General features: G+C 39.4%; 1 long non-coding RNA gene across 1 annotated transcript; it reads right to left on the bottom strand.

Annotated features, from left to right (window-relative positions):
• Positions 1 to 20,674: 20,674 nt before the first annotated feature.
• Positions 20,675 to 46,009, bottom strand: LOC120099705 (uncharacterized). The gene is made up of 3 exons (XR_005498859.2): positions 45,796 to 46,009; positions 34,824 to 34,981; positions 20,675 to 23,482 (listed from the first exon to the last, which is right to left on the bottom strand). It is a non-coding gene; the product is annotated as an uncharacterized LOC120099705 (long non-coding RNA).
• Positions 46,010 to 72,089: the final 26,080 nt, after the last annotated feature.

The following is a 72,089-nucleotide window of genomic DNA, read 5'->3' as shown; positions in this document are numbered from 1 at the left end:
GGGAAGATATTTGAGAACTGATATCTAATGTGACTACAGAACCACGTTAGGTAGTCCATATTGTCCTTTGCTTTACTGATGTCTGATAAATTTTGGATAAAATGAGGATTTGGGAGTTTATCATTTCGAAGAGGTAAACAATATTAATCTTATATTCACTCTATAGCTGGGCATTCTTTGTTGCCAAAATCATTGCAAAATATTGAATTGGAAAACAGAATGTTTGAATACACATTCAGGAATCTATGTAAAGTCCACTATGAAGGAATGTACAGTAAGAAAATGTCATACAATATTCTTTCAATTAATGGTCTGTTGGGAAAATACTGTCCTTTAAGAAACAGAAAACACCTAGGAAATTGAACTGTATTTCACAGGAATGATCCAATGAATAAAATTATTATCCAGAAGATTCTCCTCCACTCCAAGTTCCTAGATCTTTTCTACCCATGCCAAGTCCCTAACTAACTTTCGCCATTCAGAGCATGTAACCACTAATGATGCAAAGAGAAGTCACTTTCTTTATTGAGATGTAGTATGTAATCTTTTCCACTGTGTCAAAGGACACACTCCTGGAAAGGGCACCCTCTAATCTTGTCAATGTAAGGAAAGCTGTTCTGCAGGAAGGCCATGGCAGTTCTCAGTGACATCACCATTAGGCTTTTCCTGAAAAATCTCTTTATCCAGAAGAGTCTTAGGTTCTTCGGTGATGTCACAGGTGTTGTTGTGACTGCTCTGCCTCTCAGATATTCCTTCAGTACCTCTACGGTTTACTAATTGTCTTCTAATTCAGAGTAAACAGCCATTTGGGAGGTGAACAAAGAAGAAGAAGAGATCAGAGATGGAGAGAATGAAGCTGGCCTTTTGTTTTAGTTTAAAAAATCGACGAAATATGTAGTCCATGGGAACGCTCACTGAATGCTCTCTCAGAATAGTTATGGTTCATTGAAGAGATGGTGTTGATCTCAGCCTTCCACACGTGGGAAGCTGGAGCCTGGATCCACTCAGTAGCATCTAGATTTACTTGCTGGCTATGGTTCCTGGAAATCAGAGATGTTTATATCATTAATATCTATATTCCAAATGTCAGGTACTGGGATGGACAGAGTTGATTTTCTAAGAGCTCATGGATTCTATTCTTTCTGCCCAGAAGGAAAAGTTCCTAAGGAAGATGGAAACAACAAGTATTGTGTCCTCAGCTCAATTTAAACTCCTCCAGGCTTTGGATTCCTAGAGTGCAGTTTGTGTCTGAAACTGATATCTGGGAGAGAAAATTGCATCTAGTTGAGACTTCATTACATCAGACTTTCGACTGTATTACTCTGATTATCATTCCCTGACAAGACCATTTAGATTTCTGAGTCAATAAGTGTGATTAGTTGGCACTTTTCTTTTCTTTTATTTCTTTCATTTTTTTTTATTTTTTAGCAAATTTTATTCTTTTCTTATTGAATATTTCTATATTTACATTTCAAATATTATTTCCTTTTTCAATTTCCTGGCCATAAAATCCCTTATCAGTTCCCCTCCCCTTGTTCTATTACCCCACTTACTGTAACTTGAAAATCATTTGAACAGGCAGTCAATCCCAGGGAAGACCAATGGCCTCTCCTTCCATTGGTGCCCAATAAGGTCATCCTCTGCTACATACGCTTTTGGAGCCATAGGTCTGTCCATGTACAGTCTTTGAATATTGGTTTGGTAAAAGAAAGCTCTGGTTCATTGGCATTGTTGTTCTTATGGGATTGAAAGCCCCTTCAGCTCTTGTAATCCTTTCTCAAAATCTACCAAAATGAGGTCCGTTTTCAGTTCACTGGTTTGCCACTAGCATTCAATTCTGTATTTGGCATGCTCTAGCTGGGTCACTGTGTAAAGTTCTATACCTGGTTCCTCTCAGCATGCACTTCTAAGCTTAATCATTCTTATCTAATTTTGTTGGATGAAATTATATATATATATATATATATATATATATATATATATATATATATATTCTTGATGGTCCTTACAGCTATGAGGTTATTTGGAAATTTAGCATGAATGAGCAGATCTAGGTCAAGAATTTAGAATCCAAAAATTACAGTGTCAAATATGCTCCCTCCTGTTCTTATGAACCTATTGAAGTTGATGTTTCCATGGACCTAAAGCCTTTCCTCTCCTTGCCCATCTTCCTGAATCTTAGAGTTGGACTGAAAAAAGAATCATGGTAAAATATCCAAAACCCTCAAGTCTGTCCCTGGTAACACAGGAAGGTAGATATTAGAGAACTGATGTCTAATGGGACTACAGAAACACATTCAATAGTTCATGTTGTCCTTTGCTTTCCTGATGTCTGGTAATTTTTGGATAAAATGTGGATTTGGGAGTTTATCATTGAAATGGGAACACAATACTTACACTGTTATAATGACTCTATAACTAGGCCCACTTTTGTTCCAAAACAATTGCAAAATAATGAAATTGGAAAACGGAATTTTTGAGTAAACATTCAGAAATATATATAAAGTTCACTATCAAGGAATGTAAAATTGGAAAATGTAGTAAAATATTCATTCATTTAAAGGTCTGTAGGAAAAACACTGGCCATAGGAAACAGAGAAAACCTAGAAAATTGATTTGTATGTCACAGAAATTGACTGGGATTAAAAATATTATCTAGAAGAATCTCTTTCCCTCCATGTTCCTAATTTTTTCTACCAGTAACAAGCCCCTGACTATCTCCATTCAGAATATGTAACCACTAATGAAGCAAAGAGAAGTCTCTAGGTTTAGAGAGATGTATGTAAAGGTTTCCACTGTGTCACAGGAGACACTCCTGGAAAGGGCACCCTCTAATCTGGTCAATGTAAGGAAAGCTGTTTAGCAGGTAGGACAAGGCAGTTCTCAGTCACATCACCATTAAGACCTCAACGAAAAATCTCTTGTAACCTGGAGAGTAGTAGATTCTTCTGTGATGTCACAAGTGTTGTCGTGACATTAACTGCCTCTCAGATATTCCTTAAGTACCTCTACCTCTAGGGTTTACTAATTGGCCTATAATTCAAAGTAAACAGCCATTTGTGAGAGAGAAGATCAAGGAGGAGGGATAGGGAGAAGGAAGCTGGCCTTCTGTCTTGGTATAAAAAGAACAAATATGTGCTCCTTGGTAAAGCTCAGTGAGTCCTGCTTAGGGGTTGAGTGGGTTCCTCAAAGAGATAGCCTAAATCATAGCCTTCCACATATAGGAATCAGTAGCTGGGAGCCTCTCAAAGTATGTAGACTTCCCTGCCTATTATGGTTCCTGGAAGTTATTGAGTTTATATAATTAATTTCTTTATTCTAAAAGCTAAGTCTTGGGAAGGACAAAGTAGTTTTCCTGAGAGCTCAAGGCATTTCTTTGTGCCCAGAACAAAAAGGTGCTAAGGAAGAAGGCAAAGGCAAGTATTGTGTCCTCAGTTCAGTGTAAACTCCTCCATGCTTTGGATTCCTTTAGTGCAGTTTGTGTCTGAAACTGATATCTGGGAAGGAGAATTGCTTCTAGTTGAGACTTCATCATCTCACTCTTTTCACTACTATTACTCTGAGTAGCATTCCCTAACAGTTACCCTTAAGATTTGTGAGTCAGTAAGTTTTTATTCCTTTTCCTTCCTTTATTTCTTATTTTTTTTCAGGAAATTTTAATGAATTTTTAATCGGATATTTCCATATTTACATTTCAAATGTTATTTCGTTTCCCAAGTTCCTTTCCATAGAGCTTAACTAGTATCCTCCCCTTTTTCTATAAACTCCCCTTACTGCCACTTGTCATTCTCTTTCACTGGGAGTCAAACCCATGGAGTACAATCGGCTTCTCCTTACATTGGTGCCCAACAAGGCCATCCTCTGCCACATATGCAGTTGGATCTTTAGGTCTTTCCATGTACAGATTTGAATATTGGTTTGAATGAACCAGAAAGCTCTGGTTCATTGGCATTGTAGTTCTTATGGGATTTGAAATCTCCTTCAGTTCTTGTAAACCTTTCTCAAAATCTACCAACAGGAGGTCTGGATCAGTGCACTGGTTTGCCACTGGCATTCACTTCTGTATTTGACATGCTCTAGCTATGTCTCTCAGGGAAGATCTAAATCTGTTTCCTGTCAGCATGTCCTTCTTAGCTTCATCAATCCTATATTCATATCAATCTTATATTCTTATATTCCTTCAGTATCTGCTGTAAACTCATAGATATTTTCCCCCTTCTAAAACGGACTGAAGCAAGCATAAGTTGTGTTCCTTTTCTTGACCTTCTAGTGGTCTGTGGATGGTACCATGAGTAATTTGAGCTTTTGTGTCAATACACACGTTTGGTGATTGCATACCATGTGTGTTTTTCTGTGATTTGTTTGCTTCACACAGGATGATATTTTCTTGTTCAATCCATTTGTCTATGTCTTTCTTGTAATCATTGTTTTATAGCTGATTAGTAGTCCATTGTGTAGATGTACCATATTTTCTGTATCCATTTCTCTGATGAATGCCATCTGGGTTCTTTCCAGCCTATGGGTATTTTAAATAAGGTTGCTATGAACATGGTTCTGTATGTGTCTTTTTTTATGTCTTCTTTTCGGTATATGCCCAGGAGTGGTATGGCTTGGACCTCAGTTACTGCAATGTCCAATTTTCTAAGGATCCTTCAGACTGATTTCCAGAATGTTTGAACCAGTTTGTAATCCAACCAACAAAGAAGGAGTGTTCCTCTTTCTTCACATCCTTATCATCATCTTCTGTCTCCTGAGTTTTTTTATTACAGTCATTCTGACTTGTGTGAGGTGGAAACTCAGAGTTGTTTTCATTTACATTTCTATGATGACCATTTCTTTACGTTCTTTTCAGATAATTGATTTCCTTCAGTTGAGAAATCTTTGATTAGTTCTGGAACATAATTTTAATAGGGTTATTTGTCTCTCTGAAGTCTAAATTTTGAGTTCTTTGTATGTATTGGTTATGGCCCTCTATCAGATGGAGGATTGGTATAGACCTTTCCAAATCTGTTCCTTGCGGTTTTGTCCTAAAAGTGTCCTTTGGCAGGCAGTTTTCTACTACAGTGAAGAACTGTCAGTTAGTAAACTAAAACAAGGACTGGCTCCTTACTGACTTCCCTACGTGTTCTGAACAGTAGATGGGGAAACTAAACAACCATGTTATACCCCTACAAGGCATGCCTATCTATAGTCGTGGATCTAGAGAGACCTATCAGAGATTCTGGGCATCTGTCAAAGAAATGTAGGCTGGTGAAGTTTGCAGTTTTCATCCTGGTTTCTGTATCTACAGGCTATGGTGTTGTGAAGACAAGATACCACATGTGCAGCTGTGAATAAGTCTGAGAAGGCTGACTTCTTGGATTTATGAAGCATTACTATGTGATCCAGAGGAAATCAGCACGCCCTGCTCAGCAGAGCTCTGGGAATGCTGACACTCTTGCTTCATGTTTATATTAACCTAGGTCAAAAGATCACCTGTCAGGTATGTTCTTGAATATCCTTCAGTGTGCTAGTATTGGATTGAAATGAAATACTCTTCAGGAGAGGTGTGGGAAACAACTGAACTCTTCCATTTGAATCAGAGAGATGAGCTGTATTGACCTTCAATTGACTGTGTATGCTTCTGGTCTTTGGCTTTGACTATGCAGATCTATTGTCTCATACATCATTGTTCATGTGGCCAAGTTGCGGGGAAAGCGTGACACACAATTCTTTCCCATTTTCACATCCTCCATTCTAGGGTAATAGATTTTAGAAAAGCCCTTACCATTTTATATAGTAGACCAACTGACCTAACTTTTCTTCAATAAACTCTTCACTATTATCTGTATACCTTTTTTGTGTTTGTGTTTGTTTGTGTGTGTGTGTGTGTGTGTGTGTGTGTGTGTTTCAGTTTGTGCGCTTAAATGGTTAGTTTGTATGCAAGTTTAGAGAAGGATTCTATGTAAGAAATCTCTAAACTGTGGATGGGGCAGCATCCAAATGTTCTCCCACATCATGACCTTCTAGAAAGAGTAGCATAATCTGCAAAAAATAATACAGTTAAAAGTAAAACTTGGAGGAAATGCCCTGGGATGGCTACATTATCACTGTTGACTGTGACATTTTTCTCTTGGCTTCTGTGGCCAGACATGAAGGCTCTGAAGCAAAGTTGCATCCTGATGATCTGTGAATAAGATGAAGGAGGCTATCAACTGGGTCACATGAAGCATATGAAAAGCGTGACAGCAGCAGCTCTCTGCTCCCAGACCCCGTAAGAGAGAGACCCAACCGCCTGGTCAGGTGGGCACTCCTGAGGCTGCAGAGCAGAAGAGACCACCAGCACTGTTCACCCCTGCCCACATCCCTGACCCAAGAGGAAACTGTATAAGGCCTCTGGGCTCCCGTGGGGGAGGGCCCAGGAACGGCAGGACCCCTGCCTGAGACACCCCGGAACCTGAAGGAAACAGACCGGATAAACAGTTCTCTGCACCCAAATCCCGTGGGAGGGAGAGCTAAACCTTCAGAGAGGCAGACAAGCCTGGGAAACCAGGAGAGACTGCTCTTTGCACACACATCTTGGACGCCAGAGGAAAAAGCCAAAGACCATCTGGAACCCTGGTGCACTGAAGCTCCGAAGGGGCGGCACATGTCTTCCGGGTTGCTGCCGCTGCAGAGAGCCCGTGGGCAGCACCCCATGAGCGAACTTGAGCCTCGGGACCACAGGTAAGGCCAAATTTTTTGCTGCAAGAAAGCTGCCTGGTGAACTCAAGACACAGGCCCACAGGAACAGCTGAAGACCTGTAGAGAGGAAAAACTACACGCCCAAAAGCAGAACATTCTGTCCCCGTAACTGACTGAAAGAGAGGAAAACAGGTCTACAGCACTCCTGACACACAGGCTTATAGGACAGTCTAGCTACTGTAAGAAATAGTAGAACAAAGTAACACTAGAGATAATCTGATGGCGTGAGGCAAGCGCAGGAACCCAAGGAACAGAAACCAAGACTACATGGCACCATCGGAGCCCAATTCTCCCATCAAAACAACCATGGAATATCCAAACAAACCAGAAAAGCAAGATCTAGTTTCAAAATCATTTTTGATCATGATGCTGGAGGACTTCAAGAAAGATGTTAAGAACTCCTTTAGAGAACAAGTAGAAGCCTACAGAGAGGAATCACAAAAATGCCTGAAAGAATTCTAGGAAAACATAAATAAACAAGTAGAAGCCCATAGAGAGGAGACACAAAAATCCCTGAAAGAATTCCAGGAAAACATAAATAAACAAGTAGAAGCCCATAGAGAGGAGACACAAAAATCCCTGAAAGAATTCCAGGAAAACACAATCAAACAGTTGAAGGAATTAAAAATGGAAATAGAAGCAATCAAGAAAGAACACATGGAAACAACCCTGGATATAGAAAACCAAAAGAGGAGACAAGGAGCTGTAGATACAAGCTTCACCAACAGAATACAAGAGATGGAAGAGAGAATCTCAGGAGCAGAAGATTCCATAGAAATCATTGACTCAACTGTCAAAGATAATGTAAAGCGGAAAAAGCTACTGGTCCAAAACATACAGGAAATACAGGACTCAATGAGAAGATCAAACCTAAGGATAATAGGTATAGAAGAGAGGGAAGACTCCCAGCTCAAAGGACCAGTAAATATCTTCAACAAAATCATAGAAGAAAACTTCCCTAACCTAAAAAAAGAGATACCCATAGACATACAAGAAGCCTACAGAACTCCAAATAGATTGGAGCAGAAAAGAAACACCTCCCGTCACATAATTGTCAAAATATAAAACGCACAAAATAAAGAAAGAATATTAAAAGCAGTAAGGGAAAAAGGTCAAGTAACATATAAAGGCAGACCTATCAAAATCACACCAGACTTCTCGCCAGAAACTATGAAAGCCAGAAGATCCTAGACAGATGCCATGCGGACACTAAGAGAACACAAATGCCAGCCCAGGTTACTGTATCCTGCAAAACTCTCAATTAACATAGATGGAGAAACCAAGATATTCCATGACAAAACCTAATTTACACAATATCTTTCTACAAATCCAGCACTACAAAGGATAATAAATGGTAATGCCATACATAAGGAGGCAAGCTATACACTAGAAGAAGCAAGAAACTAATCATCTTGGCAACAAAACAAAGAGAATGAAAGCACACAAACATAACCTCACATCCAAATATGAATATAACAGGAAGCAATAATCACTATTCCTTAATATCTCTCAATATCAATGGCCTCAACTCCCCAATAAAAAGACATAGATTAACAAACTGGATACGCAACGAGGACCCTGCATTCTGCTGCCTACAGGAAACACACCTCAGAGACAAAGACAGACACTATCTCAGAGTGAAAGGCTGGAAAACAACTTTCCAAGCAAATGGTCAGAAGTAGCAAGCTGGAGTAGCAATTCTAGTATCAAATAAAATCAATTTCCAGCTAAAAGTCATCAAAAAAGATAAGGAAGGACACTTCATATTCATCAAAGGAAAAATCCACCAAGATGAACTCTCAATCCTAAATATCTATGCCCCAAATACAAGGGCACCTACTTATGTAAAAGAAACATTACTAAAGCTCAAAACACACATTGCACCTCACACAATAATAGTGGGAGACTTCAACACCCCACTCTCATCAATGGACAGATCATGGAAACAGAAATTAAACAGTGATGTCGACAGACTAAGAGAAGTCATGAGCCAAATGGATTTAACGGATATTTATAGAACATTCTATCCTAAAGCAAAAGGATATACCTTCTTCTCAGCTCCTCATGGTACTTTCTCCAAAATTGACCATATAATTGGACAAAAAACGGGCCTCAACAGGTACAGAAAGGTAGAGATAATCCCATGCATGCTATCGGACCACCACGGCCTAAAACTGGTCTTCAATAACAATAAGGGAAGAATGCCCACATATACGTGGAAATTGAACAATGCTCTACTCAATGATAACCTGGTCAAGGAAGAAATAAAGAAAGAAATTAAAAACTTTTTAGAATTTAATGAAAATGAAGATACAACATACCCAAACTTATGGGAAACAATGAAAGCTGTGCTAAGAGGAAAACTCATAGCGCTGAGTTACTGCAGAAAGAAACAGGAAAGAGCATATGTCAGCAGCTTGACAGCACACCTAAAAGTTCTAGAACAAAAAGAAGCAAATACACCCAGGAGGAGTAGAAGGCAGGAAATAATCAAACTCAGAGCTGAAATCAACCAAGTAGAAACAAAAAGGACCATAGAAAGAATCAACAGAACCAAAAGTTGGTTCTTTGAGAAAATCAACAAGATAGATAAACCCTTAGCCAGACTAACAAGAGGACACAGAGAGTGCGTCCAAATTAACAAAATTAGAAATGAAAAGGGAGACATAACTACAGATTCAGATGAAATTCAAAAAATCATCAGATCTTACTATAAAAACCTATATTCAACAAAATTTGAAAATCTTCAGGAAATGGACAATTTCCTAGACAGATACCAGGTATCGAACTTAAATCAGGAACAGATAAACCAGTTAAACAACCCCATAACTCCTAAGGAAATAGAAGCAGTCATTAAAGGTCTCCCAACCAAAAAGGGCCCAGGTCCAGACGGGTTTAGTGCAGAATTCTATCAAACCTTCATAGAAGACCTCATACCAATATTATCCAAACTATTCCACAAAATTGAAACAGATGGAGCCCTACCGAATTCCTTCTACGAAGCCACAATTACTCTTATACCTAAACCACACAAAGACACAACAAAGAAAGAGAACTTCAGACCAATTTCCCTTATGAATATCGACGCAAAAATACTCAATAAAATTCTGGCAAACCGAATTCAAGAGCACATCAAAACAATCATCCACCATGATCAAGTAGGCTTCATCCCAGGCATGCAGGGATGGTTTAATATACGGAAAACCATCAACGTGATCCATCATATAAACAAACTGAAAGAACAAAACCACATGATCATTTCATTAGATGCTGAGAAAGCATTTGACAAAATTCAACACCCCTTCATGATAAAAGTCCTGGAAAGAATAGGAATTCAAGGCCCACACCTAAACATAGTAAAAGCCATATACAGCAAACCAGTTGCTAACATTAAACTAAATGGAGAGAAACTTGAAGCAATCCCACTAAAATCAGGGACTAGACAAGGCTGCCCACTCTCTCCCTACTTATTCAATATAGTTCTTGAAGTTCTAGCCAGAGCAATCAGACAACAAAAGGAGATCAAGGGGATACAGATCGGAAAAGAAGAAGTCAAAATATCACTATTTGCAGATGACATGATAGTATATTTAAGTGATCCCAAAAGTTCCACCAGAGAACTACTAAAGCTGATAAACAACTTCAGCAAAGTGGCTGGGTATAAAATTAACTCAAATAAATCAGTTGCCTTCCTCTATACAAAAGAGAAACAAGCCGAGAAAGAAATTAGGGAAACGACACCCTTCATAATAGACCCAAATAATATAAAGTACCTCGGTGTGACTTTAACCAAGCAAGTAAAAGATCTGTACAATAAGAACTTCAAGACACTGAGGAAAGAAATTGAAGAAGACCTCAGAAGATGGAAAGATCTCCCATGCTCATGGATTGGCAGGATTAATATAGTAAAAATGGCCATTTTACCAAAAGCAATCTACAGATTCAATGCAATCCCCATCAAAATACCAATCCAATTCTTCAAAGAGTTAGACAGAACAATTTGCAAATTCATCTGGAATAACAAAAAACCCAGGATAGCTAAAGCTATCCTCAACAATAAAAGGACTTCAGGGGGAATCACTATCCCTGAACTCAAGCAGTATTACAGAGCAATAGTGATAAAAACTGCATGGTATTGGTACAGAGACAGACAGATAGACCAATGGAATAGAATTGAAGACCCAGAAATGAACCCACACACCTATGGTCACTTGATTTTTGACAAAGGAGCCAAAACCATCCAATGGAAAAAAGATAGCATTTTCAGCAAATGGTGCTGGTTCAACTGGAGGGCAACATGTAGAAGAATCCAGATCGATCCATGCCTATCACCCTGTACAAAGCTTAAGTCCAAGTGGATCAAGGACCTCCACATCAAACCAGACACACTCAAACTAATAGAAGAAAAACTAGGGAAGCATCTGGAACACATGGGCACTGGAAAAAATTTCCTGAACAAAACACCAATGGCTTATGCTCTAAGATCAAGAATCGACAAATGGGATCTCATAAAACTGCAAAGCTTCTGTAAGGCAAAGGACACGGTGGTTAGGACAAAACGGCAACCAACAGATTGGGAAAAGATCTTTACCAATCCTACAACAGATAGAGGCCTTATATCCAAAATATACAAAGAACTCAAGAAGTTAGACCACAGGGAGACAAATAACCCTATTAAAAAATGGGGTTCAGAGCTAAACAAAGAATTCACAGCTGAGGAATGCTGAATGGCTGAGAAACACCTAAAGAAATGTTCCACATCTTTAGTCATAAGGGAAATGCAAATCAAAACAACCCTGAGATTTCACCTCACACCAGTGAGAATGGCTAAGATCAAAAACTCAGGTGACAGCAGATGCTGGCGAGGATGTGGAGAAAGAGGAACACTCCTCCATTGTTGGTGGGATTGCAGACTGGTACAACCATTCTGGAGATCAGTCTGGAGGTTCCTCAGAAAATTGGACATTGAACTGCCTGAGGATCCAGCTATACCTCTCTTGGGTATATACCCAAAAGATGCCTCAACATATAAAAAAGACATGTGCTCCACTATGTTCATCGCAGCCTTATTTATAATAGCCAGAAACTGGAAAGAACCGAGATGCCCTTCAACAGAGGAATGGATACAGAAAATGTGGTACATCTACACAATGGAATATTACTCAGCTATCAAAAAAAAACGGCTTTATGAAATTCGTAGGCAAATGGTTGGAACTGGAAAATATCATCCTGAGTGAGCTAACCCAATCACAGAAAGACATACATGGTATGCACTCATTGATAAGTGGTTTTTAGCCCAAATGCTTGAATTACCCTAGATCCCTAGAACAAACGAAACTCAAGACGGATGATCAAAATGTGAATGCTTCACTCCTTCTATAAATGAGGAAAAAATACCCTTGGCAGGGAAGGGAGAGGCAAAGATTAAAACAGACACAGAAGGAACACCCATTCAGAGCCTGCCCCACATGTGGCCCATACATATACAGCCACCCAATTAGACAAGATGGATGAAGCAAAGAAGTGCAGACCGACAGGAGCCGGATGTAGATCGCTCCTGAGAGACACAGCCAGAATACAGCAAATACAGAGGCGAATGCCAGCAGCAACCCACTGAACTGAGAATAGGACCCCCGTTGAAGGAATCAGAGAAAGAACTGGAAGAGCTTGAAGGGGCTTGAGACCCCATATGTACAACAATGCCAAGCAACCAGAGCTTCCAGGGACAAAGCCACTACCTAAAGACTATACATGGACTGACCCTGGACTCTGACCTCATAGGTAGCAATGAATATCCTAGTGAGAGCACCAGTTGAAGGGGAAGCCGTGGGTCCTGCTAAGACTGAACCCCCAGTGAACTAGACTGTTGTTGGGAGGGCGGCAATGGTGGGATGGTTGAGAGGGGAACACCCATAAGGAAGGAGAGGGGGGAGGGGAATGTTTGCCCAGAAATTGGGAAAGGGAATAACACTCGAAATGTATATAAGAAATACTCAAGTTAAAAAAAAATTCTCAAAAGAAGAGTTGAGCCTCTTCTGACACTACAATCCCCATGACTCTCCCACAAAGAAAGCCTAAATACCCAAAAGGAGAGCAATGCCTGACCTACTCCAGGGAGATGTGCCAATTCTCATTCTTAGAATCTAACCAAGGAGTGGAAACTTTGACAATTGTTTTTAAAATGTGACATTCTACAAAAAAAGGCAAAAAACTCAGAAATGGCTAATAGATTAAAAAAAAAGAGTTAGAATTATATTGTTAAATGATATTTCCCCAACATCATGTAAATAGATTTTATTTTGCTTCAGTTAATTAAACATGCTATAGGAGGAAAATTTTAATTTCCTCTTTTTTTTAAACAAAATTTAACTTTTACATCACCCTACCTATCAGAAAATCAATATTCTTATACTGGAAGATGTGCCAGGCACAGGTCAAATTTCTAGTATAACCTGTTGTTACAATCATCAGTCTTGTCAGTTTCAAATGATGTTCACATCATGCCTGTAAAACACAATGATAAACATGGCAGTATAACCATAAGGGCAGTGCAATGGCGTAAATAGCTTGGTGATAGCCAACAGCTCTCTAACTTGGCTTAAGTCCTGTTCAATGAAAATCGTTTGTAGTAGAAATGTAGCCATGTATATGACTATTGAAGCTGTGGGTGCGAAGGAGAATGTACAGCCCCTTACTTACTTAAGCCAGTATCATACCTAACAACAATCAAAGCCATGTGTCCTTATATACAGAATTAATTACATTCTCTGGAACAAACATCACAGTAAAAATCCCAGCCATAAAAAATGCAGGATAGTAATTTCAAGCCCAGTCTCAATGACTCTATCTACAAAATGTCACATGATTCAAGGCTGAGGAACATTACCGAAGGGGGAGCATGAAGATTGTAAGAGACTAAAGTTTTCTATGAGATGGTGTCTCAATGTAACACCAGAAATTACACTTATATCATCTCACTAAAACTACTGCCTAAACAACAGCTGACGAAGAGAGGGAATGGAGAAGAATGGAACTTTAGTTCTCTTTCTGTTTCAAATTCTTCTTCTTCTTCTTCTTCTTCTTCTTCTTCTTCTTCTTCTTCTTCTTCTTCTTCTTCTTCTTCTTCTTCTTCCTCTTCTTCCTCTCTCTCTCTCTCTCTCTCTCTCTCTCTCTCTCTCTCTCTCATTGTTGGAGATTTCATGTTTACATTTCAAATGTTATTCCCTGTCCATGTTTTCAGTCCACAAGCCCCTTAACCCTTCCCCCTACTCTTCTGTAAGGGAGTTCACATTCCCACCCATGGCCTCCCCACACTTCCCCATTTTCCCCAACACTGGGTGTCCTACCTTGGTAGAAACAAGAGTTTCTCATTACATTTTTTCCCAGCAAGGCCATCCTTTGCTACATATGCAGTTGGAGCCATGGGTCTGTCTATGTATAGTCTTTCTCTTGTGGTTTGGTCCTGGTATCTCTGGTTGGTTGGCAATGTTATTATTATGGGGTTGCGAATCACTTCAGCTCTTTCAATCCTTTCTCTAATTCCTCCAACCGGGTTCTGGTTCTTGGTTCAGTGGTTTGCTGTTTCCATTTTCCTCTGTATTTGACATATTCTGGCTGTGTCTCTCAGGAGGGATCAATATCCAGTCATTGTCAGCCTGCACTTCTTAACTTCATCCATCTTAACTAGTTTTGGTGTCTGTACATATATGGGCTACATGTGAGTCAGGCTCTGAATGGCAGGTCCTTCAGTCACTGTTATGAACTTTGCCTCCTTATCCCCTGTCACGGGTATTTTGGTTCCCCTTTTAAAGAAGGAGTGAAGCATCTGCATTTTGGTCATCCTTCTTCAGCTTCATGTGGTCTGTGTATGGCATGATGGGTATTTCAAGCTTTTTGGCTAATATCTGTTTATCAGTGAATGCATATCAAGTGTGTTTTTCTGTGATTGAGTAACCTCACTCAGGATGATATTTTCTAGTTCCTTTTATATGACTAGAATTTCATGAAGTCATTGTTTTTACAGCTGAGTAATATTCCATTTTGTAGATGTACCACATTTCTGTATCCATTCTTCTGTTGAAGGGCATCTGGGTTCTTTCCTGCTTCTAACTATTTTAAATATGGCTGCTATGAATACAGACAAATATATTTCTCGGTTGTATGTTGGACAATATTTTGGGTATATGCTCAGGATAGTTGTAGCTGCGTCCTCATTCATGGAATGTCCAATATTCTGAGGAAACTTCAGTGTGATTTTCCAAAGGGTTGTACAAGTCTGAAATCTCACCAACAATGGAGGAGTGTTCCTCATTCTCCACATCCTCACCAGCATCTTCTGTCACCTGAGATTTATATCTTAGCCATTCTCATTGGTGTGAGGTAGACGCTCAGATTTGTTTTGATTTGAATTTCCCTGATTACTAAGGATGTTGAACATTTATTTATGTGTTTTTTGGCCATTTGATAACCTGCATCTGAGAATGTTTTGTAACTCACTGTACCCCATTTTTAATTCTGTTTTTGCTTTCTAAAGTCTAACTTCTTAAGATCTTTGTATATTTTGGATATTACCCACTATCAGATATAGGATTGGTAAAAATGTTTTCCCAAACTGTTGGTTGCAGTTTTGTCTAAATGACAATGTATTTTGCCTTACAGAACTTTGCTATTTTATGAGGTCCTATTTGTCAATTCTTGATCTTAGAGCATAAGTCATGTTTTTTTTTTTGTTTTTGTTTTTTTTTCAGGAAACTTTCTCCAGTGCCCATGTGTTGAAGACTCTTCCCCATCTTTTCTTCTATTAGTGTAGTGCCCACCTCGACCAGCAAGGAAGACACATCACCGTTGGATTCTTCTCAACAGCCTTTATTTCAGGAAAACCTCATTCTTGATGAGGGGGGCCCCGAGGGAAAAAAGGCCCTCCCCCTAAATACAAGAAAGGCTGTGGTTGTAAATTTGTCCTCTGGGGATTGGTGGAGTATGAAATACCTTATTAGCGTGAATATCACTCCAGTCTGATAACTGCCGGAGAAATGTCAATACATGCACATTGTAGGTGTTTATCACTAACAACCACAAGATGTCGGAGCCATCTTTAGACACTCCCTACATCTCCCTCTTTTTTGTTTTCTAAAAATGACTGTCTAGATCTTGGTGTCACATCAGTATATGTCATTGTTTCTGTCTTAGGTCGTTCTTCTCCAGGACTCGGCCTTACTTGTCCTTGTGTAACCCTATCGACACCAAGCCCCTGTCTTAGGTTGGTCTGAACCTGAGGAATGGTGTCCGTCTCTGGATATAATGACTTCACATGACAGTGACAAAATATAGTCTAGGGCAAACTCTTAATTTTTTAAAGAGGCCTGCCATATATTGGGAGATGCACCAATTTCAATGGCAACCATAGCCTGGTAAACAATCGCTTTGTGTCTGTCATGTTCTCGTTGTAAACTGCAAAAGAGCCATAGACATACTCCACATCCCAAGAGGACAATGGCTCCCCAGGCAAAAATGCTAGCCCATTCTTTAAAAAAAAGAGAGCATTGGTAATCCATGATGTGAAATCTCTAAACGTGATGGGTTCCATTCTAGTATTGTTAAGGACAGGAATCTGTATCAGCAATTGTCTTGATAATTGCTCTGCTTTCATGGACCAGTTTCCTTTTAGATAATTTGGGATTTCTTTGTTCTGTTAGAATACTGAGAAAAGTTAACCTGTAAAGAGTAATACATGAAAAACTACAATTATGTATCCTAATCAAAGTTGTAATGTTCAACTTAGCAGAATTATTGATTGATGTGTTTTCACTGCCTGAAGAAGCTACTTGGGCAATTTGACTCAAAGCAGCCAGGATGGTTCCAGTGCCCACAGCACTATTGTTCATAGGATCTAACCAATTGGCCAATGTGGTCCTTCACAACCATATAAAATGCTGGGAGGAATTTTTAAGAGTGAAACATAATGTATGTAACAAAGAATTATTAGTGGCAGTATACCGTTGGGGCAATTCTACATTTGGCGCTATACAAGGAACATCATGCAAACAGGATGTACAGAAAAAGTTGGAAAACAGTAGAATTGCTGTGAATTGGGATAAGTACTGGCCAGTATCTGGCAATGGCACACAGAGTGAGTGAATCAACCTGGATTACCATTTCCACCAGTAATGGTAGGGTTCGTAGTCTCATCTTCACGAATAGCAGGAGGCAGTTTGCAAGTCAAATATTCAGGCACCCATATTGGATTGTCTTGATTCTGTGGAAAAACACAAACAGCGCCCCTAGATCTCAAAATTACGAGTCTGGGCCACACCATTCACCAGTTAAAACATCCTTCCACTTTACGTCTGCATTAGTCATAGGTTTAGTAGCAGCATGGCGATCCGCAGCAGAGCGGCCATGCACATCTAAAATTAAGAAATTTAGAGTAAAAAGAGCTAAAGACAACTGTTCTCTTGGTGTTCTGCCATTGGCAATTTCCCCTTTTTGTTTTTGAAAGAGCTCTTTTAAGGTACGATCTATTCTTTTCACAATTCTTTGACCTTGGGGATTGTATGGCAATCTAGTACTATGACTGACCTGCACTGTCTGGCAAAATGAGTGAAAGGAGTTTACAGTGTAGGCAGGCCCGTTGTCTGTATTGAGACTATCAGGCTTTCCCCAGGCTGCCCATGTCTGTAAGCAATGACTAATGGCATTACGAGCCTTTTCACCAGTCATCAGAGGGGCATGTATAATACGGGAACAGGTATCAACAGAAACATGAGCATATTTTAAATTTCCAAATTGAGATATGTATGTGACATCCATCTGTCAAAATTTTAGCGGGATCAGACCACGAGGGTTAATTCACACATGAGGAAGGAGGTGAAACTGAACACAATTCTCACCTTTATACAACATCACGAGCTGCAGCTCTAGAGATTTTAAATTTTTGTTGAAGAGTGAAAACAGGAACATGAAACTTTTGATGAAATTCTCTAGCGAGATCAACCAGAGCAGCATGAAAAATAAAATCTCTATGAGTACTAGCATCCATCAGGATGTTATTATTGGACATGGGACGAGGCAATTTAGTATGAGCTCGGATATGTTGTATGAAAAACTTATTTTTTCTGGCCCAAAACAATTTTTGTAATACTAAAAGAATTTGACCCACAGTACTAGTCGACATAATTGGTCCTGCAATTTCAAGTGAGCGCAGAGCATTAACTACTTAAGCAGAATCAGAAATTATATTCAAAGAGTCATGAAATCTTTTAAAAACTTCCAATACAATTTTACATTCTGCAATTTGGGGGGTGCCTGGACTGTATTGAATTAATACTGGTTCTTGAGAATAAACCATATAGGCACCTACACCTGTTTTGGAGCTATCTCTATAAATATCTAACGCTCCAGACAAAGGCTCTGAGGCAGCGAATTTAGGAAAGATCACAGGATGTTCAGTAAAAAAAATTGTAACAAACAATCCTTAGCATAATGATTTTCAAACTCTCCATCAAAACTACATCATAATATGGCCCAGTCATCTATCAGGGCACACAATGTTTCCACCTGAGTGGTAGTATATGGTATAATTTTCTTGGACAAAATAACAATATGCTGAATACAAGATTTAACACCTAACATAGCAAGCTATTCGACAGCAGAGGAAAAATATTCAAGGGTTTTATTCGGAGAAATATGGGGATAAATCCACAGTAGTGGTCCTTTTTGCCATAGCACTCCTGACGAAAAGTTCTCAGTATACACAAAAAGAGAACCTCCTTTTCCTTTTACCTTCTTAGCATTGCTTTTTCCAGTCTTTCTTCTACTTTTCTCAAGGATGATTGTGCTTCCTTGGTTACAGCACAGGGTGATGTAACCTGAGAATTCCCTTTCAGGATCTCATAGAGTGGTTGTAAATCTACTTTAGGCATTTTAATATAGGGTCAAATTCAATTTATTCTTCCTAGTAACTTTTGAAAGTCATTTAATGTTTTTACATGATTTTTTCATCAAAAGACTGACAAAAGAATTGTAACCAGTTCACCTGGGACTTTCAGGACCTCAACAGTGGCCCTTTATCAAACTGTCTCAGAGGGCTAAAGGCCCATGGAAAAGAAAACATTAATCTTGACCTTGTTCACAACCCCTTATTGGAGTAAGGTGAAGAGCCTATGCCAAGACTTTCACCTCTTATCATCTTAGAGCAAAGCCTGTTCTGTCTAGAAAGACAAAGTTACTCATACTCTGCTGTAGACATTTTTGAAACTACTTTAGGCACCCCTTGTCCCCAAATCTGGGGCATTTTTACCTTAGGGGCAGAAACTGGCTGCTGAGGGGACAGGATCAAAGGCACTCTCCATATTAATGATGATGAAGGGGAAAAGTAACTTAATGCTGGAGATCAAGGGGAAAAGTAACTTAATGCTGGAGACTGACTCCTCTCTTGGAATAAAGCCAGCAGATAAGGCAGACTCTCTTAAGGAAGTTGTCTTAATGAGCACTCTCTTTCTGTGAGCAAATGTTGAAGGTCAGGTGTTCAACTGGGAGCAAGTGGAATTTTTTCTTCTGACCTTGTTCTTTGAGTTATGGATAAATTCCTTTCTAGTTCTTGTTTTACTTAGAGTCTTCCCCCGCCTTATGCTCAGCCTTTTCAGATCGTTCTTTCTGTAACATTTCTAACACAGCCTGTCCCTTTTCTATAGCCTGTTAACAGCATTTCTGATCTTCTAGGCAGGTATTCATTAAGTGCCAAACCGGCCCATCCTCTGTCTTTATAGTTCCTTGCTCCCAAGCAAAATTTAAATCTTTTCCCAGCTTATCTCAGCTGTCCACCATGAGATTCCCAGAGAGTTAGCCAAGGAGTAATGGCTTCGAAATCACTAAGAAATCTCTCTATAGTGCTTCTTTTTATCCTGTCTATTTCTTTCAAACAGCTCTTGAAGAGCCAGGAAAATTGGGTGAGACTGAGAAGTTTCCATGTTCACTGTAGCAGCTCCGCAGCTAGTTTTGCTCCCCCCTACTGTGTGGGCTGGGAACACAAGCACAGTCAAAACACTATGTTTCAAAAATTAACATTGGGAATCAACCAACACACCACTACTAGAGCAGGGTCCATAAAATTAAATTTCCTTTTACTACACTTACTCCTTAGCCAGAGGCCTTATCTGGGGAAATTTTATTTAAGAGTGATTTCTTCCTCAAGTTTCCTTGTCTCTTTTCCTTTTGATTTTAAGCTTACGCTGACCAACAAGCTCCTGAATAGCTGACAGGAGGGGGTGGAGTGTGAGTTTCCCATGATCTACGACCTTATTTACTATTGATTTATGAGCAGGGCAAGCTGGAGTGTTTATTTACACACCAGTTTGTAGCTCATCATTAGTGGTCTCTACCCAGCACATATATTCATGGCCTGGATGGTGGCAATTCAAACAGTAGCAACACCACCACACAAAAAGGGTAAAAGGCAAAAGTGTTAGTACAACCCACAGAAGATCATTTGGGGAAAAAAAACTTTGCCACGTTTCACTCACCTTTTTGCCTGTAAAACAAGGCTTTCATCGTCTCTGCTTACTGCAGAGAAACTTATTTTCCCATTAGGGAAATTTTATAGTCCCTAATACACCAGAACTTGATCGACACTATCTGGGATACTTATCGTCCCTTTTCTGGGAGCTTTATGATCCCTTATCCAGGAGCTTTATCGTCCCATCAAGAAACTTCCTCACGTCACAGTCCTGAGGCTGAAAAGTTCCGAATCCACTTGAGAAAAGAGAATTTTCTTGGGTCCCCGTACAAGTTGTAGTGCCCAAGTCGTCCAGTAAGGAAGACACAACACCATTGGATTCTTCTCAACAGCCTTTTTTGCAGGAAAACCTCATTCTTGATATGGGGGACCCTGGGGAACAAAGGCACCTGACTTAAATACAAGACAGGCTGTGGTTGTAAATTTTTTCTCTGGGGATTGGTGGAGTATGAAATACCTTATTAACATGAATATTACTCCAGTCTGATAACTGCTGGAGAAATGTCACGACATGCACCTTGTAGTTGTTTATCACTAATGATCACCGGATTTCGGAGCCATCTTTAGCTTCTCCCTACATATTAGTTTGAGTGTATCTGGTATGATGTGAAGGTCCTTGATTCACTCGTACTTAAGCTTTGTACATGGTCTTAAAATGGTATAATATGCCCTCATCTTCATGCTGACTTCCAGTTCAACCAGCCCTTTTTTCGGAAAATGTTATGTTTCTTCCTTTGGATGGATTTATCTCCATTGCCAAAGATCAAGTGAAAGGTTTGTGGGTTCATTTCTGGGTCTTCAATTCTTTTTCACTCTCTATCTGTCTGTTTCTCTACAAATACCATGGAGTTTTTATCACTATTGCTATGTAATACTGCTGGAGTTCAGGGGTGGTGGTTCCCGCAGAAGTTCTTTTATTGTTGAGGATAGTTTTAGCTATCATGGCTTTTTCTTATTCCAAATGATTTTACAAGTTGCTCTTTCTCTATTAAAGAATTGTAATTTTGACGGAGATTGCATTGATTGTGTAGATTGCTTTTGGCAAAATGGTCATCTTTACTATATCAATTCTGTCAATTCATGGGCATGGAAGCTCATTGTATCTTTTGAGTTCTTCTTCAATTTCTCTCTTCAGAGACATGAATTTCTTGTCATACAGATTATTCACCTGCTTGGTAAATCTCACAACAAGATATTTTACATTATTTGGGACCATTGTGAAGTGTATGATTTCATTATTTTCATTCTCAGCTTGTTTATCCATTTAGGATAGAAAGGCTCCTGGTATGTTTGAGTTAATTTTATGCCCTGACACTTTGCTGAAGTTATTTATCAGATTAAGTAGTTCTCTGGTGGAACTTTTGGTGTCACTTAAGTATACAATCATATCATCTGCAAATAGTGATATTTTGATATCTAACCTTCCAATTGTATCCTTTTGACCTACTTTTGTTGTCTGGTTTCTCTGTCTATGACATGGAGTCCTGTTTTGAATAAGTAGGCAGAAAGTGGTGCAGCCTTATCTAGTCCCTGATTTTAGTGAGACTGCTTCAAGTTACTCCCCATTTAGTTTGATGTTATGTAGAGGTTTACAGTATATTTCTTTCACTATGTTTAGAAATGGGCCTTCAATTCCTGATCTTTCTACGACTTTTATTCTGAAGTGTCACGTCCACCTCGGCTGGCAAGGAATACGCAACACAGTGGGATTCTTCTTAACAGCCTTTATTGCGGGATCACCTCTTTACTGATAAGGGGAACTCAAGCGGCAAAAGCGCTCGCCTTATGTAGAGAAGAGACTGTGGTTATGCTAATTGTCCTTCAGGGATTGGTGGATCATGGATCACCCCACTATTACTCTGCTACTTGTCCTTCATGGATTGGCAGAGCATGAATCCCTCATTAGCACATTCCTGTCCCATCCAACTGATGCCAGGTGCAAATTCCATGCATGAGCTGTATGCAAATACCTTTGTTCACCACAGCAGGGCTCTGGATTACCTCATTATCATAAGGCCGCCCTGGCAAGTGGACAAGCCTATGCATCCTCGATAAGTCATTTACTACCACACGGGACAGGATGTCTGCGCCATCTTTGTTTTACCATGCTGCTCCCCACTTCTCCCCCTTTTTTGTTTAATAATATGAATGGTCTAGATCTGGGTGTAACATCATTCTTTTCATTGCTCCTGTCTTAGATCATTCCTGATGATGACTCAGACTTACCCATCATTGGGTTCACATACAACCACTGGGCCTCCTGTCTCAGGTTGGACCGAACTCGAGGATATTTACCCATCTCTGGATACAATGATTCCACATGACAATGACAAAAATGATCTAGGGTGAACACTTAATCTTATAAAGAGGCCATCCCTATGTTGGGAGAAGCACCATTTTCAAAGACGATCATAGCCTGGTAAACAACCGCTTTTTGTCTGACATGTTATCTTTTTAAATGGCCAATAAGCTAGAGACATACTCTGCATCCAAGGAGGAAAATATCTCCCCAGGCAAACATACCAGCCCACTCCATAATAAAGGGCGAAAGCATTGGCAATCCATGACGTAAAGTCTTCAACTGTGATAGGGTCCAACCTAGTGCTGTTAAGTCAGCAATCTACATCAGCAATTGTCTTGATAGTTGCTCTGCTTTCATGGAATAGTTCCCTTTCAGATAATTCAAGATTTCTTTGCTCTGTTGAGAATGGTGAGAAAAGTTAACTTGCAAAGGAGTAATGCATAAGCCTCTATGGGAAGAAAAGCAGGACAGCTGCGTAATATGGTAAGGTGCTTCAATTTGTCCTTGAACTAAATCTATCCTTTGATTAACTAATAGGAGGCCAGATACCAAATGGGTATATTGCTCACATTAGAGCTTATATTATATTGAATATTGAAATGTGGCTCTACGCAACCAAATGCAAGGCAGGGAAGAGTTCTTTAAATAAAACATAAGGTTGCGACAGAGAAAAGTTAATGGCTGCATAGCATTGGGGCATTTCTCCATTTGGCAAAATACAGGGAGCATCACACAAACAGGAGGCAGAGGAAAAGTTTGGCAAAACAGATGAATTGCTATGAACTTGCATGGGTACTGGCCAGGATCTGGCAGTAGCCCACAAGATTAGTGAATCAACCTGGATTACCATTCCCAGCTATAGTAGGGTTCGTAGTCTCATCTTCAGGAGAGCAGAAGGCAATTTTTGAGTCAAGTGCTCAGGTACAAATTGGATTTTCTTAGTTCTGCGGAAAAAGACAAACAGCTCCCCTAGACCTCGAAATCTCAAGATCTGGCCCACACCATTCACCAGTTAATACTTCCTTCCACTTTTCTTCTGCATTACTCATAGGTGTAGTAGCAGCATGGCAATCCGTGACAGAGCAGCCATGCGTGGACAAAATTAAGAAATTTAGAGTAAAAAGAGCTAATGAATGTTCTTCTTTTGGTGTTTGGCCCCTGGCAAATCCCCCTTTTTGCTTTTTATAAGCTCTTTTAAGGTACAATGTGCTCTTTCCACAATTCCTTGCCACTAGGGAGTATATGGTAATCCTGTAGTATGACAAACCTGCATTGTCTGGCAAAATTCCTTAAAGGACTTTGCTGTGTATGCAGACCCGTTGTCTGTCTTAACACTATCAGGCTTTCCCAGGCCACCCATGTGTCTAAGCAATGACTAATGGCATTACTAGCCTTTTCACCAGTCACCAGAGTAGCATGTATAATACCAGAACAAGTATCAACAGAAAAATGAGCATATTTTAAATTTCCATATTGAAATATGTGTGTGACATCCATCTGCCAAAGTTTTAGGGGGATCAGACAACAAGGGTGAATCCCCACATGACAAGGGTGGTGAAATTGAACACAATTCTGGCAACTAACACCACATCACGAACTGTAGCCCTAGAGATGTTAAACTTTTGTAAAGGCAGGAACATGAATCTTTTGATGCAATTCTCTAGTAAGATCAACTGGAGCTGCATGAAAAATAAATTCTCTACGAGTACTAGCATCCACCAAGTCGTTATTATTGTCCACAGGACCAGGCGAATTAGTATGAGCTCGGATATGTTGTATGAAAAACTTATTTTTTCTGACCCAAATCAATTTTTGTAATTCGAAAATAATTTGACATACAGTATTAGTCGAAGTAATTGGCCCTGAAATTTCAAGTGAGCGTAAACTACATAAGCAGAATTAGAAATTAAATTAAAAGAATCATGAAATATTTTAAAAACTTCCAATACCATTTTATATTCTGTGATTTGGGGTGTTCCTGGACTGTACTGAATCAATACTGTTTCTTGAGAATCAAACATGTAGGCACCTACACCTGTTTTGGAGCCATCTGTATAAATATCTAATGCTCTGAGGCAGTGACCTGAGGAAAGATCACTGGATGCTCAGTAAAAAATTGTAGCAAAGGATCCTTAGGATAATGATTGTCAAACTCTAAATCATGAAGTTAGACTAAAGGGGGACAAATAACCCTATTGAAATATGGGGTTCAGAGCAAAACAAAGAATTCACAGCTGAAGAATATCAAATGGCAGAGAAACACCTAAAGAAATGTTCAACATCTTTAGTCTTAAGGCAAATGCAAATCAAAACAACACTGTGATTCCACCGCACACCAGTCAGAATGTCTAAGATGTAAACTCAGATGATAAAAGATGCTGGCAAGGATGTGGAGAAAGAGGAACACTCCTCCATTGTTGGTGGGATTGCAGACTGGTACAACGATTCTGGAAATCAGTCTGGAGGTTCCTCAGAACATTGGATATTGAACTACCTGAGGATCCAGCTATACCTCTCTTGGGCATATACCCAAAATATGCCCCAACATGTAACAAAGGCACATGCTCCACTATGTTCATAGCAGCCTGATTTATAATAGCCAGGAACTGGAAAGAACACAGATGCCTTCAACAGAGGAATGGATACAGAAAATGTGGTACATCTACACAATGTAATATTACTCAGCTATCAAAAACAATGACTTTATGAAATTCATAGGCAAATGGATGGAAGTGGAAAATATCATCCTGAGTGAGTAACCCAATCACAGAAAATCACACATGGTATGCACTTATTGATAAGTGGGTATTAGACCAATTACCCTAGATGCACAGAACATGTGAAACTTAAGAAGGTTGACCAAAATGTGAATGCTTTGCTCCTTCTTTAAATGGGGAACAATAATATACTTGGGAGAGGATGGGGAGGTAAAGTTTACAACAGAGACAGAAGGAAAACCCATTCACAGTCTCCCACACATGTGGCCCATACATATACAGAAACCTAAGGAGATAAGAGATGATGCAAAAAAGTGAAGGCTGACAGGATCCAGATGTAGATCTCTCTTGAGAGACACAGCCAGAATACAGCAAATAAACAGGCAAATGTCAGCAACAAACCACTGAACTGAGAACGGGACACTTGTTGAAGGAATCAGGAAACAGTTGAGCTTGAAGGGGCTCGAGACCCCATCTGAACAACAATGTCAACCAAGCAGAGCTTCCATAGACTAAGCCACTACCCAAAAACTCTACATGGACTGACCCTGGGCTCGAACTTCATAGGTAGCAATGAATATCCTAGGAAGAGCACGAGTGGAAGGGGAAGACCTTGGTCCTGCCAAGACTGAATTCACCATTAAATGGGATTGTTTTGGGGAGGCACTAATGAGGGAGGAAGGGGAGCTAGCACCTATATAGAAGGGGATGTGTATGGGATACGGGGATGTTGGTCCAGAAACTGGGAAAGGGAGTAACAATTGAAATGTTAAAAAACAAAATAACCAAGTTAATAAATATGGAGAAAAAAAAGTAATTTTCAACATGTTTAATCATAAGGAAAATGCAAATCAAAACAACCCTGACATTCCACGTCACACCAGTCTGAATGGCTACAAAAAAAAAATCTCAGGTGACAGCAGATTCTGGCAAGGATATAGAGAAAAAAAAGAGCACTCCTCCATTTTTGGTGGGATTGCCGACTGGTAAAAATCATTCTGTGAGCTTCTTTAGAAAACTGGGTATTGCACTATCTATGTACCCAAGTATATCTCCCCTGAGCATATACCCAAAACATTCTCCAACATACAACAAAGACTCATGCTCCACTATATTCACAGAAGAAGATGGAAATTACCCAGATGCCCTTCAAGAGAGGAATGGATACAGAAAATGTGATAAATCTACACAAAGGAATACTACTCAACTCTCAAAAAATGACATCATATAATTCATAGGCAAGTGGATGGAACTAGAAAATATCACCCTGAGTGAGGTAACCCAATCACAGAAAAAACACTCATGGTATGTAGTCAATGATAAGCGGATATTAACCCAAATGCTCTAATTTCCCAAGATGCACAGACCACAGGAATTTCAAGAAGGATAACTGTAATGTGGATGCTTCACTCCTTCCTTAATAGGGGAACAAGAATACCCATAGTAGGGCACAGGGTGTCAATGTTTAGAGAAGAGAATGAAGGAACAGTCATTGGGGCCCATACATATACAGCCACCAAACTAAATAAATGGATGAAGCAGCAAAGAGTGGCAGGCTGACAGGAACTGGATGTAGATCTCTCCTGAGACACAAAGCCAGATAATGGTAAATACTTAGGCAAATGCCAGCAGCAAACCACTGAACTTTGAAACGGATCCCCGTTGAAGGAATCAGAGAAAGGCCTAAAAGAACTGAAGGGGCTTGAGACCCCATGTGAAATAACATGCCCACCAACCAGAGCTTCCAGAGACTAAGCTACTACTCAAAGACTTTACATGAACTGACCCTGGTCTCCAAAATCATAGGAATCACTGAATGCCTAGTAGGGGCACCAGTGGAAGGGGAAGTCTTTGGTCCTCCCAAGACTGAACCCCCAGTGAATGGCATTGTTGGGAGAAGGGCAGTAATGTGGGGGAGAATCGGACAGTAACACCCCTGTAGAAGGGGAGTGGGAGGGGCTAGGAAAATGTTAACATGGAAACCTGGAAAGAAAATAACATTTGAAATGTCAATAAGAAATTCTCAAGTTAATAAAGATTGAAGAAAAAAAAAACACTCCTTCTGGAAGAGGAGAATGTATCATTTTCCGTTCAGTATCTGTGGGAAGAATTTTGGACACTTGGGCAAATGTGGAATAACCCTATAGAACATTGGAAACATTTGGTTATTTCCGCAAAGTCTTGGGTGGGTAGGAATATCTTGGGGTAAAATGGGAGATCGAAGTTCTCCATGTCTAGATAGGGAAGGATGTTGGGAACCTGGAAAGTGTGGGGAAATTACCTGTCCAAGTTTGTCAGTAGAAGAGTCAGCAGAAGGTGGCCCAGGCACAGTGTGATCTACTTTGAATCTTTCAGTGTTCTCTCCAGTACTGTGTTTTGTAGATGTTGCAGGCACTCTGGCTACCAACTCGTCAAAGTCCATATTTTCTTCAAACCCAGTAGAAATAACCCACTTTTTTTTTTCATCTTCCCAAGAATGAGCACTAAAGATGCGGCCACTCTTTTTCTGGTAGCAGGATGTAAGCACATGTTCTGGTATCCCTGGTCAGTGGGTTACTCAGTGATCTGCTATCCTTGGTCAGTGAATTACTCATGCCCTCAGGAACCCTCAGAGGAAGTGGAACTGTCCATTTCTTCTTCTCTGTCAGTTCCGGTCTGTGGTCTAGGACCCCCTTACTGACTGAAGCCTTCATATGATCTTCAAGTTTCCGTAGCTTTTCTGTAGCACGAATATCAGGTTTTTTTGAATCTCTGGTCTTCATAGGGTTTTGTGCATCTGAACTTGTACCGAGTGCGTCTAAGTAGTCCGGGAGGTACAAAGTCGCTCGGGTCTCTGCTGTTCAATTGCTTCCCACACTGGTGTAGGAAGTTATAATCCGGTTGGGGGACACTGAAGGCGGTCTCAGGTGGCGAACACTGGGAACCCTTAAAGTGCTTCCCCCATTGGAGTCCGGTGTTATAATCATCTTGGGAGAATCTAAAGGCGTTCCAAGGCCGAGGAGGCTGGGAAATCGGCGGTGCATGGTCAGAGGGTAAAGTCCGGGATGAAGCTCACTGGCCTCTCTCCACACATCTGGCCTTTTAGTCGTTAGGAAATTGAACAAGAAATGGCAAATGGGCTACTACTCGTGAAGTGGCAGTGAATGTACTTCCCAGTGGTGAGGAACATCAGTTGAGCTGTATCATTTGAGTATTGCTCTCTCTCCCGAGAACTTTGGACAAGTCCGGAAGGCAAAGCAGGGAAATCTCGAGTGACCATTGACCTCAGGAAACAACCAAAGCTCGAGAGGGCCTGTCCTCGAGTTAGCACGGGGCAGTAGCGAGGACTGCATGGTGCAGTCGCGAGGTCTGCACGGGGGTCGTGAGGTCTGCACCGGGAAGTCGCAAGGTCTGCACGAGGCAGTCGCGAGGTCTTCATGGCCCAGTCAGGAGCTGCCTCACTTGTCAATTCTGCTTGTAGTAGCGGGCGATCATCCAAGCTTTCTGAATGGGGAGGATCCCTGTCGACTCTCCTCCTTTGAATCCAGAGTGCTGTCTGCTCTTGTGCACACTGTCAGGGGCCAAGACAAGGGATTCTGGAAGGATCAACATGAACGGAAAGGGCAAGGAGTGCTTAAGACACTGTGCAGTCAAGCGACTCTTAAAACAGGGTAGTTCCCTGTAAACTGAAGGCCATCAGTGGTGCAGTCATGTGTCTTGGAGCCTCAAAACCGAATGTGAAAAGCTGATCCAGACCCTTGCTCCTCAGAGACTGCAGGGACTAGAAAATCACTGGTGGACTGTGTTAGGGAATGAACATGTGATAGGATATGAATAGAGCATAGAATGCATGTGATTGATATTAGAATTCCATGTGACTTCCAGGTGTTTCTGTGATGCTTGTGACTTGGTGTTCATTATTTTTTCTCGTCCTAAAGCTCTTAATATTATTTCCATGATGATATTTTTGAAATATTGAGTATGCTACTCAATGGAATGTATTTTCTCTAGTCACATATATTGAAATTCTAAATGTCTCTTGTTATCGTACACAGTTGCCTGGCTAGAAATCCTGGGATGCATTCAATACTAGTAAGTTTATTGAACACATACTGTTCGTGTTACAAATTTTGCTTGTAATTAATTCTTTTGGTGACCCCCAATTAGATTGTAGAAATGGCTCCTGCCTTTTACAGACATATCTACAATCACCCTTGCTTGGAGAAAGGAGTTAAGTGTTATGCCTTCTTTGAATGAAGAGAAAGACCTAAGGCTACACTCCTCAGAAAACAAGAAATCAGAAACTGTAGGAAGAAATATGCATCTAGGCAACAATAAATGTTCCAAGCTAACCTGTGCAGTAAAATAATGTATGGAAAATGCCACTCCTTTATTATTAGTATTATTAATCATTGTTTTTGTTTTCATTGCAAATATTAACCACTTTCCAGTCCCTGTTAATAAACCACCCCACAGTATACTCCTCCACTTTGTCTCTAAGAGGGTGCCTCCCCAAATCTCCCACTCATTCTTGCCTCACCCCTCTAGAATCACTCTTCTCTGGGACATCAAGCATCTAAAGGCCAAGTGCTTCCCCTTCCACTGATGTGAGATGAGGCAGTCCTCAGCTACATATGTAGGGTACCAGACCATATACATTCTATGGTTGGTTGTTAGGGCCATGGGAGCTCTGAGGTGTCTGCTTAATTGATATCGTTATTCGACCTCTAATTACAATCCCCTTCAGCTCCTTCAGGCCTTCCCCTACATCTTCCATTGGGATCTCTAGGCTCAGTTCAATGGTTGGCTGTGCTGGCAGAGCCTCTCAGAGGTTAGGCATACCAGACTCCAGTTTGCAAGCAGATCTCAAGATCAGCAACAGTGTCCAGTTTGGTGTCTGCAGATCTCTGGATGGCCTTTCCTTCAGCCTCTGCTGCATTTTTGCCCTGCATTTCCACTAGACAGGGATAACTGTGATTTAATAAGAGATGGGTGATTTGTCCCATTCTTGCACTGTGGACCGTGTCTATCTACTGCAGGTGGTGTCTTCAGGTTCAATATCACTGTTGTTGTGTATGTTGTCTAATGTCATCAATGTTAGGTCCAGGGAACCTGTCACATCCTTAGTATCTGAGAAATTCGAGAGATTACCCCCTTACCAGTGAGTGAATGCCATGTGCCTTTATTTGTGTTAGGGTTACTTCACTCAGGATGATATTTTCTAGTTTCATCCATTTGCCTATGAATTGCCTGAAGTCATTCTATTTAATACCTCAGTACCACACCATTGTGTAAATGTACCACCTTATCTGTTTGTCTTTTGAGGGACATGTGGGCTCTTTCCAGCTTCGGTCCTTTATAAATAAGGCTGTTATAAACATAGTGGTGTATGTGAACTTGTTGTAGGTTGGAGCAAGTTTTGGATATATGCCATCGAATGGTACAGCTGGGTCCTCAAGTAGTAAATACTACGTTCAATTTTCTGAGGAACCTCCAGCCGGTTTCCAGAGTATTTAAAGAGCTTGCAATTTCAACAGTGACAGAGTGTTCCTTTCTCTCCACATCCTTGCCAGCCTCTTTTGTCACCTGACATTTTTATCTTAGCCATTCTGAGTGGTATGAGGTAGAATCTCAGGATTGTTTTGATTTGCTTTTCCCCAAGGACTAAGGATGTTGAAAATATCTTTAGGTGCTTCTCAGCCATTCAATATTAATCAGTTGAGAATTTTTGTGTTTAGAACTGTAGTCCACTATTAAATAGTGTTATTTGGTTCTCTGAAGGATAGCTTATTGAATTTTTTGTATATATTGTAGATTAGTGCTCCATCGGATATAGGATTTTTAAATATCTTTTCCCAAGATGTTAGTTGCTGTATGGAAGTAATGACAGTGTCCTTTGCCTTACAGAAACTTTGAAATTTTATGAAGTTTCATTTTTTAATTTTTGATCTTAGAACAAAAGACTTTGGTGTTGTATTCAGGAAATTTTCCCCAATTCTAAAGTGTTCAAGGCTTTTCCCTGCTTTTTCATCAGTTAGTTTCAGTGTATCTGTTTTTATTTGGAGGTCTTATTTTTAAATATTTTTTTAACTTGAGTATTTCTTATTTACATTACCAGTGTTATTCCCTTTCCAGTTTTCCAGGCAAACATCCCACTAAGCCCTCCCCCTCCCCTTTATGGGTGTTCCCATCCCCACCCTCCCTCCATTGACACCCTCCCCCAACAATCACATTCACTGGGGTTTCAGTCTTCCCAGGACCAAGTGCTTCCTGTTCCACTGGTGATCTTTATGTGGAGGACTTTAATCCACATTTACTTAAACTTTGTACAAGGAGATAAGAATGGATTAATTTGCATTCTTCTACATTCTGCCCTTCAGGTGAAACAGCACAATTTTTTAAAAAATGCTATCGTTTTTTCCACTGAATGGTTTTAGATCTTTTATCAATTTCCAAGTGGCCATAGCTGTGTGGGTTCATTTCTGCATCTTCAATTCTATTCCATTTATTTACCTGCCTGTCTCAATACCAATACATTACAGTTTTTCATCACCATTGCTCTGTAACACAACATGAGCTCAGGGATGGTGATTTCCCCAAAATGCTTTTATTTTTGAGAATAGTTTTCTCTATCCTGGGATTTATTTTATTCCAAATAAATTGGCAAACTGTCATTTTTATGTCTGTGAAGAATTCACTTGTAATATTGATGGGGATTGAATTGAATATGTAAATTGCTTTTGGCAAAATGGACATTTTCACAACATTTGTCCTGTCAATACACAAGCATGGGAGATCTTTCTAATTTCTGAGACCTTCAATTTAATTCTTCAGAGACATGTGTTCTTGTCATATATATCTTTCACTTGCTTGGTTAGAGTCACACTGAAGTATTTCATATGCTTTTTGACTATTGTCAAGTGTGTCATTTCTGTAATTTCTTTCTCAGTCTATTTCTCTTTTGAGTAGAGTACTGATTTGTTTGAATCAATTTTTTACCCTGCCACTTTGCTAAAGTTGTTTATTAGGCTTATAAATTCACTGGTGGAAATTTTGGGGCCAATTAAATATACTACCACATCATCTGCACATAGTGACATTTTGAATACTTCATTTGCAATATTAGTCTGTTTACCTACATTTGTTGTCTAATTACTCTGGCTAGGACTTCGAATACTATATTGAAAAGGTAGGGAAAGAGTGGGTGTCCTTGTCTAGTTCCTGATTTTAGTGGGATTGCATTAAATTTCTCTCCATTTAGTTTGATGCTGGCTACTGGTTTGCTGTATATTGCTTTTACTGTGCTTCAGTATGGTCCTTGAATTTAAGATATTTCCAAGACTTTTAACTGTAAAATGCTTTCTCAGCATCTAATGAGATAATTAATTGTTTTCTTTTCTTTGAATTTGTTTTTATAGTGGGATTAGTTTGATTAGTGATCAGGTTCTGTATATTAAACAATCCCAGTATCTCCAGGATGAAGCCTACTTGATCATGATGGATGATTGTTTTGATGTGTTCTTGGATTTGGTTTGAAAGAAATTTACTGAGAATATTTGCAGGGATATTCATGAATAAATTGGTCTGAAATTCTCTTTTTTTGATGGGTCTTTGTTTGCTTTAGTTATAAGCATAACTATGGCATCAGAGAAAGAATTGTGTAGTGTTTCTTCTATTTCTAGTTTGTTGAATAGTTTGGAGAATATTGGTATTAGGTATTCTGTGAAGGTCTGAGAGAATTCTGTACTAAACCTTTCCAGTCCTAGGATCTTTGGTTGGGAGATATTTAATGACTGCTTCTACTACTTTATGAGTTATGGGAGTATTTAGATGGTTTATCTGATCCTGATTCAACTTTGGTAACTTGTATCTGAATAGAAAATTATCCATTTATTCCTTACTTTCCCGTTTTTTTAAGCATAGGCTTTTATAGTAGGATCTGATAATTTTTCGAGTTTTCTCATTTTCTATGGTTATATCTCTATTTCAATTCTGATTTTGTTATTTTTAATTTGAATACTAAGGATTTACCTATTTCTGGATTTTTCAAAGAACCAGCTCCTGGTTTTGTTGATTCTTTATATAATTCCTTTTGTTTCTACTTGGTTGATTTCAGTCTGGAGTTTGATTATTTCCTGCTGTATAGTCCTCTTGGTGTATTTGGATTTGTATTGGTTCTGAGATTTCAGGTGTTCTGTCAAACTACTAGTGGATCATAGCAATTGTTTCTTTGTGGAGGCTCTCAGAGCTATGAGTTTTCCTCTTAGCATTTCTTTTTTGTGTTCCCAAGTTATGCCTTCATTTTCATTAAATTCAAAAGTGTCTTTAATTTTTTCTTTATTTCTTCCTTGAACAAGTTCTCCTCGAGTAAATCATTCCTGAGCTACCATGTATATGTGGGTCTTTGGTTGTTCTTGTTGTTATTGAAGACCATTCTTAGTGTTTAGTGATCTCATAGGATGCAAGGGATTAATTCAGTCTTCTTGTATTTGTTGAGGCCTGTTTTGTGATGGATCATATTGTCAGTTTTGGAGAAGGTACTATGTGGGACTGAGAAGAAAGTGTCAGAAGCCATGACTGGACAAGCTAATAACTGGCAGGTGATCATCCTCAGATGAACAGCATCGGATTACTTTATAATCCACAACTGGTACACCCTTATTAAGCAAGGCTGTAATGGATTCATTTTGGGAAAGTTTCCTGCTATTAAAATGCTATTCCTGTTGTTATTATTAGACATATATAACAATAATTGAGTTATAGCACCTTTGGAGCACATCTCTGCAGGCCTATGAAGTTGTACTGTCCCGTAGTGTTAGTATACAGAAAAGTAGATGAATTCTTTAGTCTTAATAACGATCCTACAATAAATCTTAAAATTATATCAATGGTTATTAAGCTCTTTTATAGTGGGACTGCTATAAGTCTCTTTCTATTAGTCAAAATTCCAGTGACAACTCTGCCAGTCTCCCAGGTGTCACCATTTAACTGTTCTGAGAGAGTAAACAGACTTAATCCTACTCAGAACACATTCCAAGAGGTTCCAAAACAGTTATCAAGAGTCAAACAAAGAGATCAAACGATTTGGTACAGGTGAAAGGACACAAGATAAGATATTGACTGGGTTTTTCTATATATAACTTCACTAACAACTATGGTTTAGGATATTCAGTGAGCCTGTGGAGCTGACACTCGTGATGAATGTTTAGCCAGATAATTACTTCTGATGGATAATCGTGATGTCATGCCCCACCACCATGATGTCATGTCCCACACCCATGATGTCCCGCCCCCTTCCCAGTGATGTCATGCCTGAGTCCCTTGCTAGAATGGTTGCATCTATTCACCAGGTAGCATTCTGAATGCTGCCCTGGAACCACACTCCTCCAGGCTCCTACCATTTATACTCCCTCCTTCTATCCTCTCCCCTTCTTATCTGAGAGAGTGGAGGACCCCTCTGGGTTCACCCTCTCCCCTGGCACATCAAGTCTCTACTCAACTAGATTCATCGTCTCCCACCAGGTCCTGAAAACGCAGCCCGGGTAGGAGAACAGGATCCACAGACAGGCGACTGGTTTAGTGACCCCACCTGAAGATCATTGTGCTCCTCTGTCTCTGTCTGCACTTCCCTCAGCCCTTCAGTGAGACTCACTGAGCTCCATTCGATATTTGGCCGTATGTCTGTGCACGTGTGTCAGTCGGCTGCTCTGTTGAGTCTTGCAGAGGACAATAATGCTACCCTCCTGTCTGCAAACATAAGAAAGGACCATTAATAATGTCAGGGTTTGCCGTTTGCCCATAGGATAAGTCTCACATCCGGCCACTTACCTTGTCGCCATTCCCTCATTTCCTCTTCCATCTCTGTACTTGTGTTTCTTATAGAGAGGACAAATTCTGGGTCAAAATTTTGGGAGTGTGTTTGGGTTATTATCCTTCCACCTTGGGTCCTCTGTGGCTATGGAAAGTGACCATTTCAGTACCCGTATCCCCACTGCTACGAATCTCAGCTAAAGTCACCCTCATGGATGCTGGGGTAGCCTCACACATCCCAGATTGCAGGCAAATAATACAGATATCACCCACCCTGGACAGTCACTGATTTCAGTTTATTCTCTTGGCCCTCTGTCCCTCTTGCCCGTCTCTCCCAAGAAATGATTCTCAAACCCCATTTCCCTTCCCATCCTCTCACCACCCAATCCTTTCCTTCCATCTGCCTACTCTCATTATTTTATTCATCTTTCTGAGTGAAATTTAAGCATTTTCTTAGGCCTTTCTTCTTGTTTAGCTTCTTTGGTTCCGTAGATCGTAGCTTGTGAATTCTGTACTTTATGGCTAATACCTTCTTTTAAGTGAATATGTACATGTTATTTTGTGTCTCAATTACCTCATTCAGAACAATACTTTCTCATTCCATCTACTTTACTACATCCTCACAATGTACTTATTTTCATAGCTGCATAGTATTCCATACTATAAATGAACCACATTTTCTGTAGCCATTCTTTAATTGAGGGGCATCTGGGTTATTTCTATTTCCTTCTTATTATGAAGAAAGCAGTAAGGAAACTTATGGAGCACATGTCCTTGAGGTATGGCAGAGGTCTTTTCAGTTATAAGGCCAGGAGTAGTATAGCTAGGTATATATATATATATATATATATATATATATATATATATATATATATATTGGTTTATATGCAACTTAAACAAAGTTTAACTCCATGTGTAGCTCACAAGTTAATGTGAAATGCTGAGGGCAGAATTTTTTACACTTCAGTTTGCTTATATGGTGAATCACTTTGATCGATTTTCATAGACTGAACCACTCCTGCAGCTACAGGAGGAAGCCTACTAGATGGCACTGGATGGAAAATTCATGTGTCCTTGGATTTTGTTTTCTATAATTTTACCTAGTATTTTTTCCACCTATGTTCTTAAGGGAAGTTCGTCTGAAATTCTTGCTGTGTTAAGTCCTTTTGTGATTTAGGTGTCAGGGTGACTGTGCTGTCAAGGAATAAGTTTGGCAATTTTCCTCCTGTTTCTGTTTTTTGGGAGTATGTTGAGAATTCTTTGAAAATCTGGTAGGACTCTGTGCTCAAAGAATCTGGCCTTGTGGCTCTTTCAGTGGGGAAACTTTTAATTACTCTTTTGTCTCTTTAGGTGTTGTAGAGCTATTTACATAGTTTATCTTACCTCAGTTTACATGTGGTCAGTGTTATCCATCTACAAAATCATCCATTTCATTCAGAGCTTCAAATTGTGTAACCACCAGGTTTCTGAAGTGAGACCTAAGGATTTTGTGACTTTCATCAGTGTCCATGGATGTGGCTCCCTGATCATTTCTGATTTGGATGCTATTTCTCCTCCTAGTACATTATCTGTCTTAGGGTTTGTCTGTCTTGTTGATGTTCCCAAGGAACCAGCTATTTTTTTTGTTGATCGTTGTATTCTTTGTTTCTGATGTACCACTTTCACCCCGAGTCTGATTATTTCTTGCTGTCTCCTCCTTTAATATGTATTTGCTTCTTTTTATTTTAGAGACTTAGGGTGTGCTGGGAAGTTGCTAGTGTTGGTTCTCTCTGGTTTCTTTATGAAAGCGCCTTGTGCTGCATATGCATGTTCCTCTTAGCAATGCTTTCCTTATTTCCCTTAAGTTTGGAGAAGCTGTGCCTTCATTTTCTTTGAATTCTAGGAATGCTTTTTTTTATGTCTTCTCTGAACGGATGGCTCTTCAGTTGCGAGTTATTGAATTTCAATGAGTTTATACACTTTTTCTTATTGTTGAAGTCCAGTTTTAATCTATTGTCATCTGAGAAAATACAATGGTTAGCACAGTCATTCTGTATCCCTTGTGGCTTTTTTAGAGTGTGAGAACATGGTCAGTTTAGGATAAGGTTCCATGAGGTACTGAAAGGAGAGTGTTTACTTTTGTATTCAGGTGAATTATTATGTAGATATCAGTGAGGTCAACTTAATTGAACCCCGTGTTAGTTACATCATTTTTTTTAATTTCTGTCTCAATGGCCTGCCCTTGGTAAGAGTAGGACATTGATATTCCCTACTACTCATTTGTGAGGTTCGATTTGATATTTAAGCTTCAGCAATATTGCTGCCTTTGTCTTTGGCATATAGACATCTAGAATCGAGATGGCATTTTGGTGGATTTTTCTTCTGATGCATATGAATTGTCCTTCCCCAACTCTATTGATTACTTTTGGTTGCATGTCTGATTTGCTGGATGTTAGAATATCTACGCCAGTTGTTTCTTGTGTCTATTTGCTTGGAAAAGCTTTTCAAACACCTTTGTATGAGGTTGTGTCTATCTCAGTTGCTGGATTGTGTTTCTTGAGTGCAACAGAAGGATAGATCCTGTTTATAAATCCATTGTGATAGCCTGTGTTCTTTTACTATTGAGTAGAGGCCATTAATGCTTAAAGGCATTAATGATAAGTGATATTTAGTTCATTCTATTTTGATGTTGTCGAAGCATGGTTATTTTTTTTTTGATTGCATATTTTTTGGTTTTCGTTTTTTCGATTGGGATGTTTGAGTGTGTATGTGAGTATTAGATATGTTCTGTAGGGTGCATGGCTTTTTTTGTTAACATGTTTCGTTTTTGTTTTTTGGAGGAGCTGTTAGAGTATGTGTGTGAATATGAGAACACTTCTGTAGGTTATGCTGTGCAATTATTAATTTCTAGTGGGAGGCAGGGATGGTTCAATTTCTGAAAATCCATCAATATAATGCACTACCTAATGAAAATAAAAGAAAAAAATCACAAGATAATCTGATTAGATGCTGAAAAGGCTTGCAAAAATATTCGAAACCCTTTTCATGTTAAAAGGATAAGAGCGAGCAGGGATACCAGTCCTATGCAGAAACATAATAGAAGCAATGAGCTGCAAGTCGGTACCCAACATCAACCTAAATGGAGAGAAACATAAAGCAATTCCATTAAAGTCAAGGACAATGTAAGGATGCCCACTATCAGTAGAGTATTTGAAATTCTATCCATGGTAAAAGAATGGTTCAAATTTGGTTCTGACATGGAGTATGGCTAAGGCCTGAGAAGGAGAAATGGCATAGAGATTTAGAACTCCTGGGTTATGGCCCACTCTTCAGCACAGCCTCATTGGACCTTGGTGAGTCATGAACCCAACGAAGACTTCATGCAGAGTGTTGCTCGGTTATACCACTCATATTTCTCTTAATCTAAGAAGTGCATGGAAATCCTCATGGAGATTCCCACCACTCAAAAGGCAGCACCATTGGTATTGGCAATAACAGTGGTCAAGGTCATTTAGGGATTGCCTCTGGGGCAGATCAGTGCTTTCATCATTGCCTGAAGAAATGTACAATGGTCAGAGACGACCACAACCCTTAAAAAGCTTTTGGGAAAATAAAATTGTTCGTGAAGCTGGCTAAGATGTTTTCACTACTGTCTCTGATGTAATATATATATATATATATATATATATATATATATATATATATATATATATATATATGGAACAATTTGAAGTTCGGAAAGGCTGGGACCTTTTAAGGTCAGGGATCAAGAACAATGGTGGTACAGGTAATGGTGTGACTGTCACAGAAGCTGGACTGTTGATGACTGATTTCTGACCCAGTTTTACCCTCAGCTTCCTGATAAGATTTAATAAGGATTTCCAATCACAGACGCATATTCTGATCATTTAAAGCAGATATGACGTTTTTATACAGATGTTTAGATTTCTTTTTTTTTTTTTAAGATTCTTATGAGGGTACTTTTAATGATAAATAATACAATACTTAACCATTGCTCTAGAAATTCAAATTGCTGCCTACAGTGAAGGGAAACCAACTGAAAAAAGTACTTTGTTTGTTCTTTGTTACTTTATAACAAATTGCTTACTTATGAAGTTACGTTGGCCTTGGGAGTAATTTGTTTTCTCTACGTGTATTATGTAATACTAGGTCTCATACAGTGTTGGGTACCACTTTTTTTCACCATCAAGCAAGAGAAGAAAATTAGTACATGTTCACATTTGCAATTTTTAATGGCTTGAAAGATTTCACTAGGATATCAAAGCTACTTGTTGTGGTTTGCCCTGAAGTTATCTGTATTTTGATGCTAAATCCACTGGCCCAAGGATAGTTGCCTAGTCTTGTACTCAGAACTCAGGTGACTTCACAAGAACCACCTCCCATTGAATTTGTAAAGTACATGTGAGGGGCAGGAACAGGATAGAAGGAATCCTGTCATTGGAGGAGAAGGAAGGATGGGCGGGAGAGATGTTTGAAAGGAGAGGAGGAGACTAGAGGAAAAGGGAGAGACAGGAAGAGGAGAGGGTGAGAAGCCATTGAAGGTGAAGTCAAGATTCTGCTCTCTGTATTTACAGGTTGGTATTAATGTTCCTAAGGGATAGATGGTAAAGTGCTTTGTTTGGTTAAGTGGGCAATTATATCTTATTAATTGGGTCAAAATTATTGTGTTGTGTGTTCTTTTACATGAGGGTTTGAGGATAGGAAAGTGTGTGGCAGCAAGAGACACTGGGCAGCCAAGGAGTGGGGATGTGTTTTCCCAAAGATATCTACCAGATATCATGGGACAATATGGTGCCAGTGCTAGCGGTGTAAAAGGCAACATTACTTTTTTCTTTTCTCTTTTTACAACAGATCATGAACCAAGGTGATGATCAAGAATCCAATAGCATTCCTTAGAGTTTACTGAAAAGTTTTATTTTCTAAGTAAGAGGACACAGGCTCTATGTTAAGGCATGTGATAACTTAAGGCCAGGAATTCAAACAATGAAAAAGCGAAGCAGCCTGTACTGACAGGCTGTAGGTCCGCTGCTCTGTGATAAGTAAGGGCAGCTCAGAGAGTTAAGAGATTAAAGCTGCTTTTTAAAGAAAGTTGTTTAGAAAGTTTTTCAGGATACTCATATTCTTTTTAAGGTGGGCTCCAAGTGAATTTTGGGATTAAATCCTAGCTACACAAGGTACTTCATTATTAAAGGTATTATTAAAAAGTGATAAAATTTGGTTTTAGAAAGAAGAGTGTAGGGAAATTTCCTGAAACAGGGGGGATTTTCATAAAAGCTTCAGAACTTAGATAAGGAAAAATTAGTCACTACCACCAAGTTGAGAGTTGTGATAAATGTCTGTAACAGCAGGCAGAGTGAATGCAGACATATATTGTAGAAGTTATTAAGGTTAAAGAAAAATCTGTGGCTCCGGGTAGAGAGCTTAAGTGATGGATATATTTTGGGCTAAAGCCCTGAGTTTTAAGTTGCATATTGATTTTAGAATTGATAGAATGTTGTGGTTTGCCTTGAAATTTTCTGAATTTGTTAAATAAAGGCAAGAGCGTGAGATTTGGACAGAGGGAAATGTCAGGAGCAAGAGGGGGATTAGATTCAGAGAATAGGGTTAGAGAGGACAGTTGCTGACAGTTGAGCCAGTGGAACCTGAGCAGGAGGGGGAGAGGATGGAACAGTTGGGAGTGTGAAGGGAGGAGAAGGAAGCAAGGAGGAGAAGGGAATGGTTTAGAGATAGGATGGGGAACTGAGAAGTGTTAGAAGAGACAGGAGATGGAGATAGGGGAGGAGAAGGAAGCTAGGAGGAGAAGGGAATGGTTTAGAGACAGGATGGGGAACTGAGAAGAGTTAGAATTGACAGGAGATGGAGAGAGGGGAGAAGCTAGGAGTCTTTTTAAGAGGAAGAGAAACTAAAGCATGAAAGGGTTGATGTATTTGGGAGAGTGAGTAAAGAAAGAGAGAGAGAGAGGAGAAGCAAGGAGTCGTTGTGGGAGAAGCTGGAGACTTGGTAAATATAAGGTGCAAGGGATAGATGGTACCGGGCTTTGTATGTTTAAGTGGGCAATTATATCTTACCAATTGGAAATAAGATTATTGTGTGGTGTGTTTTTATATGTAAGAGTCTCACTGTAAGAAAGTGTGTGGCTGGGCTGTGTTTCTGCCAAGATATCCAGCAGATATCTGGGGCACTGAGGTGTGGAACCCAAGCAGGGTAAACCAACCAGAGAAAAACATTTACTGTTTCATTTTTATTTTTTATTTTTTATTTTTATTAATTTTTACAACAACAATAGAAGGTGCTTAAGTTTGTTTTAAGGAGAGTAAAGAGACTACCTGAATCACGTGGTGATTTTCATCTGTGGTTTGAAACTTAGGGAAAAATTGGTCTTATTTTGCAGTTTGTGTCTGACACTGATATCTGGGAGATAGAATTGTTTCTAGTTGAGACTTCATCATCTCAGTCTTTTCACTAGTAATAATCTGAGTTCCATTCCTTGACAGTGACCTTTTAGATTTCTGAATCAGTAGGTGTGATTAGGTGGCAGATTTCTTTACTTTAATTTCTTTTATTTTTTTTAGCAAATTTTATTCCTTTTTTCAATTGGATAATTCTATATTTACAATTCAAATGTTATTTCCTCCCCAATTTCTGGCCCATAAGATCCCTAAACTGTCCCTCTCCCCATTTCTACAATGTCCCTTACTGCTCCTTGACATTCCCTTGAACTGGGAGTCAAACCCAGGGAGGATGAAGGGCTTCTCCTGTTGATGCACAAAAAAGCCATCCTTTGCTACATATCCAGTTGGAGCCATAGGTCTGTCCATTTAGTCTTTGAATATTGGTTTAGACCCAGAAAGCTCTGGTTCATTGGCATTGTTGTTCTTATGGGGTTGAAAACCACTTCAGCTCCTTTAATTCTTTCTCAAAATATACCAACAAGAGGTCTGTTTTCAGTTCACTGGTTTGCCACTTGCATTCACTTCTCTGCTTGACAGGTTCTTCCTGTGTCTCTCAGGGAAGATCTATATCAGCTTCCTTGCAGAATGCACTGCTTAGCTTTATCAACATTATCTAGTTTTTGTGGCTAGTAAATATACATTTTTTGGCTCGTACAGCTGGTTAGGTGCAATTTCAAAATGGATTCTGCACAACTATGTCAAGATTTTATAATCCACAAATGAATATGACCAATAGACTCCCTCCTGTTCATATGAACATATTGGTTTTGAGGTTTTACTGGACCTAAAGCCATTCCTCTCACTGCCCATCCTCCTGAATATTATGTTTGGCCTGTAGAAATAATCATGGTAGAACATCCAAAACCCTCAAGACAGGGACTGGGAACACAGGAAGGTAGATATATGAGAACTGATATCTAATGGGACTAGAGAACTGCATTCTACACTCCATGGTGTTTTTTGCATTACTGATGTCTGGTAATTTTTGGATAAAATAAGGTTTAGGGAGTTTATCCTTTGAAGTAGGTACATAATATTTAAATTATTATACTCTATAGCTGAGTCCCCTTTGTTGAAAAAATCATTTAAAAAATTGGAATTGGAAAACAGAAGTTTTGAGTACACATTCAGGAATATATTTATAAAGTCCCCTATCAAGGAATGTAAAATAAGAAAATGTAATGTGAAATTCATTCAATTAAAGGTCTGTAGAAAAAATACTGGCTTGTGGAAAACATAGAAAACCTAGGAAATTGAATTGTATGTCAGAGGAATGGAATTGGGAATAAAATGATTGTCCAGAAGAATCTACTTCACCCATGTTCCTAGATCTTTTCTCTGTATGCCCAGTGCCTGACCTTCTACATTTACAGCATGTATACACTAATGAAGCAAGAAATAGTTTCTAACTTTAGGGAGATGTAGTATGTAAAGGTGTCCATTGTTTAACCAATTATATATGGGTGATCCCCTTCCCATCCTCCCCCCATTACCTCCAGCCCCCCAACAATCACGTTCACTGGGGATTTAGTCTTAGAAGGACAAAGGGCTTCCCCTTCCACTGGTGCTCTTACTAGGATATTCATAGATGCCTATGAGATTGGAGCCCAGGGTCAGTCCATGTATAGTCTTTGGGTAGTGGCTTACTCCCTGGAAGCACTGGTTGGTTGGTATTGTTGTTCATATGGGGTCTCGAGCCCCTTCAAGGTCATCCAGTCCTTTTTTTGATTCTTACAACGCAGTTCCCTTTCTCAGATCATTGGTTTGCTGCTGGCATTCACCTATGTATTTGCTGTATTCTGACTGTGACTCTCAGGAGAGATTTACATGTGGTAACTGTCAATCTGCATTTCTTTGCTTCATCGATCTTGTCTAATTGGGTGACTGTATATGTATAGGCCCCATGTGGGGCAGGCTCTGGATGGGTGTTCCTTCTGCCACTCACTTGATCTTTGCCTTCCTATTCCATGCCAAGTGTATTCTGGTTCCACTTTTAAAGGAGTGAAGCATTCGCATTTTGATCATCCGTCTTGAGTATCACGTGTTCTGTGCATCTAGGATATTTCATGCATTTGGGTTAGTAGACACTTATCAATGAGTGCATACCATGTGTGTTTTTCTGTGATTGGGTTACGTCACTCAGGATATTTTGCAGTTCGATCAATTTGCCTATGAATTTCATGAAGGCATTGTTTTTGATAGCTGTGTAATATTCCATTGTGTAGATGTACCACATTTTCTGTATCCATTCCTCTGTTAAAGGGCATCTGGGTTCTTTCGAGCTTCTGGAAAGTATAAATAAGGCTGCTATGAAAATAGTAGAACACGTGTCTTTTTATATGTTTGGGCATCTTTTGAGTATATCCCCAAGAGAGGTATAGCTGGATCCTCAGGTAGTTCAATGTCCAATTTTCTGAGGAACCTCCAGACTGATTTCCAGAAGGGTTGTACAAGTCTGCAATCCCACCAACAATGGAGGAGTGTTCCTCTTTCTCCACATCCTTGCCAGCACTTGCTGTCCCCTGAGATTTTGATCTTAGCCATTCTCACTGGTGTGAGGTGAAATCTCAGGGTTGCTTTGATTTTTATTTCCCTTATGACTAAAGATGTTGAACATTTCTTTCGGAGTTTCTCTGCCATTCCGTGTTCATCAGCTGTGAATTCTTTGTTTAGATCTGAACCCCATTTTTTAATAGGATATTTGACTCCCTGCGGCGGTCTAACTTCTTGAGTTCTTTGTATAATTTGGATATATATATATATATATATATATATATATATATATATATATATACCCTCTATCTGTTGTAGGATCGGTCAAAATCTTTTCCCAATATGTTGGTTGCTGTTTTTTCCTAACCACAGTATCCTTTGCCTTCAAAAGCTTTTCAGTTTTATGAGATCCCATTTGTTGATTCTTGATCTTAGATCATAGGCCATGGTTTCTTCAGGAAGTTTTCTCCAGTGCCCTTGTTTTCCAGACAGCATGCACTTCTTAGCATCATCAATCTTATCTAATTTTGGTGTCTGAAATATATATAAAAAATATATAGAAAATGTATGCACACACACACACACACACACACACAAACACATAATTTGGTGGCTCCTACAGCTAGGATGTTAGGTGGAATTTTAACATGGTTTCTGGGAAACTAGGTCATGAATGTAAAATCCCCAAATGACAATGTCAAATAGACTCCCTCCTGTTCTTGTGAAAATATTGAAGTTGAGGTTTATCTTGACCTCAAGTGATTTTTCTCCCTGCCCATCCTCCTGAATCTTATGTTTTACTAGAAGAAAGAATCGGGGTAATTTATTTAAAACCCTCAAGTCTGTCCCTGAGAACTCAGGAATTCAGATATTAGAGTACTGATATCTAATGGGACTACAAGAAACATAATCTGTAGTTCATTTTGTCCTTTGCTTTACTGATGTCTGGTAATATTGGGATAAAATAAGGATTTGGGAGTTTATCATTTGAATTAGGTACACTATATTTAAAGTCTTAGATTTACTCTATAGCTCGACCCTCTTTGTTGCCAAAATCAGTGCAAAAAATGAATTGGAAAATACAGTTTTTGAGTACACAAATATATATACAAAGGAATATATACAAAGTCTCCAATAAAAGAAGTACAATAAGAAAATGTAATACAATATTCAGTCAAAATACTGTAGGGCAAATTCTGTCCTTTAGGAAACAGAAAACCTAGGAAATTGCACTGTATGTCACAGGAATTGATCTGGGAATAAAATTATTATCCAGAAGTATCTCCTCTACTCTGTGTGTCTAGATCATTTCTACCCCTGCCAAGACTAACTTTGTCCATTCAGAACATGTAAACTGTAATGAAGCAAAGAGAAGTCTCTAGCTTTAGAGAGACGGAGTACATAAAGGATTCCCCTGTGTTACAGGGCACATACCTGGAAACGGCACTCTCGAAACTGCTCAATGTAAAGAAAGCTGTTTAGAGGTAGGCCATGGAAATTCTCAGTTACATCATCATTAGGCCCTCCATGAAAAAATCTCTTGTATCCTGGAGATCCCTAGTTTCTCCTGTGATATCATGTTGTCATATCTGCAATGCCTCTCGTATATTCCTTCAGCACCTATAGGTTTTACTAATTGGCCTCTATTTCAGAGGAAACATCAATTTGGGAGTGAGAACAAAGAGGATGAAAAGCTCAGAGATGGGGAGAATGAAGATGGACTTCTGTCTTGGTATAAAAAAAAAGGAAGAAATATGTCCACCCAGAGAAATCTCACTGAGTCCTTGGTAGGAGTTGAGTAGTTACCTTGAAGAGATAGAATTGATCTGAGCCTTCCACACATGGGATCAGGAGCTCGGAGCTCGGAGCGTGTCAGAAGCATCTGGACTTCCCTGCTTCAAGTGGTTCCTGTTAGAGAGTTTATATCATTAATATCTTTATCCCAAAAACCAGGCGTTGCGAAGGGCACTGTTCTTTTCCTTAGAGCTGATGGCTTTTATTTTTTTTTTTTGCCCAGAAGAAAAAGGTCCTAAGGAAGAAGTGAAAGACAAGTAATGTGTCCTCAGCTCAGAGTAAACTCCTCGATTATTTGGATACCTATAGTGCAGTTTGTCTCTGTTACTGGTATTTGGGAGAGAGACATGTTTATAGTTCATCATATCATTTTTCCACTAATATTACTCTGTCTCCCATTGCCTGGTTGTGACCCTTCAGATTTCTCAGTCAATATGTATGATTAGATGGCAGTTTTCATATCTTTAACATATTTAATTCTTTTTATTTTTTAGCAATTTTTTTGCTTTTTAATTTGATTTTTCCATATTTACATTTCAAGTATTTTTGCCTTTCCCAGTTTCCTGTCCATAAGATCCCTCCCCGTCCCCCCACACTTCTTATATAATTTCCCTTTATGCCCTTTGACATTCCCTTGAATTGGTAATAAAACCCAGTTTAGACCAAGGGCATCTCCTTCTATTGGTGCCCAGCAAGGACATTCTCTGCTACATATGAAGTTGGAGCCATAGGTCTATCCATGTACTATATTTGAATATTCATATAGTACAAGAAAACTCCGGTTCATTGGCATTGTCTTTTTTATTGGACTGAAAGCTCCTTCAGCTCGTGTAATCCTTCCTCAAAAATCTACCAACAAGAGATGTGCTTTCAGTTCACTTTTTTGTTACTACCATTCACTTTTGTATTTGACATGTTCCAGCTGTGTCTCCTATATCCATATCTTCTGATCATGCAATTCTAAGTTTCATCAATCTTATTTAGTTTTGGTGGCTGATACACACACACACACACACACACACACACACACACACACACACACACACACATATATATATATATATACATATATATATACATATATATATCTGTATATCTATATCTATATCTACATCTACACCTGCATCTCCGTCTACATCTCTCTCTCTCTCTCTCTCTCTCTCTCTCTCTCTCTCTCTCTCTCTCTCGCCATTCCTCACCCTGCCAAACCTCGTGAATCTTATGTTTGGCCTGAAGAAAGAATCATAGTCAAGCATCCACAACACTCTAGTCTTGCCACGGGAACACAGTAAGGTAGATAATGCAGAACTGGTATCAAATGGGACTAGAGAACCGAATTCTACAGTCCATGTTGTTTTTTGCTTTACTGATGTCTGGTAATTTTGGGATAAAATTAGGATTTGTGAGTTTATCATTTCAAGTAGGTACACAATATGTACACTGTTATACTCATTCTAGAGCTAGGCCACATTTGTTTCCAAAATCATTGCAGAAAAAGGAATTGGAATACGGAATTTTTGAGTACACATTCAGAAATATTTATAAAGTCCCATATCGAGGAATGTACAGTAAGAAAGTGAAACACAATATTAATTCAATTGAAGGTCCGTAGTGAAAATACTGGCCTTTGGGAAGCAGAGAAGAGAAACAAAATTGAACTGTATTTCACGAAATGTACCTGGGAATAACATTAATATCCAAAAGAATCCCATCCATTCTATGTTAAAAGACCTTTTCTACCCATTCCAAGCCCTTGACTAACTTTTTCTGTTCAGAGCATGTAATCTCATATAAAGCAAAGCGAAATCTATAGTTTTACAGAGATGGAGGATATAAAGGTTTCCACTGTTTCACAGGAGACATATCAGGAAAGGACACCCTCAAATATGGTCAATGTAAGGAAAGCTGTTCAGCAGGTAGGCCATGGCAGTTCTCAGTGATATCATCATTAGGCCTTGCCTGAAAAATCTCTTGTAACCTGGAGAGATTTTCCTTCTGTGATGTCACAATTGTTGTCATGACTTCATCTGCATCTCAGGTATTCCTTCAGTACCTCTAGGGTTCAGTAATAGGCATCTAATTCAGAATAAACATCCATTTGGGAGTAAGAACAAAGAGGATGAAAAGATCAGAAATGGGTAGAAGGAAACTGCCATTCTGTCTTTGTCTAAAAAAGGGAAGTAATATGTGTGCTTGGGAAAACTCAGTGCCTCCTTGGTAGGGGTTGACTGGTATTGCTGAACAGATAGCCTTGATCTGAGCCTTCCACATATGCAAATCAGGAGCTGGGACCCTCTCAGAAGCATCTGGACTTCTCTGTTCTTATGGTTCCTGTAAATCAGAGAGTTTATATAATCAATTTCTTCATTCCAAAACTAGTTGTTGGGAAGGGCACAGTTGTTCTCCTCAGAGCTCATGGCTTTTACTCTTTCTGCCCTGAAGAAAAAGGTCCAAAGAAACAAAGAAAAGACAAGTATTGTGTCCTCAACTCAGTGTAAATGCCTCCAAGCTTTGTATACCTGTAGTGCAATTTGTGTCTGACACTGATATCTGGAAGGGATCTAGTTGAGACTTCATCATCTCAGTCTTTCCATTAGTATTACACTGAATACCATTTCCAGACAGTGACTGTTTAGATTTCTCTGTCAATAGGTTTGATTATCTGGCAGGTTTCTTTTCTTTCTTTCAATTTTTTTATTTTTTAATACAATTTTATTGCTTTTTTATTTGGATATTTCTACATTTGCATTTCAAATGTTATTTCCTTTCCCAGTTTCTTTTCCACAATTGCCCTATCTAAATCCGCTAACCTTCTTATATAAGCCACCTTACTGCCCGCTGACTTTGCCTTGAACTTGGAGTCAAACCCAGGCAGTACCAAGGACTTCTCCTTCCATTGGTGACCAACAACGCTATCCTTTGCCACATATGCCGTTGGAGCCATAGTTCTATCCATGTATAGTCTTTGAATATTGGTTTAGTACCAGAAATCTCTGGTTCATTATCATTGTTGTTCTGATAGGGTTGAAAGCACCTTTAGCTCTTTTAATCCTTTCTCAAACTCTACCAAAAAGATGTCCGTTTTCAGTTCACTGGCAGCATAGACTCCTTAGCTTCATCAATCTTATCTACATTTGGTTGCTGAGTGTGTGTGTGTGTGTCTCTCTGTGTGTGTGTGTGTGTGTGTGTGTGTGTGTGTGTGTGTAGAGCTGAACAATGAATTCTCAACTGAGGAATATCAACATCCTTAGCCATTAGGTAAATGGAAATAAAAAAAAAATCCTGAGGTTCCACAGCACACCAATCAGAATGGCTAAGATTTATTTGGTGCCTCATACAGCTAGGGTGTTTTGTTGATTTTTAACAAGGATTCTGTGAAACTAGGTCAAGAATTTAGAATCCACAAATGACTAAGCCAAAGAGACTCCATCCTATTCTTATGAACCTATTGAAGTAGAAGATTCACTGCACCTCAAGCCCCTCATCCCTCAGCCCATGACATGAACCTTATGTTTGGACTTCAGAAAGAATCATGGTAAAACATCCAAAACCCTCAAGTCTGGCCCTTGAAACACAGGAAGGTAGATATTAGAGAACTGCTATCTAATGCGACTACAGAAATGTATCATATAGTCTATGCTGTCCTTTGTTTTACTAATATCTGGTAATTTTTGGATAAAATGAGGATTTGGGAGTTTATCATTTAAGTAAATACAAGATATTTAGAACTATAGAGCTGGGCCCCCTTTGTTTCAAAATCATAGCAAAAAAATGGAATAGGATAATAGAACATTTGAGTACACATTCAGCAATATATATATGTGTATATATATATATACATATATATATATATTCCACTATCAAGAAATGTACAAAAAAATTTAATAAAATATTCACTAAACAAAAGGTCTGTAGGGAAAATACTGGCCTTTAGAAAAGAGAGATATCTGAGGAAATTGTACTATAAGCCAGAGGAATGGAACTAGGGATAAAATTATTATCCAGTAGAATCTCCTGCACTCCATATTCTTAGATCTTTGGGACACATGCCAAGGCCCTGACTAACTTTCTCCATAAGAGCATGTAAACACGAGTGATGCAGAGAGAATTCTGTAGCTTTAGAGAGATGGAGTACGTAAAGGTTTCCACTGTGCCAAAGGAGACGGACCTAGAAAGGACACCCTCGAATCTGGTCAATGTAAGGAAAGCTGTTCAGTAGGTAGGCCCTGCCAGTTATCAGTGACATAATAAATAGGCACCACCTGAAAAATCTGTTGTAACTGGAGAGCCCTAAGTTCTTCTGTGATGTAACAAGTATTGTCCTGACAGGAACTGCCTCTCAGATATTCCTTCAGTACCTCTCCAGTTTACTAATAGGCCACTTATTCAGAGTAAACAGCCATTTGGGAGGGAGTACAAACAGGATGAAGAGATCAGAGAAGAGGAGAAGGAAGCTTGCCTTCTGTCTTAGTATTAATAAAAATGAAGAAATAAGTGGTACTGGGAAAGTTCAGAGAGCCCTTGATAGGGGTTGAGTGGTATCACTGAAGAGATAGACTTGATCTGAGCCTTACTCATATGGGAATCAAGAGCTGGAAGCTTCACTGAAGCATCTGGACTTCCCTGATCTAATGGTTCCTGGATGTCAGAGGATTTATATCATTCAATTCTTTATTGCAAAGCCAAGAGTTTGAGATGGCACAGTTGTTTCTCTGAGAGCTATGGCCTTAATTATTTTTGTCCTAAGAAAAAGGTCCTAAAGAAGAAGGATGGACAAGTATTATGTCCACAGCTCAGAGGAATCTCCTCCAAGATTTGGATACCTATAGTGCAGTTTGTGTCTGACATTGATATCTGGGAGAGAGAGAATTTCTTCTAATTGAGACTTCCATCATCTTTGTCTTTCCACTAGTATTACTCTGAATACCACTATAGATTTCTGAGTGAATAACTGTGACTAGTTGGCAGTTTTCTTTATTTTTATATCTTTCTTTCTTATTTTTTATAAAATTTTAGTGTTTTTAAAGTGGATGAGTCTATATTTACATTTAAAATATTATTTCCTTTCTTAGTTTCCTGCCCATAAGATCACTACATGTTCACAATCCTTTCTTATCTAACCATACTTCTACCCCTTCACATTTCCTTGAACTGGGTGACAAACCAACGTAGGACCAAGGACTTCTCTCTCCTTCCATTGGTGCCAGCAAAGCCATCCTCTGCCAAATAAACATTTGGAGCCATAGGTCTATCCGTGTTCATTCTTTGAATATTGGTCTATTACCAGAAAGCTCTGTTTCATTGACATTGTTTTTCTTTTGGGGTTAACAGCACCTTCAACTCTTGTAATACTTTCTCAAAACCTACCAACAAGAGGTCCGTTTTCAGTTCACTGGTTTGCCACTAACATTCACTCCTGTATTTGACATGCTCCAGCTCTCTCTCAGGCAAGACCTATATCCAGTTCCTGGTAGAATGCACTTAGCTTCCTAAATCTTATCTAGTTTTGGTGGCTGATTATATATATATATATATATATATATATATATATATATATATATATATATATATATACTTTTGGTGGATCCTACCGTATGAAGTTAGGGGGAATTTTATCATAGATTCAGTGCAACTGGGTCAAGAATGTAGAATCCACAAATGGAATTGGCAAATAGATTCCCTCCTGTTCTTATGAAACTATTGAAGTTGAGGTTTCCCTGTTCTTGAAGCCATTCTTATCACTTCCCATCCTTCTCTATCTTATGTTTGGCCTCAAGAAAGAATCATGGTAAAACATCCAAAAACCTCAAATCTAACCCTGAGACACTGGAAAAGAGATATTGAAGAACCAAGATCAAAAGGGACCTGAGAACCAAATTCTATACTCCATGTGGTCCTATGGTTTACTGATATCTGGAAATTTTTGGATGAAATAGGAATTTGGAGATTGCCATTTGAAGTAGGTACACCCTATTTACACTGTTATAATCACTCTATAGCTGGGCGCCTTTGTTGCTAAAATCATTGCAGAAAATGGAAGTGGAAAAGCAAATTTTTGAGTACAAATTCAGGAATATATATAAAGTCACCTATCAAGGAATATTCATTAAAAATTGAAATACATATGCATTCAATTAAAGGTCTGTAGGGAAAATACTGGCCTTTGGGAAACAGAGAAAATGAAGAAAATTGAACTGTGTGTCACAGGAATGAACCTGGGAAAGAAAATATTATCTAGAAGAATCTTCTAAACTCAAATTCCTAAATCTTATCGACTCATGCCAAGACCCTGACTAACTTTGTCCATTCAGAGCATGTAACCACTAATAAAGCAAAGAGAAGTCACTAGCTTTAGAGAGACGGAGTACGCAAACATTTCCACTGTGTAATAGGAGATGTATGTGGAAAGGGCACCCTCAAATCTGGTCAATTTACGGAAAGCTCTTTAGCAGATAGGCCATGGCAGGTCTTAGAGACATCATAGTTAGTTCATTCATGAAAAATCTCTTGTATCCTGGAGAGCATTAGCTTCTTCTGTGATGTCACATGAGTTGTCGTGACTGCAACTGTTTCTCAGATATAACTTCAGTAACTCTAGGTTTTACTAATTGGCCTCTAAATTCAGAGCAAATTGGGGAGTGATAACAAAGAGGATGAATAGATCAGAAATAGGGAGAAAGAAGCTGGTCCTCTGTCTTGGTACAAAATACAAGGAACAAATATATGGTCCTACGGAAAGCTCAGTGAGATATATATATATAGGGGTTGAGTGCTATGGGTGAAGAGATAGCCTTGATCTGAGCCTCCCACATGAGGGAATCAGGAGCTGGGAGACCCTCAGAATAATCTGGACTTCCCTGTACTTATGGTTCCTTGGAAATTTATATCCTTCATTTCTTACTTCCAAAAGCCAATTGTTGTGAAGGGCACAGTTGTTTTCCTAAGAGCTCATGGCCTTTACTCAATTTGTCAAGAAGAGAAGGTCATAAGGAAGAAGTGAAAAACAAGTATTGTGTCCCTAGGTCTGAGTAAACTCCTCCATGCTTTGGATATCTATAGTGCAGTTTCTGTCTGACACTGATATTTGGAAGAAAGAAGTGCTACTAGTTGAGATTTCATCATCCCAGACTTTCCACGAGTACTACTCTGACTACTTCACTATTTAATTACTTCACTATTTCACTTTACTATTACACTTCGGATTTCTGAGTTAATATGTGTGATTACTTGGCAGGTTTCTTTTCCTTTATATCATTCTTTTTTTTATTTTTAGAGAAATTTATTGATTTCTTAATTGGAATTCTCTATATTTACATTTAAAATATTCTTTCCTATCCCAGTTTTCTGCCCATAAAATCCCTAACCATTCCATTTCTTTCTTCCCTAACCAGCCTTTCTGCTGCATGACATTCCCTTAAACTGGGAGACAAGCTAGGGAAGACAAGTGCTTCCTTTCCAATGTTGCTCAAAATCTCATCTTCTGCCACATATGCATTTGGAGCCATAGGTTCAATGTACGTTCTTTGTATATTGGTCTAATATGAGAAAGTGGTGGTTCATTGGCATTGTTGTTCCTATGGGGTTGAAAGCACCTTCAGCTCTTCTAATATTTTTTTTTCAAAAATTACTAACAAGTGGTCCGTTTTCAGTTCACTAGTTTGCTACTAGCATTCACTTCTGTACTTGACTTGCTGTATCTCTGTCTCTCAGGAAATATCTATATCCAGTTCATGGAAGAACGCACTTCTTACCTTCATCAATCTTATCTAGTTTTGTTGGCTGATGTAAACATATATACTTTTGGTGGATCCTACACCTATGTAGTTAAGAGGAATGTTAACATGGATTCTGCACAACTATTTCAAGAATGGAGAATTCACAAATGACAATTTTTAAAAGAATCCCTCCTGTTTTTATAATCTATTGAAGTAGACCTTTAACAGGTCCTCAAACCTTTCTTCTCCCTGCACATCATCTGGTATCTTACTTTTGGCCTTCACAACACAGGAAGCTAGAGAGTGTAGTACTGATATCAAATGGGACAAGAAACTTAATAGTCCATATTGTCCTTTGCTTTCCTGATGTCTGGTAATTTTTCAAGAAAATAAAAATTTGGGAGTTTACCATTTGAAATAGGTACACAGTATTTACACTTTTATATTCACCCTTTAGTTGGGCCCCCTTTGTGACCAAAATCATTGCAGAAAATGGAATTGGAAAACAGAATTTTTGAGTACACATTGAGGAATATTTACAAAGTCCCCTATCAACGAATTTTCAATAAGAAATTGAAATACAACATTCATTCAATTAAACGTCTGTAGGGAAAATACTGGCCTTTGGGAAACAGAGAATACCTAGAATATTGAAGTGAGTCACAGGAATGAACCTGGGAATATAAGTACTATCTAGAAGAATCTCCGACACTCCATGTTCCTAAATCTTTTCTACCCATGCCAAGACCCTGACTAACTTTCTCCATACAGAACATGTAACCTCTATTGAAGTAGACAGAAATCTCTAGCTTTAGAGAGATGGTGTACGTAAAGGTTTCCTCCGCATCAATGGAGACGGACCTGGAAAGGGCACCCTCGAACCTGTCAATGTAAGGAAAGTTGTTCAGGATGTAGGCTATGGCAGTTCTCAGTGACATCACCATTAGGCCTTCCCTTAAAACACTCTTGTAACCTGGAGAGTCATACCTTCTTCTCTGATTTCACAACTGTTCTCATAACTGCAACTGCTTCTCAGATATCCTTCAGTAACTCTAGGGTTTAATAATTGGCCCCTATTTCAGAGAAAATTGGAGAGTGATAACAAAGTGGATGATGAGATTGGAAATAGGGGAAAGGAAACTGGCCTTCTGTCTTGGTATAAAAACAAGGTCGTTTGGAAAGCTCAGTGAGTTCTGGGTTGTGGTTGAGTGGTATCGCTGAAGAGATAGCCTTGATCTGAGCCTTCCACATAAGGAAATCAAGAGCTGGGAGACTCTCAGAAACATCTTGACTTCCCTGTTTTTATAGTTCGTGGATGACAGAGGGATTATATCATTCATTTTTTTATTCCAAAACCAAGTTTTATGAAGTGCACAGTAGATTTCCTGAGAGCTCATGACCTTTACTATTTTTGTCAAGAAGAAAAGGACCTACGGAAGAAGAAAAAACAAGTATTGTGTCCCTAACTCAAGTTAAACTCCTCAATGCTTTGGAAACTTATAGTGCACCTTGTGTCTGACACTGATATATGGGAGAGAGAAGTGCTTCTAGTTGAGACCTCATCATCTCAGTCTTTATACTAGTATTAACCTGACTTCCACTTCTGAGTCAATATGTTAGAATATTTGGCAGCTTTCTTCTCTTTTATATCATTCATGTTTTTTTTTATTTTTTAGCAATTTTTTTTCTTTTTTACTAGCTGTTTTATATATACATTTAAAATATTATTTCCTTTCCCAGTTTCCTGACCATTAGTTCCCTACCAGTTCCATTTCCTTCTTTTCTAACCAGCCTTTCTAGCGCATTACATTCCCTTGAACTGGGAGACAAACTAGGGAAGACAAGGGCTTCTCTTTCCAATGTTGCCAAAAAGGCTATCCTCAGCCACATATGCATTTGGAGCCATAGGTCAGTCCATGTACTTTCGTTTTATATTGGTCTAGTATAAAAAATCTCTGGGTCATTGGCAATGTTGTTCTTATGGGTTTGTTAGCACCTTCAGCTCTTCTAATTCTTTTTTTCAAAATTTACCAACAAGAGGTCCATTTTAAATTCACTGGTTTGCTACCAGCACGCACTTCTGTATTAGACATGCTATATCTGTGTCTCTCAGTAAATATTTATATCTGGTTCCTGGCAGAATGCACCTCTTACCTTCATCAATTTTATCTAGTTTTTTTGACAGATGTATACATATATACATTTGGTGTCTCCTACACCTAAGTGGTTAAGTGGAATGTTATCATGGATTCTGCCTAAATATGTCAATAATGTAGAATTCACAAATGACTATTTCAAATAGACTCTCCTGTTTTTATGAACCTATTGAAGTAGATGTTTAACTGGTCCTCAAAACCTTTTTTGCCCTACCGATCATCGGGTATTTTATGTTTGGCCTTAAGAATAATCATGGTAAATTATCCTTTACTCAAGTCTGGGCATGCAAACACTGGATTTTAAATAGAGTGTATTGTTATCAAATGGGACTAGTGAACTGAATTCAATAGTCCGTGTTGTCCTTTGCTTTCCAGATGTCTGGTAATTTTTTGTTAAATAAGGATTTGGGAGTTTATCATTTGAAGTAGGATTACAGTATTTACACTGTTATACTCACTCTGCAGCTGGGCACGCTTTGTGACCAAAATCATTGCAGAAAATGGAATTGGAAAACCGAATTATTGAGTACACATTGAGGAATATTTACAAAATACGCTATCAAGGAATTTACAATAAGAAATTGAAATACAGTATTCATTCAATTAAATGTGTGTAGTGAAAATACTGGCCTTTGGGAAACATAAAAAACCTAAAAAATTGAACTGTATGTCACAGGAATGACCTGTCCATAAAAATATTATCTAGAAGTATCCCCTACACTCCATGCTCATAAATATTTTCCACCCATGCCAATACTCTGACTAACTTTCTCCATTCAGAGCATGTAACCAATAGTCAAGCTGAGAGAAGTCTCGAGCTTCAGAGAGATGGAGTACCTAAAGGATACCACTGTGTTACAGGAGATGGACCTGGAAAGGGCACTCTCGAATTTGGTCAGTGTAAGGAAAATTGTTTAGCAGGTAGGCCATGGCATTTCTCACTAACATCACCATTAGGCCCTCCCTGAAAATTCTCTTGTAACCTGGAGAGCCATAACTTCTTCTGTGATGTCACAACTGTTGTCCTGACTGCAACTGCCTCTCAGAAATACTTCAGTATTTCTAGGGTTTACTAATTGGCCTCTAATTTAGAGCAAATAGGGGAGTGAAAACAAAGAGGATGAAGAGATTGGAAATGGAGAGAAGGAAGCTGGTCTTCTGTCTTGGTATAAAAAACAAGGAAGAAATATGTGGTTTTTAGGAAAGCTCAGTGAGTCTTTGGTAGGTGTTGAGTGATATCACTGAAGAGATAGCCTTATCTGAGCCTTTCAGATATGGGAATCAGAAGCTGGGAGCCTGTCAGATACATCTGTGCTTCCCTGTTCTTATGGTTTCTGGAAATCAGTAGGATTATATCATTCATTTCTCTATTCCAAAAGGCAAGTGTTGTGAAGGGCATATTTGTTTTCCTGAGAGGTTATGACCTTTACTCTTTTTGTCAGAAGAAAAGGTCCTAAGGAAGTAGTGAAAAACAAGTATTGAGTACTAAGCTCCGAGTAAACTCCTCCATGTTTTGCATATCTATACTGCAGTTTGTGTCTGACACTGATATATCGGAGAGAGAAGTACTTGTAGTTGAGACTTCATCATCTCAGTCTCTCCAATAATATTACTCTGAATACCACTTCAGATTTCTGAGTCAATATGTGCGATTACTTGGCAACTTTCTTCTCTTTGATATGTTTCTCATTTTAGCAAATTTTATTGCTTTTAATAACTGGATGTTTCTATATTTACATTTAAAATATAATTTTCTTTCCAAGTTTCTTGCCCTTCAGATCCCACTTGTTCTCTTTTCCTACTTCTCTAACCAGTCTTTCTGTTTGTTGACATTCCCTTGAACTGGGAGACAAACTAGGGAGGACCAAGGGCTTCATGTCCATTGTTGCCCAAAAAGGCCGTCCTCAGCAACGTATGCATTTGGAACCATAGGTCAGTCCATGTACTTTCTTTGTATATTGGTCTTGTAAGCAAAAGCTCTGGTTCACTGGCTTAGTTGTTCTTATGGGGTTGAAAGCACCCTCAGATCTTCTAATCCTTTTTCTAAATTTACCAAAAAGAGGTATGTTTTCAGTTCAATGGTTTGCTACCAGCATTCACTTCTGTATTCGACATGCTGTATCTGTGTCTCTCACTAAATATCTATATCCAATTACTGGCAGGATGTATTTCTTACCTTCATCAATTTTATCGAGTTTTGTTGGCTGATGTATACATATATACATTTGGTGGCTCCTACACCTAAATGGTTCAATGGAAAGTTAACATGGATTCTGCCCAACTATGTCAAGAATGTAGGATTCACAAATGACAATGCAAATAGACTCCTTCCTGTTTTTATGAACCTATTGAAGAAGATGTTTCATTGGTCCTCAAGACATTCTTCTCCCCGCCCATCATCTGGTAGATTACATTTGTTCTTAAGAAAGAATTATGGTAAAAAGTCCTGAATAATCAAGTCTGGCCATGGGAACACTGGAAGGTACAAAGGGTTGTACTGATATCAAATGGGACTAGAGGACTGAATTCAAACTTCATATTGTCCTTTGCTTTCCTGATGACTGGTAATTTTTTGATAAAATAAGGATTTGGGAATTCATCATTTGAAGTAGGTACACAGTATTCACACTCTTATACTCACTCTATAGCTGGGCCCCCTCTCTGACCAATATCATTTCAGAAAATGTAATTGGCAAATGGAATTTTTGATTCCACATTGAGGAACATTTACAAAATCCCCTATCAAGGAATTACAGTAAGAAATTGAAATACAATATTCATTCAATTAAAGGTTTTAGAGAAAATATGGCCTTTGGGAAAGAGAGAAAACCCAGAAAATTGAACTGTATGTCACAGGAATTACCTGTCAATAAAACTAATATCTGCAAGAATCTCCTACACTCCATGTTCCTAAACCGTTTTTACCCATGCTATGCCCCTTAATAACTTTCTGCATTATGAGCATGTAACCACTGGTGAAGCATAGAGAAGTCTCTACTTTAGAGTGATGTAGTACATACAGGTGTCCTGTGCCACATGAGACATACCTGGTAAGGGCACTCTCGAATCTGGTCAATGTAAGGAAAAGTGTTCAGCAAGTAGACCACGGTAGTTCTCAGTGACAGCATCATTAGGACCTCCATGAAAACTCTCTTATAACCTGGTGAGCCCTACCTCCTTCTGTTGTCATGACTGCAACTGCCTCTCAGATTTTCCTTCAATAACTCTAGTGTTTACTAATTGGCCTCTAATTCAGAGACAATTTGGGAGTTAGAACAAAGAGGATGAAGAGATATGATATGGGGAGAAGGAAGCTGGACTTATGTCTTGGTATAAAAAATAAGGAAGAAATATGAGGTGCTTGGGAAAGCTTAGTGTGTCCTTGTTAGGGGTTGAGTGGGATCACTGAAGAGATAGCCTTTTTCTGTGCCTTCCACATAAGGGAAACAGGACTGGGAGACTCTCAGATGCATCTGCACTTCCCTGATCTTTTGCTTCCTGGTAGTCAGAGACTTTATATCATTCATTTCTATATTCCAAAAGTCATGTGTTGTAAAGGACACAGTTGTATTCCTGACAGATCATGGACTTTATACATTTTGTCAAAAAGAGAAAGTTACTAAGGAAGATGGGATGGACAAGTATTGTGTCCTCAGCTCAGAGTAAACTCTACAGTGCTTTGGATACATATTGTCCAGTTTCTCTCTGTCTGAGACTTCTATCTTGGAGAGAGAAGTGCTCTATTTCAGACTTCATCATCTCAGTCTTTCCACTAGTATTACTCTGTCTATCATTTTAGATTTCCAAGTCAATACTTATGATTAGTTGGCAGGTTTTTTTTCTTTTATATCTCTCAATTTTTAGCAAATTTTATTGGTTTTTTTAACTGGATGTTCCTTTATTTACATTTAAATTGTTATGTCCTTTCCCATTTTCTGGCCCATAACATCCCTATCTGGTCCCCCTGCCCGTCTTCTATAACCCTTCTTACTACCCCTTAACATTCCCTGGAACTTGGAGTTAAACCTAGGGAGGACCAAGGACTTCTCCTTCCATTAGTACTCACCAAGTCCATCCTCTTCCACATATGCAGTTGGAGCCATAACTCTGTCCATGTACATTCTTGAACATAGGTCTAGTATCAGAAAGCTCTGGTTCATTAGCATTGTCGTTCTTATGGTGTTAAAGCCCCTTCAGCTCTTGTAATCTTTCCTGAAAATCTACAAACAAGAAGTCCATTTTCAGTTCACTGGTTTGCCACTAGCATTCACTTCTGTATTTGGCATAATCTAGTTGTGTCTCTCAGGAAATATCTATATCTGATTCCTGGAAGAATGCACTTACCTTCATCAATCTTGTCTAGTTTTGGTGGCTGATGTATATGTATGTACTTTTGGTGGCTCCTACAGCTCTGAGTTTAGCTGGAATTTTGACATGGGTTCTGCATATCTAGGTCAAGACTGTAGAATCCACAAATGGCAACACCAAATAGACTCCATCCTGTTTTTTGAAACTTCTGAAATTGAGGCGTCACTGGTCCTCAAGTCATTCCTCTAGATGCCCAGCCTCCTATATCTTATGTTTGGCCTTAATAACTAATCATGGTAAAATACTCAAAACCCTCAAGTATGGGAATGAAACTCAGGAAGGTAGATATTGCAGAACTGATATCAAATGGGACTAGAGAACCGAATTCAATAGTCCATGTTGTGCTTTGCTTTTCTGATATCTGGTAATTTTTTGTTAAAATAAGGATTTGGGAATTTATAATTTGAATTAGGTATACAGTATTTACAGTGTTATGCTTACTCTATAGTTGGGCCTCCTTTGTTGCCAAAACCTTTGCAGAAAATGGAATTGGAAAACAGAATTTTTGAGTACACATTGAGGAATATTTTCAAAGTCCCCTATCAACGAATTTTCAATAAGAAATTGAAATACAATATTAATTCAATTAAACGTCTGTAGGGAAAATACTGGCCTTTGGGAAACAGAATACTTAGAATGTTGAACTGAGTCACAGGTATGAACCTGGGGATATAAGTATTATCTAGAAGATCTCCTATATTCCATGTTCCTAAATGTTTTCTACCCATGCCAAGACCCTGACTAACTTTCTCCATTCAGAGCTTTTAACTACTAGTGAAGCAGAGAGAAGTCTCTAGGTTTAGAGAGATGGAGTATGTAAAGGTTTCAACTGTGCAATAGGAGACTCTCCTGGAAAGGACACCCTCGATTCTGGTCAATGAAAGGAACGCTGCTCAGCAGCTAAGGACATGGCAGTTCTCAGTGACATCATCATTAGGCCTCCCTGAAAAATCTTTTGTATCCTGGAGATCCCTAGCTTCTTCTGTGATGTAACAAGTATTGTCCTGACAGGATCTGCCTCTCCGATATTTCTTCAGTACCTCTCTGGTTTACTAATTGGCCACTAATTCAGAGTAAACAGCCATGTGGGAGTGAGAACAAACAGGATGAAGAGATCAGAAATGGGCAGAAGTAAGCTGGCCTTCTGTCTTAGTATTAAAAAAAAAGAAAAAAATAAGTGGTATTTGGAAAAGCTCAGAGAGCCCTTGTTAGGGGTTGAGTGGTATTGATGAAGAAATAGACTTGATCTGAGCCTTCCACATATGGGAATCAAGAGCTGGAGCATCTGGACTTCCCTGTTCTTCTGGTTCCTGGATGTCAGAGGGTTTATATCATTTATTTCTTTATTCCAATACCAAGTGTTATGAACGGCACAGTTGATTTCCTGAGAGCTCATGACTGTACTCTTTTTGTCAAGAAGAAAAGGTCCTAAGGAAGAAGGGAAAAACAAGTATTGTGTCCCTAACTCAAGTTAAACTCCTCAAGGCTTTGAATCCCTATAGTGCAGTTTGTGTCTGACACTGATATCTAGGAGAGAGAAGTGCTTCTAGTTGAGACTTCATCATCTCAGTCTTTATACTAATATTAACCTGACTACCACTTCAGATTTCTGAGTCAATATGTTAGATTACTTGGCAGCTTTCTTCTCTTTTATATCATTTTTTTTATTTTTTAGCAATTTGTTTTCTTTTCAAACTACATGTTTCTATATATACATTGAAAATATGATTTCCTTTCCCAGTTTCCTGCCCATAAGATCCCTACCAGTTTCATTTCCTTCTTCTCTAACCAGCCTTTCTGCTGCATGACATTCCCTTGAACTGAGAGACAAACTGTGGAGGACAAGGCCTCTCTTTCCAATGTTGCCTAAAAAAGGCCATCCTCTGCCACATATGCATTTGGAGCCATAGGTCTGTCCATGTACTATTTTGTATGTTGGTATAGTATGAGAAAGTTCTGCTTCATTGGCATTGTTGTTTGTATGGGTTTGAAAACACCCTCAGCTCCTCTATCCTTTTTCAAAATTTACAAACAATAGGTCCGTTTTCAATTCAATGGTTTACTACTAGCATTCACTTCTGTATTTGACATGCTGTATCTGAGTATCTCAGGTAATATTGATATCCGGTTCCTGGCAAAATGCATTTCTTACCTTCATCAATCTTATATAGTTTTGATGGCTGATGTATACATATATACTTTTGGTGGCTCCTACACTTATGTGGTGAAGTGGAATGATAACATGGATTTTACCCAACTATGTCAAGAATGTAGAACTCACAAATGACCATTTCAAAAATACTCCTTCCTATTTTTATAAACCTAATGAAGTAGATGTTTAACTGGTCCTCAAGCCATTCTTCTCCTTTCCCATCATCCAGTATCTTATGTTTGGCCTTAAGATAGAATCATGTTAAAACATCCTAAAACCTCACGTCTGGCCATTGGAATACTGGAAGCTCAATAGTGTAGTTATGATATCAAATTGTACAAGAAACCGAAATCAATAGTCCATGTTGTCCTTTGCTTTCCTGATGTCTGTTAATTTTTCAATAAAATAAGAATTTAGGAATTTATCACTTGAAGTAGGTACACAGTTTTAAACTTTTTATACTCACTCTATACCTGGGCCCACTTTGTGACCAAAATCATTGCAGAGAATGGAATTGGAAAACAAAATTTTTGAGTACACATTGAGGAATATTTACCAAGTCCCTTGTCATGCCCAACCTCGACCAGCAAAAGAGATATGACCAATGAAGATCTTCTTCAAGCAGTTTTACTCAGGAACTTTGAAACAATCTTCTGACCCCGGGGAACCCCCGGAGAACACTTAAATAGCTAGTGCTGGCTAATCCCAGCAAGCTATCTGGGTCATGCAGACAGGCTATCACTATGCGGAAGCTAGCAAGCCAGGCAGGTATAGCCAAATAAGGACTTGCTTACTACAAGGAGCGCACACTGTTCGGAGGGTGGAAAGTGGAACCAGCACGATCTTTGACGCGCGTCACGTCACAGCCGCCTATAGTTCCACCTTTTTGTTTAATTAACCAAGCAGGCAAAGGCACCAGTGAGTGTGGTGACCCCCACTGTCTTAGGATCATCCCTTCATTAAACCAGTCTTATGACACCTCTTTGCCCACCAAGTTCCTTAGCTAGAAGAGAGGTTGCCCATAACTGGGGAGGGTCACTCACACATACTCATGCCTGAGGTACAACAAGGTCTTCTGAATAACCTTAAGCCAGGCTTGAGGGGACTGTCCTGCTTCAATTGCTGCAAATACCTGTACCACCATAATAGCGTGCCGCCTCTGAACAAACCTCATTCTACAGAGACAACACAGGCACACTAGGCAGACCAGCAGCAAGAATCCAACTAGGGTTCCCATACCCTCCCACTCCCTCAGATGATTCATAGCAGCCTCAATCCAAAATGACAATCCCGTAGCCAGTCTAGCATATGCACGTGTGGAGTTCACCGTCACGATGGCTGCACATAGCTGAACCATTAAGAAATCGAATTCTCCTGTCCAATTTCCTAGAAGATAACTTGACAACTTTTTAGAAAAATTAGATGAGTGGATTTAAAAGTCATGACGTATCGGCATGAGTCTCCGGAACACCAATAGTATCCCCCACAGGGGTTCCATTTGGACCACCATTTGGGTCACACCAAGAAGTGTCAGCAGCAGCAGGATCTTCATTCTTGTTGTACCTCCTGGTCAATCTTTCAGCGACCCACAACGGATCTTGCCGGTCCTGAGGAAACACACAAAGAGATCCTCTTGCCCATGACAACACGGGATCTGGCCAATGTCATAAGCCAGTGATCACGTCTTTCCATTTCACGTAACCTTTCAACATGCCCACCCGACACTGATGTCTGTCAGTGGCAGATAGGCCATCATAATCCAATATTAAAAAATTAAGAGTAAAAGGGGCTAAGGATATCTGTTCCCTGGTGGTTCTACCATGGCCTATTCCCCCTATTTGTTTAATCACGCATTCCTTCAAGGTACGATATGCTTGCTCAACAATACCATGACATTGGAGATTATAAGGCAGGCCATGGGTCAACTGCATATCCATCTGTTTACAAAAGGATTTGAAAGATATAGCAGTTTAAGCTGGGTCATTATCAGTTTTTAAGTGTCAAGGCTTTTTCCAAACAGCCCAGGCTTATAGGAAGTGTCCAATAACATTGCGTGGCTTTTCTCTACTCATAGGGGTAGCATGAATGACACCTGAACAAGTATCCACAGAAACATGAATGCATTTTAGAGTCCCAAATCCAGATATGTGAGTTACATCCATTTGCCAAATCTTTAGGGGCAAAAGGCCTCTAGGATTAACCCCTACACCTGGGGAATCGTGAAAAGTGATACACTGTTGACATCCTAAAACTATCTGTCGAGCATCTGCTCAAGACAGATGAAACTTCTGTTCTAAGGTCTTAGTAGGCACATGAAATTGTTGATGAAACTGTCCAGCTTGATCCAATGATGAGCTTAAGAAGATGAACTCCATTTGGGTCCATCTATCCACAAGATCATTTCATTGTTAGACAAAAATCTTGACCTCTTTTCAGATCAATTCCTGAAGTTCCCTCAGCAGCTGGCATACCGTGCTGCTAATTTTAATAGGGCTAACCACTTCTAAAATCTTAACTGCATTAACAAATATGATGAATCAGAGAGCAAATTAAAGGCAAAGGAACAATTTTTATACACTTCCTGCACAATCTTGAGTTCAATTATTTGTGGAGAGCTGGGATGATATTGACACAAAATTGGCTCTTGATGGTTAATCATATAAGCTCCACAACCATTCTTTGGATCCATCTGTAAAAATGTTTGGCGCCCCCTGTATAGAAGTACTGGAAGTAACCTTAGAAAGAATATGGGATGTTCTTTAAAGAAGGATAGCAAAGAATGTTTTGGATAATGATTATCTATCTCTCCATGGAATCCACAGCATAATATAGCACAATCACCCACAGTGCCACACAAGATCTTCATCTGCTGACCTGTATAGGGCACTATGATCGAGATTAGGGAAACACCAAAAAATTGTATGCACTTTTGGATCCCATGCAGGCCTAATTCTGTAACTGCTGTAGGATAATACTCTACTGATCTAGCTGGAGAAGCCTTGGGATAAAAACAAAGCAGAGGGCCATCTTCGCACAACAATTCTGTGGGCTGCATGTAGGTGGCTAGAATTCATAGCACAATGTCTGCACCCTCCTTCCATCGATGTAAAATTGTGCCTTGTAATCCTTTTTCAACCTTCTTTAAAGCTCTCCTTGCTTCATCTGTCAATTGTCTATGAGAATCCAAGGCCGAATCCCCAACTAAAGTATTATAAAATGGTTTTAATTCATAATTTGGTAAATTTAAATAACATCTGACCCAATTAATATCTCCTAATAATTTTTTAAAATCATTAAGTCTTAAGATTATCTTTCCTCCATTCATCCTCCTGGGGAATAATGATATATGACTTAATTTTGCTCTTAAATAATTTACAAGATTGCCCTTTTGTACCTTTTCTGGGGCAATAATCCCCTACCTTCTAGCAATTTAACTAAATTTCCACATGATAAATCTAAAATCTCTTCATTCTTTGCAGTTAAAAGGATATCATCCATAATATGAGGTGCATGAAACTTCTGTCTTATTGGGGTGATGGTGTTGCCAACAAAAAGTTGACATATAGAAGGGCTATTTGGCATACCCTGTAGAATAACTACCCACTCATATTTTTGATCAGGTTCTTCATGTTTGCATGATGGAACAGTAAAAGCAAATCTTTCACTATCCCTTGGACAAAGAGGTATGAAGAAAAAGCAATCTTTTATATCAATCAGTACAGCAGGTCAACAGGCTGGCAGAGAGGATAAAAGAGGAAGCCCACGTTGCACTGGGCTCATGATTTGCAACTGTTGATTATTAAATTGTAAATTATGCATCATCATTCCCTGACTTCTTATATCACATATATTGGGGTATTCCAATATGATACTGATGGTTTTATATGCTTCATAGTCAGCTTTAGCTGTGGCAAGCTTCTCAGAAGAAAGCAGTCACTGAAGAACCCTCAATGGCTCCTCTGTTTTCCAGGTAATGGGAACCCTTACTCAGCAGCCCCAAGGAAAAACCCAAGTCCTGATCCTTTTCTCTCTTTTGGGCAGTTATAGGGTTAGTCCTACCCTGCAGGTATTTCCCTATTCCCTTACTGGGAATATACCCCATATGTTTCATAATTTTTTGTGAAGTTTCAGAATACTCAGTGTTCAATTTGAAACCCATATATTTCAGCAAATCTCTCCCTCAAAGGGAAATGGGCAAATCCAACATACAGGGTTGCATAACTCCCGAATGCCCTTCCTGATCTCTCCAACTCAATTGTCTTGCACTCATATCAGGAGCTCATGCTTAATGGAGACATTTTGATATGAGGCCTGTACTGGCCATCCAGAGGGCCAATCTTTTTAGCTATTATACTTTTATTGGGCACTGTATCCAACAGTCCTAGGATCCTTTTTCCTTCTACCCTTAGCTCCATTACTGGGTGTTGGTTTAAACCCAAGGCTAGAAATGTAAGGTTGGAGCTGAAACCATTCTCTCCTCTCCCTCTAGACTGGGCTGCAAATCTTCCATGAAGCCTAGGCAAAGTAATAGTTTGGCTATTCTGTCCCCAGGGGAAATGGCAGTAATCCCTTTCAGTGATTCTACCATGTTCTTGACTACCCCAGTATAATCTGGGTCAATAACTCCTGGATGGACATGTAGTCCTCTTAAAGCCGTAGATGATTTCTCTATAAGTAACCATACTGTGCCAAGTTCAAGGGGACGTTTAAATCAGTTTCTATCAACTGTACACCCATCCAAGGAGTTAGTACGAGTCTGGCAGTGGACCAGATGTCTAGTCCTGCAGAGCCTTTAGTGGCTCTCCTTGGCCCCTCAGATGGCGAAGGGATGGCCATCTCTCGTGACTCTGTTCTACATCCTAATTCTCGACTGGCACATATATTTGTGGGCCTTAGGGTCGTGGACGTGGCTGTCCATTTTTTGGACCTGCTCCACCAAAACCCGAGCTAAGAGGCTGCCCATTGATGTCTTTTACCGAGTGGCACTCATGAGTGCAATGGTTCCCCTTTTTGCACTTGGGGCACAACCTTTTTGCCTTGGTCATTGGCCACTTCTTGTACTGAAAAGACTTCTCCTTTCTGGACATTGCCTTTTGAGGTGCCCCTGTTGATCACACTTAACACACATTCCTGAGCTTCCTCCTTTTCTCTGCATCATCTGCATAACAGCAGCTCCAAGTCCAGCATTAGTCAAAGATCCCCCTATATCTCTACAGACCTTGATCCAAGCTTCAAGTCCCTTATTCTTGTAAGGAGTGATAGCGGCTCGACATTCCTTTGTGCAAAGCTCATAGGCCAAGTGTGTAATTAAGGGCATAATCATAATGGGGTCGCCAAAGTCTCTGCCTGCTGCTACCACTAATTGGGCTACAAAGTCAGAGAATGGCTCCATAGGTCGTTGAAGGATCTTGATGAGGTTTCTACTCACTTCTCCCTTTCTAGGTAAGGATTTCCATGCATTTGTTGAAACCTCATTAATCTGCTGGTAAACCTGTCCTGGATACCCTGTCTAAGCATTGGCAGAGTGTCCCTGACCTAGCAGCATATCTCTATCCTAGGCAGCCCCCCCCCCTCGCTACCAAGTTAGCAGCAGCCTGTTCATTGGCAAACTCAATAAGAAAAGCTCTCCAGTTCAAATACTGTCCCAGACTAAGACAGGCCTAAGGAAGTTTACTCCAATCACTAGGAGTCATGCAAAATCTGTATAAGACCTCAACCTGAGTTATGGTAAATGAGGCCATAATGCAATATGTCCTGACTGATTTTACAGGGACTTGATCACCTTAAAGTCTAAAGGCTCATGATACCTTTGTTGATTATCATCCACATAAACAGGATAGACCAGATGCAGTTCTGTGTGGATTGGCTTCCACACTTCTGGGCAGAATTTACTACCCATTTGTCACGCGCCCAATTTCTCACCAGCAAGAACGACGTGTGGCAACAGGATTCTTCTGCGAACAAGCCTTTACTGTACAGCTCTCTTGAACAGGGACAGGGAGACCTCAAGCAGCAAGAATGCTCGCCTTATATAGATAGCAGCTGAGACTTTGCTAATTGTACTTCGGGGATTGGCGGAGCATGAATACCTCATTATCATGGTGCTGCTCCCTCATTAGCATATTACTGGCCAATTGATGCCAGGTGCAAAGCCTGCACATGCACAGTACTGTTGTTCACCACAGGAGGGCTCCCTGCATGCGAAACTCTACTTCCTCCTTCTACAACATTGCAGGGAGGAGCAGCTGAGGGGAACCACACAGGAAGTTCCTCCACCATTTTAGGCTTTTTCCTTTTCTTGTTCTGTCTATTCCTTAGAGACTGTTTCCGCATTTGATCTATCAACTCTTGTAACTCTTCTTCTGAATCTGTTTCGTCTGTTTCTTCCTCTGTATCTGTCTTTTCTGAGTCTGTCTCCTTTAAGCTTCCTTGCTTTTCTGTCCTCTCATTTTGATGCATTTCTTGGGCAGCTTGCCCCTTCTCCATAGTTGCCTGACAACATTTTTGATCCTCAAGACAACTACGCACTAAGGGCCACACTGGATGAACCCCAGGTCTTTTCATCCCCTGTTCCCATGCAAAATCAAGGTCTTTCCCTAATTTTTCCCAACTTCCACAGTAAGATTACCAGAGACTGCGAACCAGGGGGCAATGACATCCCATTCACGCAAAAATCTCTCTACTAATGCTCCTTTTTATTTTTAGTTTCTTATGCTCAAACAGCTCTTGAAGAGCCAGAAAAATTGGATGAGACTGTGAGATCCTCATGACAAAATCTTTCTACCCTGCTATGGATAAATTCACCAAGTGTCTTCCTAATCTCGGTTCGCTGCTACCGAGAACTTTCTTGGTAACTACACTGAATATTTATAGCCACTTATATCCCAGGGTCGTTATGGTCCCATCTTACCTTGGGAACTTTCCAGCGCTGCCCTGACTGCATGAAGTTCTGATATCAGGAGGTCCCGTATGGGCCACCACTTGCTGTGTCCATCCTCGACCAGCAAGGAAGACACGAGTAGTGAAGATCTTCTTCAAGCAGTTTTACTTAGGAACTTTGATACAATCTTCTGACCCCAGGGAACCCACACACCACACTTAAATAGCTAGCACTGCCCAATCCTAATAAGCCACGTGCGTCATGCAGATATGCTGTCACTATGCAGAAGCTAGCAGGCCAGGCAGGCATATGGCCAAATAAGGAATAGTTTAGTGAAAGGAGAGCTCACCATTGGGAGGGTGGAATGGAGAAACAACTGCCAACTTTGAGCCTGGGCACATCACAGCTGCCTACAGTCGCTTTTCAAGGAATTTACAATAAGAACTAGAAATACAATATTCATTAAATTAAAGGTCTGTAGGGAAAATACTAGAGTTTGGGAAACAGAGAAAACCTAGAAAATTGAACTGTATGTCACAGGAAAAAACCTGTGACATAGAGAATAAAAATATTCTCTTGAGGAATCTACTACACTCCATGTTCCTAAATCTTTACTACCCATGCCAAGCCCCTGTCTAAATTTCTCCATTCAGAACATGTAACCACAAGTGAAGCAGAGAGAAGTCTCTAGATTTAGAGAAATGGGGTACATAAATTTTTCCACTGTATCACAGGAGACACGCCTGGAAAAGGCACTCTCGAATCTGGTCAATGTAAGGAAAGGTGCTCAGAAGTTAGGCCATGGCAGCTCTCAGTTACATCATCATTAGCCCATGCCTGAAAAATCCCTTGTAACCTGGAGAGCCCTAGCCTCATCTGTGATGTCACAAGTTTTGTCCTGACAGCAACTGCCTCTCAGATATTCCTTCAGTAACTCTATGGTTTACTAAATGTCCTCTAATACAGAGCAAATAGCCATTAGGGAGTGAGAAGAAAGAGGGTAAAAAGAACAGTGATGGGGAGAAAGAAGTTGGTCTTCTGTATTTGTATAAAAAAGGAAGAAATACTTGGTCCATTGGAAAACTGAGTGAGCCCTGATTAGGGTTGAGTGGGTTTACTGAAAAGATAGCCTTTATCTGAGCTCTCTACACATGGGACTGAGAGCCTCCCAGAAGCATCTGGACATCCCTGCTTGCTATGGTTCCTTGAATTCAGAGAGTTTAAATCATTAATTTCTTTATTCCAAAAGCCAGGTATTGGAAAACGCCCAGTTGTTTCCTGAGAGCTCATGGGTTTTATAATTTTTCTGAGAAGAGAAAGGTCCTAAGGAAGAAGGGAAAGACAAGTATGGTGTCCTCAGTTCAGAGTACACTCCTCCTTTTTTGGATTCCTGTAGTGCAGTTTGGGTCCGTCACTGATATCTGGGAGAGAGAAGTGTTTCCAGTTGAGTCTTCATCATCTCAGTCTTTCCACTAGTATTATTCAGACAATATTCCCTGACAATTACACCTTTAGATTTCTGAGTCAATAGGTGTGATTAGCAGGCAGTTAACTTTTCTTTTTTTCTCTCATTTTTTTTAGCAATTTTTATTGCTTTTTCTAATTGGATATTTTTATATTTACATTTCAAATATTATTTCCCTGGTTCCTGTCCATGAGATCCCTAAACAGTCCCACTAACCTTCTTCCATAACCCCTCTTACTTCCCTTTGACATTCCCGTGAAATGGGAGGCAAACCTAAGGAGGAGCAAGGGTTTCTCCTTCCATTGGGGCCCAAAAAGGCCATCCTCTTCTACCTATGCATTTGGAGGCATAGGTCTGTTCGTACACAGTCTTTGAATATTGGTTTAGTACCAGAAAGCTCTGCTTAGTTGAATTGTTGTTCGTATGGGGGTTGAAAGTCCTTTCAGCTCTTGTAATCTTTTCTAAACATCTACAAACATGAGGTTCATTTTCAGTTCCCTGGTTTGCCACTAGCATTCACTTCTGTATTTGACATGCTCTGGCTGTGGCTCTCATGAAAGATCTATGTCCAGTTCCTGGCAGCATGAGCTTCTTAGCTTCAACAATCCTATCTAGTTTTGGTGCTTGATTTTATATATATATATATATATATATATATATATATATATATATATATATATATATATATATGCTTTGGAAGCTCCTACTACTAAGAATTTTGATGGAATATTTACTTGGATTCTGTGTAACTAGGTCAAGAATATAGGATCCACAAATGACAAGGCCAAATAGACTCCTTCCTGTTCTTATAACCTATGGAAGTTGAGGTTTCACTGGACCTCAAGCCATTCTTCTAGCTGACCATCACCCAGAAACTGATGTTTGTCCTGGTAAAGATTCATGGTAAAACATCCAAAAACCACAAGTCTTTCCCTGGGAACACAGGAAGGTTGATATTAGAGAACTGATATCTAATAGAACTACAAAACCGCATTATATAGTCCATGTTGTCCTTTGCTTAACTAATGTCTGGTTATTTATGGATAAAATAAGGATTTGGGAGTTCATCATTTGAAGGACATACACAATATTTACACTATTATATTCACTCTATAGCTGGTCCCCTTGTGTATCCAAATTTATTGCATAAAATGGAATTGGAATAATTAAAATTTTTAGTACACATGCAGGATCATATGTAATGTCCCCTATCAATGAATGTACAATCAGGAAATGTAGTACAATATTCACTCAATTAAAGGTCTGTAGGGAAAATACTGGAACTTGGAAAACGAGGACACTTAGGGAATTGAACTTTATGTCAGAGGAATGTACCTGGGAATAAAATTAATCTCCAGAAGGAACTCCTTCTCTCCATGTTCCTAGATCTTTTCTACCCATGCCCAGCCCCTGACTAACTTTGTTCATTCAGAGCATGTAATCACTAATGAAGCAGAGAGAAGTCTGTAGCTTTAGAGTGATGTAGGATAAAAAGATTTCTACTGTATCACAGGAGACACTCCTGGACACGGCACCCCTGAATCTGGTCATTGTAAGGAGATCTGTTCAG

This window comes from Rattus norvegicus (genome assembly GCF_036323735.1).
Source record: "Rattus norvegicus strain BN/NHsdMcwi chromosome Y unlocalized genomic scaffold, GRCr8 chrY_unlocalized_12, whole genome shotgun sequence".
In the NCBI taxonomy this organism is placed as follows: domain Eukaryota; kingdom Metazoa; phylum Chordata; class Mammalia; order Rodentia; family Muridae; genus Rattus; species Rattus norvegicus.
This window is presented reverse-complemented; position numbering and strand designations above follow the sequence as displayed.